Genomic DNA, 72,089 nt, shown 5'->3' on the forward strand with positions numbered 1-72,089 from the left:
GATCAGAAGCTCCAGAATCTATAATACATGGAGATGAGTTACTACACGAGAAAGCCTTAAAATAAAACTTGTTTGTGTCAATGATACACATGAGTTATTAGAAGGTAAATTGGAGGATAGCAATTTTAGGATTTGATGAATTTGCTCTATACTTGAGTCACCACGACTACCACCAAACATTTCTCTACCATTATCAATTGAGATTTGGACCATTTTAAATAAACAACTTGTCCTGAACAAAAGCTGACAACAGAACCACACCAGAAAATAATTAACCAAATCAAATTAGGCCACAAATTGATATTAGGAAGGGGATAACCATAACCAAGAGAGTTAAACCAAGGCAGAATAAGTTAAGCCGGATGAACCAACCCGAACTAAAGGGATGTGAATCCCGGAGCGGAAGTGGATCTTCGTTGATAATTTTTGGGAAAACAAAATCTAAGTGTTGAGATGAAAAATACAGGGGAAAAACTTGTTTTCCTTACCTTTGAAGAACTCTTCTTCAACGATTTCCCAACACTACCAGTGAGTCTTCCGTGCTATCCTCTTGGGTCTCAAGACTGTGCTTGTGGGAGCACTTCGTTTTGAATGTAAGGAAGAACTAAGAGAACCTTAGATTGAGAGAAAAACTTTTTGGGAGATTTGTGTTCATACTTTCTGCAGAACACTTCTCATACAAAAACCAAATGCAGGGGAGTTACTTATTAATTAATATTAATTAATTAATATATATTAAATAATTATTAATCAAATTAATAATTAAATAATATTAATTAATAATTAATTAATTAAATGTAATATTAAATAATTAACAATTAATTATTTAACCTTTAATTAAATATCTAATATTTAATTAAACCATATTCTCTCTTGTATAACCTATAGATTTAATGTATATCTTATGTGCATTAATTTATAACCTATAATTTTCATATAAATCATATTCATATTAATTTTATTTAAATCTCATTCAAATAATTTCTCTCATAATATATAGTGTTAATTTAGAATTAACTATATATTATAATGTATCAATATACATATAATCCCTTAAGTCATTTGAACAGTTCAAATTATTCCAAAACTTTGATCCTCGTTTTACCCGTTATGAGCTAGCAAGGGGACCTAATGGACCTACAGATCAGAAGCTCCAACGATACAAAATTAATCGGTCAAACTCATTTACCGAGTTAATTAACATTCGTTAACTACGGGTCACTCCACTAAAGACCCGCAGTTGTACTCTTCTCACTGTAGAATGTTTTCGTGTCCACGGATATACGACCATAAATGACGAGTCAATCCTTCACGAGTGCTCGTAACTCAAGTTGGGTCAAATTACCGTTTTACCCCTGAGTTACATCTTACTCCTTAAATACCACTGCTCCTCTAATGAACAATCCGGTTATGGTCCGACCAATAACCGGAAGTCCCTCTCGGGCCAATGAGAGGCTGGGGCCCCTTGTTCAAGTCTCGGAGTCAGCATTTAAGGGAACACTCATCTACTCATCTAAAGTTGGAGAGGAGTGAATTCCATCTTGTGAAGTTATGTTCCCAGCTCCCCACTCAGTCTTGTCCCCAAAATGATAGGAATGTTGAGTCGACAACTTGGGCTACTCTCATCCATACAGATCAAAGGACGAGCCCTCACGAGCAGGAGACCATAACTCACTCAGGATTGAGAATGAGTTGCCTGGTCATCCTAAGAAACAACAATCTATTAGTTAACAGTGTTACATCTAAAGATTGCCTGGTCATGCTAGGGTTGTTTTTAGAATTAGGGCTTTATTTCCTAAAGTTCTGATACCATGTAAATTTGAGAGAGTAAAAAATACTGTTATATTCAAACATGTAACTTAGGTCTTCTTATATAAGAGAATGACCTACTACAAACAAGGAAAGTAATAAATACCATAAAGACTAAATATCAACAATAAAGACTAAATATTAACAACTAATATTGACAACTAATATTGACAACTAATATTTACACAAATATTGATAAATCCAACAAATACGTTATAGAGGGGCAATGATAATTAATACGCAAACCTAAGAAATTTTGAGCTTTCTCTTCTTTGGATAGAAGAGATAAGATCCCTTCTGCTCACAAGAGAAAGAGATAGGGTCGGAGAGGGTCGCCATGTCGAAGACCTCTTTAAGGCTTTAAAATACCACCTCACATTTAAGAGAACAGAGAAGCTAACTGATTCAACACAAGCCATAATCAAAGAGATCCATCATTCATAGAAACCTATCTTGGTCATAATTTTTCTTAGATATGCCCATTCGATGCGATCATAGGCCTTGCTCATGCACAGCTTCAACACCACCATCCCTTTTTTCCTTGGTCTTTTGTTGTTTAGATTGTGAATGCATTCAAATCCTATCCTGGCATTATCAGAGATAAGTCTTTTCGAGACAAAAATTGATTGCGATAGAGAAATCATAGAGTCAATAACGTGTTTTAATATGTTAGCCAGCACTTTGGAGATAATTTTAGAAATCACATTGCAGCGGTTTATCGGGTGGAAGTCATTCATACTCGCAGCAGCGTTCTTTTTAGGAATTAAGGTAATAAGAGTCTTGTTTAGCCCCTCCAATGTCTTCCTGATCATTTAGAAAATTAAAGACAAATTTCTATTATTTCTTTGCCCACAATCCCCCAGTACTTTTGATAAAAAAAATAGCTTGCGTAAAGTCTGGGCCAAGGGCCCTTTGAATCTATCTGTCCTTTAATTATATTGTTTCTCCTCCTCTTACTTGTCTGATATGAAACCATATTGTGTTGTGTTCTCCTCATTTCAGCCCATCCTCTCTAGGCCTTTGTCGTAGGTATATTTCATCTTTTTCCAATAGATTTTCCAACTATTTTTCTAATGACAATGTGTTGAGGTGCGAATTAGGACCTTTCTCATTCATTATGATCTGAATGTCCTTTTCCTTTTAACTATGGCCCCTCGGACGGAGCATTGGAGTCTTGCAATGTTCCAACCTCTCAATTCTCTAAGGCACTTTGAAGTCTTCTTGTGAAAATTCGAGGCAGCCTTACCCTGATTTTGGGCCTAAATTCTTTGTACCAACTCCTCACACCTTGGATGATTCGTCTAGTCTTCCTTAAAGCGAATGGGTCTCGGTCTTCTATTCTGTCTAAGAGACTGATTCCACCAATCCCATTAAGCTAAAATAGGTCTATGATCAAAAGCTATGAAATCCACTTGAAGTACCTCAAATGAGGAACTTAGAAGATCCATCTTAATATTCATCATAAACCGATCTAGTCGTTCTAAAATGACCTTCTCCATGAAGGCGTCTTTGTCATGTGAAGATATCTCCTCTAAAGCCTTCATCTACACAATCATAGTTATCAATCATATCTTTAAAATCATTCATTGTGGAAGTCCTTTTAACAGCCCCATTCTTTTTCCGAATCTGAAATGATCTCATTAAAGTCTCTTCCTAATAGACAAGGGAGATTTGACGTGCTATGGAGTCTCCTAATCAATGTTCATGTTTCAACTCATCTTCCATTACAGTATTGTTGTAGATCCCAGTAAATCTCCATCTACAATCATTCTCTGTGATGCAAGCATCAATATGTCCCAAAGAGTTAGACATAATTGTAACATCTGTCTCCTTCCAAGGTAACATCAATCCACCGCTGTTTCCCACACTTGAGACACTTAAGCAATAGTCATAGTGGATGGAATTCTCTTTAACTTTTGCTTCTAACTTGTTCTTACACTTGGTTTCCATGAGGAAGACCAATTGGATTGTGGTTGCCCACTACGTGGCGTAGAACTCTTAATGTTCGAGGGTTCCCAACCCCCGAACATTCCAACTTAAAATTTTCATTGCGTTCGGGACATCGAGCAGCCTCCTCCAATTGATCAATGTTTGGTTGGGATACTGTCTTACACACTATTTTGCTAATTGATTCATCAATATCATCTTGTTTTTCGTGCTTGGTACCTATCGAGGGAGTTAAAAAGATGGGGATGATGATACCCTCTTCAGTACCATTAGTATCACCTCTTTTTGCCATTTTCTAGGTTTTTGAAGAAAGAACAACTTTTTTAGCCTCCTGTATACCTCCCAAATTTGACTCCTTCGGGGTTTGATTAGTAACTTTGTTGTCCTCTATTTGCTGTTTAGAAAAGATCGGCTCATTTTGGCTGTTAGGAATATCAATTATCTGGCTCAATTAAAATTCTTTCCATCTTGGTTGGAGACATTTTTGCCACCTACAGTTATACTAAAATTATTTTCACTCATTTTAGTCTTAATAAGGGGATAGTCGGCTGAATTTTTAGATAAATCACAAAATTACGCCACCTTCTCTTTCCCATCTCTCTTAAAACTACCATTAATGTTTACCTTAATAGAATCGGATGTCACCCCCAACGGATCTTTTTTACCATAATAACCCCTTTTTTCTTATCTGGATTTTCCGATGATTAGCTTCTCAGCATGGTGGTTTTCGTTGTCCGATACCTAGTATTCCTCAGCTGGTGTTCGTGGGGTTCTTCCGATGAGGCATCATCCGAATCCCATCTCCGAGAGGACCTACTGCCATGACCTCTCCCTACTCGTGAATCCCTTCCATCTCAATTGCCTCTATCGTGTTGTCGAGATTGTAATGGACCCCATAGCCACGGACCATATTGTGGATCTTCTTCCTCGGGCTAGAGTCTGAATCACAATCCTTCATCATGTGGCCCAGTTTTCCACACGCATAGCAGAAGTCAAGGAGTTTCTCGTACGTAACTGAAATCCATTTCTCATCAATCATCGCCCCAAGTTTAATAAGAACACCTCTCTAGAATGACTTACTCACACCTATCTGAATACAAATCTCAGTGTTTGTCCTTTAATAAGAACACCTCTCTGCAACGACTTACTTGCACCTATTTGAATACGAAATCTCAACGTTTGTCCCTTACATCTTCCGTCTTCATTCTAATTCAACTTTTTCAAACGTGCCCACTAGATTCCCTAGCACCATAGCTACCTTCCTAGAAAAGCAAGCAAACATCAGTTCATGAAAGTGAATCGAAAATAACACATAGATCCGCAAAGTTGCTATAAGCTCATGGTTCCTCAAATAATTGCTTTGTCGAAGAACCAAGGTCCCTTTAATAATACCTTCCTTTAATAACATTGATACTTGAAAGTCTAGAGTAATATAGCTTTGGGAAATTGGACGGAATAGGCGTTCTTCCATGCCTTTTATGTTTTGTAATCACCATTTTCAAAACCAAGCGTTTGCTGACATCACCCAATTGCCAATTTACTTTCATTGCCCTCACTCATTTCTTAGATTTCTCTCTTATTCCATCTCTCCACAATATTTTTCCCTCCCTCTCTTTCCAGTATTTTTTTTCTTCTCTGATTTTCCATTAATTTTTTTTCTTCAATAATTTTCCATTAACCCGTTCTTTCTCTCTTCCGCCATGGGTTTTTCCTCTCATTCTCTCTAAAATTTTATTGGATTTCTTGTAGCAGAAAATGCTTACCACAAGTGTACGAGTCAAGTTTTAATAAAGTGGTAAGTCAATACCGATATCATCATCTTGATTGGGTTTCTAGATCACTCAAGTACCACAGATACAATCGCTCAATTTTATTTAAAGAATCAAAATCAAATGGGAAAGAAGGTAAACATGCAATAATAAAGTTAAAAACAATTGGGAGAAAGGTCCTAGGGAATTGATTTCACCTATTGAATCTATGAACCAACTAATTAATTACTCAAGATTGAATGTATTATATATTCTGTAGGCCGAGAACTCTCAAATCTCAACTACCTCTACCGAGCGCAAGCTAATTCTCCTTACCAGTTATGAAACCAATATCCCTATCTAGTTTCTGAAGGGATGTGAATCCCGGAGCGGAAACAGATTTTCGTTGCTGATTTTCGGGATACAAAATCAAATTTTACAGAAGAAAAATACAGGGGAAATTCTACCTTTGAAGAACGTTTCTTCAACGAGTTTCCCTCGAACACCACCACTATGTCTTCCTCGCTATCCTTTTGGGTCTCGGGATCGTGCTGGTGGGAGCCACTTGTTTGGAATGTCAGGGAAAGTTAAGGGAGAGCTTTATCGAGAGAAAACTGGGAGAGTTCTAGCTATGTTCTGTATTCTTGCATTTTTGCAGAACTGCCAAGAAAACAAAACAGTGACATGGGGTAACTCCCCACGTCACACTAACCTCCCACTCCTCTGCAATTTTGCAGGGGAGTTTAATATTATTAATATTAATAATATATATATAAATAATTAATATATATGTATATAATAATTAAAATATAAAATTAATTTATTAATTAATCATATTAATTAATGAATAATTATTAATTATTAATCCAATTAATAATTAATATGTATATATATATATATATATATATATATATATATATAAATCAAAGAAATAATTAACACTTAATTATTTATCATAAAATTAGAATCATATTCTATAACATTTCTCTCGTATAACCCATAGTTCTAATGTACATCTTATGCACATTATTTTTAACCTAGTTTTAACATGAATCTTATTCATATTAATTTTATTTGAATCTCATTCAAGTAATTTCTCTCATAATATATAGTTTTAATTTCTAATTAACTATATATGTATATTGGTACATTATAATATATATTAATTAATTTGAATATACATATAATCCCTTAAGTAATTTGAACATTTCAAATTCTTCCAAAACCTTGATCCTCGTTGTATCCGTTATGAGCTAGCAAGGGGACCTAATGGACCTACAAATCCGAAGCTCCAACGATGTAAGATTAATCGGTCAAACTCATTGACCGAGTTAATCTAGATTCGTTAACTACGGGTCATTCCACTAAAGACCCGCAGTTGCACTCTTCTCACTGCAGAATGTTTTTGTGTCCATGGATATATGACCATTAATGACGAGTCAATCCTTCACGAGTGTTCGTAACTCAAGTTGGGTCAAATTACCGTTTTACCCCTGAGTTACTTCTTACTCCTTAAACATCACTGCTCCTGTAATGAACAACCCGGTTATGGTCCGACCAATAACCGGAAGTCCCTCTCGGCCAATGAGAGGATGGGGCCCCTTGTTCAAGTCCCGGAGTCAGCATTTAAGGGAACACTCATCTACTCCCCTAAAGTCGGGGAGGAGTGAATTTCATCTTGTGAAGTTATGTTCTCAGCTCCCCACTCGGTCTCGTCCCCAAAATGGTAGGAATGTTGAATCGGGGACTCGGGCCACTCTCACCCATACAGATCAAAGAACGAGCCCTCATGGGCAGGAGTCCATAACTCACTCAGGATTGAGAATGAGTTGTCTGGTCATCCTAAGAAATGGCAATCTATTAGTTAACGGTGTTACATCTAAAGATTGCCTATTTCACGGTCTGGTCTTGTACAAACTCATTGTATAGGATACCCCACTCGCATGTCTCCACACGAACGACCTGGATCGAGTCGTCTGTAACCTTTACAGAGCGGGCCGTATCCATAGTGTTGCCAGGATAAGGTACCCAGCCTTATTCATATACTATAGACCCTTTAAGTTATTCATGGGACATTATCCATTCATATATCAGGGGTATATCAAATATATACCCCGTATATTAACTATATACCCAGTATATATATTGTCCCGATTACATCAAAAATAACCTTGGTTGTTTAGTTTATTGGATTTTGGACAATGCAAAGCTATGATTCAACAACAAATTTATTGAATAAAACTTTATTAAAAAAACATTTGTTTTTACAAAATACAAACTACGAGTTTAGGGCAACACACCCAACAGTTTCTATAACAAGTAAAGGCTTTATTGAACAAGTCTTTTAATGACCTCTAAAAGACTCCTAAATCTCCCGATCTTAGAACCCCTTTAGTTATGCATCCCAGTTCTAACTCTCAACCACCTCTCCCGAGCGTAAGATTTCAAGTCTAATATCAATCAATCTATGGTCAGTAGATTAAATGCATTAAGCATAGAGAAACATAAATAAAACATTCATAATCATTCAATCAAAAAAGAATTAAACAATCAATCCATAAAGTTCAATGGCTACATCAATCCTTAAGGTAAGAGATTTAACTACTCATATTCAATGAAACAATAAAATCTCAATGAGAGTTCCATAACAAAACTAGAAAACTCAAGGGAAAGGAGAAGAAACTATGTTCGGCATGTCAATCGTCCGTCCCCGAAGCGACCTCCATGATCCCGAGCCTTAAAATCACTTTTCTAAACTCTCCAATGGTCTCATTGCCATCCAAATTGGCCAAAAAGGCAAACTGCAAAAAAACCTCTCCCAAACTCCTCCATCTCGACGGCTGCAAAATCCTATTTTTATAAAAAGTTGTCACGGCAGCACCATGGTGCTACACACAGGGCCATGGCACTATTCACAAAACGCGAAATTTAGACTTCGGAGCGCTATGGCGATCTAGGCCAGCGCCGTGGCGCTATCTTCTCGGGTTTTTGGCTTCAAATATTGTTTGTTATTCCATCTTGGTCACTTTGATTCCGATTTTTCTCTCATTTTGATCAAAATAAGTCTCGTTTCCTCCTGATACTTTATTCCTGCAAAATATATCTTATATGCTTAAATTTGTCATGAATAAACGAAAACTAACAAATAATTTCAATATAAATCTCATGAAATGTAGTGTAGACACCGTTATTGGTCCGGCTAATTTTTTTTATTTATTATTATTATTTTTAAATATCTTCATTAAAAAAGATTACTTTATTATTTTTTATAAGCTAAAGTTTTAATTTAAATTTTTTTAAAAAAAGTTTTCTTTTAAAAATTTTGATTTTATTAATAAAATTACAAATTAAAAAATAAAGATTTTATTTTTGTTATTAACAGTTTTTTTTCCCTCCCTTTGATTTTTTCTTGGTCAAGGTTCTACAGGTGTCATGCTTTACGTTTTCCCTTCTTTTTTTTCTCTCTGGTTTTACTTAACTCACGCATGTTACTGTTATTTTGTTTGTGTATTTAAGGGACACATAGAGACACACAGAAAGACAGAGTGCAGAGAGTTAGAAACCCATCACCTCATCACCATATCTTCTTCTCTCCATCTCTCTTATACCACCATCACCACTTTTCTCTTGCATACCCACGACCTCCGACGACGCAAGGGAACGACGCGAACGACAGCAGCAACAACCTTCTTCTTCACAGTTTCTTCCAAGCCTGCTGGCACTCCGACGATCTCCTCCCCGGTAGTGCATTTTAAGTAAGCATCAAATACGTTGGGAAGGGAAAGGCTTTGGAAATCATGCCTTTAATTTGAAACAGATTCTTTTGTTTCTATCAAATAATTTTTTTTTTGTTTTTTTAAGAAAAAATATTTTTTTTAAGAAAATGTTTCTTTTTAAGAAGAAGTTTTTTTTTACTTTTTTTTAAAGAAAATGTTTTTAGTAACAAAAAAAATCTTCTAAATTAATTTAAATAAGTTTTTGAAAATAAAATAAGGATTTTGATATTTTAAAATTTGTTTTAAAAAAAAAGTTTTCTTTTTCTAATAAAGAAGAGTTTTTTAAATGAAATAAATATAAACTTAATTTTTTTAATAAAATATTTTACTTTAAAATTTTGGTTAAAATACGTTGAAAAAAATAGGAGTTTTATAAAATAAATCTTGTTTAAAAAAATTTGGATTCTTTTAAATTTGGATTCAAAGTTTAAATTTGGATTCTTTTTATTTAAAATGTAGTTTTTATTTAAAATGATTTTTTTTACAAGGTTTATATTTTTTGTGTTACCTTTGTTTTATTTTTTAATTAAAAAAGAATTTTCTGCTGCAAGATTTTAAAGGAGGAGATAAAAACGGAGTATTTTAGAATAAAATCTCATTTAAAATTCTTTTAATGGTTTGGTGGTTATGGTTTTGAAAAAATCTTAACAAAAAATCAGTTTTTTAGCAAATAATTTGTGTTAAAGTAAATTTGACTTTGTTTTTAAATAAATTTTTTTTCTTTTAAATAATTTTATTAATTTCGAAATAAATAAAAAATATATTTTTTTTGTTTTAATTTAACAAAATTCGTAGTTTTTTTTCTAGTTTAAAAAAATAAATTAAAACTTATGTTTGTGTAAAACAATATGATGTTTACATCTTAAGATGTTGGCACAGTGGTAAGATGTTTGTTTTTTAATGTACATGATCCAAGTTCAAGTCTTTGCATGCCTCATTTTTACTAAATAATTATTTTAAATAAAATATTTCATTTAGAGTTTTTTTTCTTTTTTTTTTTTAAACAAAATTCAAAAATACAAAATATGTATTTTGAAAAGGAACATAACTTATATCTTAAAGTGGTGGCACATTGGTGTGATGTTTTAGTGTCAACACTCATGTCTTAATGTTTCATAAAATTAAAATTATTTTTATTTATTATTATTATTATTATTTTTGCTAAATAATTATTTCAAAAACTCCAATGACGGGAATTGAAACCTTCCAATATTCTCGAGGTGTCAAAATTTTTCTAATGGCTTTCGTGCCACTCATATCTATTAATTCATATCTTATAATAAAATGTGAATTAATATAATATGAGACATTTAAAATAAAAAAAAAGTATATTTTTTGGACCAAATAACATAATAGGATAATTTTTGACAAAATGTGGTACCGTTTTCGAACGAGTGTTGTAGGGTGCTAACACCTTCCCTACGCTCAGTCGACTCCCGAACCAACAATCTGTTTTCGCAGACTTTGTCTTTATTTTTAGGTGACCAATCACACCTCGTAGATGATTGGTGGCGACTCCAAATCCTTATCTCGAAAGAGACCCTTTAGGGGATGACGTCGGCCGCTCCGCGTCGCGATGACGTTGCGACAGCTTGGCGACTCCACAGGGGACCTTTGAGAGTCAAGCCATTTAGTTTGTCATTTATTACCCTATTGTAATATGTTTTTGGGTCCATTTTTTTGTTTGTTTTTTTTCTTCATTTAATTGTATTATTATTTTATTTTGCATCACCATGCATCTCACACACATTCACAAGCCTCCTACCCGGGCTTTACCTTTTAGGATTAGATCGGAGACTGAGTAGTGTGACCTTCGTGGAATTTCGGTTCCCGTGCAGGCGCATGAAATTCTCCACTCAAGTTGACCATACTGCCAAAGCATATGGAAGATTTGTGGGCCATTATCCTATAGGATGCATTAGTACATAACTTCACACCATACTCATATTGCATTTTATGTGGGTTGTTCCGTCGTTCATGGCATATTGTTTTTAATAAAAAATTAGGGTTGATTTGGAGTTTTAACCATTAGGTTTTAAATGAACCACTTAAAAAAAAGAATAAAAAAAGATTTATCTTATTTCTTCATAATTATTTGTTTAAGTTTTGGATAGAAGTGTTGTCTTTCAAAGGGGTTATAAATGTCCCTGTTGTAGGCACATAAACACTTTCAAACTTATTTACTCACTTAGGAGTTCGGCTTTATAACCCTAGAGTTTAATTTTATGTATATATTTATGTTTCTCTCTCTTAGGGTGAATTAGAGTCTACCATTACGTTTGCATGCATTTTGAATGTATTAATGATTGCATGAAGTATTTACCATATTCTTGGGGTAGTTTGTAGCATATTTAGATAATTTTTTTTCTCCTCCAAAGAAAATAAAATTAAAAAAAAAACTTATCCTACTCATGCATCATTCTGCATGTCCATATCATAAATTAAAAAAAATATATATCTATCTTTTGTATGCATCATTTTACATGTCTATATCATAAATTAAAATTTATCGTTCTAATGCATCATTCATATGTCTAAATATATATATTAAAAAAAAGGAAGCAATATTTTCGCAGGCATTGTTTCGCATAATTCCCCTAGTTAGTGATCCAACATTTGCATCTCATCGTCTCATGCATATCAATTTCTATCTTAAAAAATCAAAATCTGTGCATTCTCCATTACATCATAATTAACACGAACTCTTAGAAAAATTGCTCAAGAACCACATATTTACTATTCTTTATATACAAGGTACATAAAGCAACATAACATGGAAGAACTGAATGCTGAGCTAAAGAAAATTAGAGACGAAATCCACGACCGGGTCATGGAAGAATTGAATATTGAGCTAAAGAAAATAAGAGACAAGATTCAAGAACAAGTCATGGAGGTGCAGAATGTAGAGCTAAAGAAGATGAGACAAGACATTGATAATATTCAGGAGCAAGTCATGGAAATTTTAAATGTCTTAAAGAATATTGTTACAGTTGGGGATACTTCTCAACCTAACAATTTAGTCGAACCTCATAATAATTCACCACCTAGGTTGGACCCACCTCTTTGTCAACCAACAGAGAGCTTCCCCCAGCATAATTCATCACATAAAGCTCAGCTTTCCAAGAAAGGCCAACAAGCTCCTACAATCTGTCAGGTTGAATTCACATTCCAAGATGGACAAACATCAAAGGTCAATTACTCAAATAATTCAACAGGTAAAGAAAAAGAAAATGTTACCAATGGAAATGTTGAAGAGACTGCAGGGAAAGAATATGCTCAGAGATGGGGAGAAGCAATGGAACAACCGCCAGTGCCTTTAATTAATAAAGAACCACACCTTGAAACGAATAGAAGCTCTTTTAAAAGGAAAAATAAAGTTCAGGCAGTAGTTTCGAAGCGCAAATGGAAGTACCAATAAGGACTCGTGGCATACAATCCTTCTACGGTACCCATAAACTCATTGACTCTGCAGAATGATCCACAAACATTACCTGACAATCATAGTAGTCGGAGACAACTAAAGCGAGAGAGTTTTTATTCGATCCCAATATCCTATACCGAGTTGTTATCCCAATTATTTCAAGGTAATCTATTAGCTCCCGTACCCGTAGAACCATTACAACCACCTTATCCAAAGTGGTACGATCCGCATGTTCGTTGTGATTACCATGCAGGAGCTGTAGGTCATTCAACTGAGAACTGTACTTCACTGAAGCATAAAGTGCAAGTGCTAATGAGGGCGGGATGGCTAAAGTTTTCAAAGGAAGATGGTCAACACATGAAGCACTAGAATCATAAGTGTACAAGTTTATTAAAATCAATATTGACCTATTGTTTTGCATTATCAATAAAGTTTATTTCTTCTTTGAAGTCAACTTTGAGATTGCTTCCTAGTGTTAAAACGGCAATGAAGCTTTAGTCACCCATGATTTAGCTAAGTACTTGTAAAAAAGAATGTGAGTGTGTGGAAATTGAGCTATTTTTCTTTTTTTAAAAAAAAATTCAAAGTCATACATTCACTCATGCATCACTTATATCATATCATTAGTGGAAAAAAATAGTTTTTTTTTAAAATGCTCTCAATAAAAAATTACATGATTTGAGATTTTCAATGATAATTTTTTATATGGTCTACTCTTATAATTCTTGTTAATGGAGACCTTAGCAAGAATCATAAACCAATCATAGTAAGTCACTTGGAGGAAACAAAACAAAAATAAACAAAAAAAAAAGTGAAAAAAGGAAATAAAAAAATAAAAAAAATGAAAAATCAAAGTTTTCAACGAGATATAATTTTTTTTTTCCAAAACTCAACAATTTTACCAAGCTTTGTTCTCGGGCTAAATCTTAACCCAAAGCAGCTTTATGTTAGCCTCTGTATTTCTTCTCATGTGCAAACCAGTAAACCATCATACTGGGGCAATGATGCCTTTTTCAGGTGAGAATCCAAAATTACTCACTCTCTATAAAACTTTGAGTCTGGCCTGCTTTAAGCCTAATCTACCTTGAGCCTAACATGGTAAATATGGTCAACATTGAGAGTTGATCATTTACTGCAAAAATCCTTTGCTCAGCCCGTCACATATCATTTTTGTGATGAATATCCATATTTGCCTATTTACCATAAAGGCCTTTTACCAAGCCTGCCACACCTAATTGCGTGGCAAATGTCCAAATTTATCCACCTAGTGTTGCCCTGAGAACTTTGAAAGTAATAAAATAACATTGAGCTCTTATGATTGACTGCTTTATGAATTGGTACTTGTAGTTGCTCAAAAATTTCCCTACTAAGACTTCCTTCTTTCACTTTCTATTTCATCGTGTTCTCCTGGTCTCTTATCTTCTTTTAAGTAAAAGTGATTCCAAGACTGAGGATAATAGTTTTGAGAATTGGGAAGTTAGCAACCTGACAAATAGTCTCAAGATCTCAGTTTGATAAGTTTCGTTTGAGAACAGTTTTTACTGGAGCAGTAGTAAAGACATAATTTGGAACAGCAATTAGAGTTGCAAAAGGCGACTATGCATGATCAACTTTTTATATGTGATTGCATCTTTTTTTTTTATAAAAGGGTTGTGTCAGGCCAAAAAAAAGAACTTCGTCTAGGGCCATGACAGTGCTTTAGTTCAATGATTGGAGCAATCTTCTTTGCAAATCTTCAGACTGGGGCAAAGTCGAGCAATGCTATGTCGAGGCAAATTTGTAACTACATTATACAAAGCTTTGAGGCAAAGGTCATCTTCGGACTGATATTGTTACATTTCTCCTCGCGCAAAATCTTCTTCACTTTGAGAAAAAAAGAGGTCATTTGCATTCAAAAGTGGACTACATCAACTGCACTTCAAAGCTAAGGTTAAAAGAGAGCCTTACATTTAAAAAGTGGGTTACAGCAACATAACCATAAAGTGAAGCTAAAGGCGAGAAAGAATATTTTTATCAAAGATCTTGAGCTAAACTCAAAAAGGGGCAAGATACACGAGATGAACTCTTGGGGAGTTACGCAACCCATTCTCAAGGTCACTTATCCAAAGAATTGGACTCTTCTATTCACTTGGTCATAATCTCTTATAAAAGCTTAAAAAAAAATCAATCTTTTATTGTTCAAGAGATTTGACAAAATATCTTTGAACTCTTTGTTTCATTTTCTTTAAAAAGGAAGCTCGCTGACTTCTCTCATCGTTAAGCTTGATGGAAAATCATGGTTTCCATCCTCGTTTGTTCATAAAGCCAAATCCATCCAACAATCTTGTCAATTGCAAGGCCGAGGTTATGAAGCAGTTTAATCAAGCAAGATGTACAATGCTATGAATTATTCTAAACTGGCACATGAGTTACCTCTACAAAAGAAGCCCACCAAGCCTGATATAGTTTGAGAAATTGCCTTGATTGAGTGAAGGCATTCAAAAAAAAAAAAAAGATCAGTTGATTTGTTTCTTCCAATGTTGACATTACCTTTTCTCATTTGTTTCTTTGCTAAATTATTGCTAATAAGAAGGATGAGAGTATACAAAAAAGTAATATCTTTGCAAAATATGGAAAAATTTCTTGTTCTCTCAACCATATTTTCACAAATCATGCATTCACATCACTTGCATATATATTCTTCAAAAAAATAAATCGTTTTCACATCATGGTTAAGTTGTGAAAATTTAAATATGATGCATTGTGCATTCATAGCCACATTCTATTATTTGAGCAAAAATAAAATGAGCATCATGCATACATGTTGCAACCATTTAGCTTTTAGAATGCATATACATTATTGCATCATGTATTGAAGCTCAAATTCATTGGTTAAACTAAATAAAAAACAGATCATATACTATCACACATTGTTAAGTGATAAGAATAAATGGAAGTAATAAATGGAGCATCATTTGTCATTCATGATATTGGGGCAATACACATTTGTAGATGCACCAATCCATCATAAAATAGTTGCGTCAGAGGTCGCGCAGCGGCTTCCCGTAGAGCCTCCTACAAATCTCTTTAGATTTTTCTCGACCTTTAGAGTTAGAGCTAGTTGATAGGCCACACTCAATTGTTAGCAACAAGGTACCCGATTTTCATTAACTATTTCTGGCATGGAGCTCTTTCGTTTACAAGAGGACGCAATTAAATGACTGATCGACGTCTCACCTGCACAGGTATCTACGCAGTGTAGTGTCGGTTGCCAAGATAAATAGAATTGGTCTAACCTCTCGCTCGGATGTCAGACTCCCGCTACGATGCCATTGGAAGTTCTCATTAGCATAAACACGTGGTTTTTGTTAGTCTTATTGTCATGTGTCAAAGTGCATATCACATGCACTTAGCTTTTAGGAGGATATTCCAAGTCCAACACTTAGATAATAAACCTCTAGTAAATCAAATAATTGCAGTTTTTTTTTTAGAAATTGCATTTTAATCTGTTAGAGCTAGTTTTCTATCTCACACGTGTCATTAAATTTGTGAAGCCAAGTTTTATCACCTAGGTATTTCGACTATCTTTCGAGCCGGTGCCGTTATGATCGATCCGACCAAGATTTCCTTTGGTCCCGTTCCCATTCTTTGTTTGAACTGACCTTGTTTGAATTGACCTAGATGTGTCTCGCTTAGCCTCATATTCTGACAAACTCCACGATAGGATGTCGTGATTCAAGCTTACCTTAAATGGCCGTTGAGGCCTTATCAGGAATCCTCTCAGAGACCCTACCTATATATAGAAACCATTTGCCTCTGTCAAAGGTACGCAAACACTGTATTTTCTCTCTAATACAACTCGGATTCTTCCTGACTTGGCGTCAGAGTGTTTTCTCTTACCAGTATCCTGCTCATAAAAATTCAGCTTATCCTCAAGGTCATAATTTCGTCCAAGCCGAGCTTGTAAGCTTGGTAATTTTTGTGATCAAACATTTATCTTTGGTTAAATCGAACTCAATCCAAGTCGAGGTCGAAGCCTGTTGTTAAAGCCAGGTCCGTCGCCTTTTATCATTTGGTTAAATCGAATCCGATCCAAGTCGAGGTCGAAGACTGTTGTTAAAGCCAGGTCGATTGCATTATCATTTGGTTGAATCGAACCTGATCCAAGTCGAGGTCGAAGCCTATTGTTAAAGCCAGGTCCTTTGCATTTTATCATTCGGTTAAATCGAACCCGATCCAAGTCGAGGTCGAAGCCTGTTGTTAAAGCCAGGTCCGTTGCATTTTATCATTCGGTTAAATCGAACCCGATCCAAGTCGAGGTCGAAGCCTGTTGTTAAAGCCAGGTCCGTTACATTATATCTTTCGGTTAAATCGAACCCGATCCAAGTCGAGGTCGAAGCCTGTTGTTAAAGCCAGGTCCGTCGCATTTTATCATTTGGTTAAATCGAACCCGATCCAAGTCGAGGTCGAAGCCTGTTGTTATAGCCAGGTTCATTGCATTATCTTTCGGTTAAATCGAACCTGATCCAAGTCGAGGTCGAAGCCTATTGTTAAAGCTAGGTCCGTTACATTTTATCTTTCGGTTAAATCGAACCCGATCCAAGTCGAGGTAGAAGCCTGTTGTTAAAGCCAGGTCCGTTGCATTTTATCTTTCGGTTAAATCGAACTCGATCCAAGTCGAGGTCGAAGCTTGTTGTTAAAGCCAAGTCCGTTGCATTTTATCATTTGATTAAATCAAACCCGATCCAAGATCGAGGTTAAAGCCTATATCAAGTACGTGGTTCTTTGCATGTCGGGATCCCACCTAGTGTCAAGCTGAATCCATCTATATCATACATTATCTGAACAAAAATTTCGCCTTCCCAATACTTTGTCTTTTGCCTTTGTCTACCCTTTTAGCTCTGCAAGGATACACAAAGGGGGGCAAGCTGTAGACATCGTTATTGGTCCGGCTAATTTTTTTTATTTATTATTATTATTTTTAAATATCTTCATTAAAAAAGATTACTTTATTATTTTTTATAAGCTAAAATTTTAATTTAAATTTTTTTAAAAAAAGTTTTCTTTTAAAAATTTTGATTTTATTAATAAAATTACAAATTAAAAAATAAAGATTTTATTTTTGTTATTAACAGCTTTTTTTCCCTCCCTTTGATTTTTTCTTGGTCAAGGTTCTACAGGTGTCATGCTTTACGTTTTCCCTTCCTTTTTTTTCTCTCTGGTTTTACTTAACTCACGCATGTTACTGTTATTTTATTTGTGTATTTAAGGGACACATAGAGACACACAGAAAGACAGAGTGCAGAGAGTTAGAAACTCATCACCTCATCACCATATCTTCTTCTCTCCATCTCTCTTATCCCACCATCACCACTTTTCTCTTGCATACCCACGACCTCCGACGACGCAAGGGAACGACGCGAACGACAGCAGCAACAACCTTCTTCTTCACAGCTTCTTCCAAGCCCGCTGGCACTCCGACGATCTCCTCCCCGGTAGTGCATTTTAAGTAAGGATCAAATACGTTGGGAAGGGAAAGGCTTTGGAAATCATGCTTTTAATTTGAAACAGATTCTTTTGTTTCTATCAAATGATTTTTTTTTTGTTTTTTTTAAGAAAAAATGTTTTTTTAAGAAAATGTTTTTTTTAAGAAAAAGTTTTTTTTTTACTTTTTTTTAAAGAAAATGTTTTTAGTAACAAAAAAAATCTTCTAAATTAATTTAAATAAGTGTTTGAAAATAAAATAAGGATTTTGATATTTTAAAATTTGTTTTAAAATAAAAGGTTTTTTTTTTCTGATAAAGAAGAGTTTTTAAATGAAATAAATATAAACTTAATTTTTTTTAATAAAATATTTTACTTTAAAATTTTGGTTAAAATACGTTGAAAAAAATAGGAGTTTTATAAAATAAATCTTGTTTAAAAAAATTTGGATTCTTTTAAATTTGGATTCAAAGTTTAAATTTGATAAAATGTAGTTTTTATTTAAAATGATTTTTTTTTACAAGGTTTATATTTTTTGTGTTACCTTTGTTTTATTTTTTAATTAAAAAAGAATCTTCTACTGCAGGATTTTTTAGGAGGAGATAAAAATAGAGTATTTTAGAATAAAATCTCATTTAAAATTCTTTTAATGGTTTGGTGGTTATGGTTTTGAAAAAATCTTAACAAAAAATCAGTTTTTTAGCAAATAAATTTTGTTAGAGTAAATTTGACTTTGTTTTTAAATAAAATTTTTTTCTTTTAAATAATTTTGTTAATTTCGAAATAAAGAAAAAAGATATTTTTTTCTGTTTTAATTTAACAAAATTCGTAGTTTTTTTTTAGTTTAAGAAAATAAAGTAAAACTTAAGTTTGTGTAAAACAATATGTTGTTTACATCTTAAGATGTTGGCAGAGTGGTAAGATGGATGTTTTTAAATGTACATGACTCAAGTTCAAGTCTTTGCATGCCTCATTTTTACTAAATAATTATTTTAAATAAAAGATTTCATTTAGAGTTTTTTTCCTTTTTTTTAAAACAAAATTCAAAAATACAAAATATGTATTTTGAAAAGGAACATAACTTATATCTTAAAGTGTTGGCACATTGATGTGATGTTTTAGTGTTAACACTAGGTCGCAAGTTCAAGTCTTAATGTTTCATAAAATTAAAATTATTTTTATTTATTTATTATTATTATTATTATTATTTTGCTAAATAATTATTTCAAAAACTCCAATGACGGGAATTGAAACCTTCCAATATTCTCGAAGTGTCAAAATTTGAGCGAGAGAGAGGCAGAAGTTTGAGCGAGTGAGAAAAAGTTGAGATAAAATGTTATCTAAATAATAATAATAATATTTAGTTAATTTAAATGAAATGATAATCAGATTTAAATCAATCAAAACTAAATAAATAAATTTCGAAACTGTTTGGTCAAATTCAAATTTAAAATGAATTTACAAATAATTATATATTAGAGATTCTTTTAATTAAAAATTTGAAAATTGAAATTGAAAGAAACAGAATCTCAATCTGTCCTCAATCTCCTTCATTTTAGTCATTTGGTATTCAAATTTAAAATTTAATTTAAATTTGTTTCGTTAAATTTCTCTTCAATCTCCTTAAATTTAATTTAATCTATCGTAGTTTTAATTAATAATTGAATTTCAAATTTAAAATTTAATTCACTTTGTATCTTTTCCGGATCATTACGTGAGAGAAAAAAAACAATAATTGTTTCGAAGCGATGGAAGATCAGGGGTGTTTTTTTCATAAAATCCAAGTAAAAAAAAAGAAGGAGAAGATGAAAGATTTGAAAGAGGTGTTTTCTTTTCGTAAAACTCAAGCGAAAAAAGAGAATAAGGCGGAAGATTATCTATAACCCAAATAAAAAAGATTAGAGGTGTTTTGTAACACCCAAGCGGAAAAAAAAGGGATGGTGTAAAGAAAAAATGGGAGGAGAAAAAGGAGAGATGAGAAAGAAGACGGAAAAAAAGAGAGATGAGAGAAAGAACAGGAGAGAATACATTGTATAAGTGGAGGGGTAGTGAAAGTAAATTGATAATTGGGTGATGAGCGCTCAGAAAACGTGGGTTTTAAAAATGGTGATTAAAAAACAAAACAGACATGCGAGAACGCCTATTCCGTCCGATTTCCATATAACCTTTCCTCACTAATTCAATTTTAAGATGTACTTTTTAGTCACAAAATAATTAAGTCCGTAAAATTTAAATGAAATTAATTTTTCCTTAAAAAAAGTGTTATTTGACTTATTTAAGTTTTAATAAGTTTAAAATTAAGTTTTTAAATTTAATGGAAAAAATAACATGTTTGGTTCTATTATATATTGATATTTCAGGCGTGTGTGACATATATCTGTTCTCTCTACCTCCCTTGGTTTTTATGTTGTTATTTTTTGTGATTGTTTTCTAGTGATGTTTCAAATTAAATTCAACCGTATCTCTTGGTTTGAGATATATGACTATTACTGTTGAGCTACTCGCCTTGGTGTATTGTTGTCAATTGAATATCCTAACATTGTGTGAGTTACTTTTCTCTACACTTGAGAGTTTTTCCGTGTGGTTAGGTCCGTGGTGACATGGTGTTTATGATTTATTTTTTCATGAGTGATATTCGGTGTAATAACCATAGAGGCTCCAAAATTCAGTTAAATTTTAAAGTATGAGGTATGGTGTCACCTAAGAAATGAACCTCCCACACTGTTTGGTGCCACGATTGAGTGGGTTACGCGACTAAATTTCCCCCATCTTGAAGAGTGAGGAGTTCTTGAGTGGGTTGAGAAAATTGACAGACGCCAAAATCCATCAATTTTTCAGAAAAATTAGGAAGTGGAAGGGGAAAAAGAACGCGAACAAGAATGATGCTTAGAGACTGCTTTGACAGACAATATACAGTATCAAGAATACCCAATTCCACTTATTCCCTTTTCCAAAATCCCTTTCATTTGGCAAACAATAAAAGATAACTTGCTAAATTTGTGGAAGCATAGTGCAAAAATTGAGAGCATGAAGAACAGAGTTGAGATCCCAAAAATTGGCTCAGCAGGAGGGGAGATGGGCAGATGGTGAAGAGTTCACCTTTTTCTTTCTTTTTTTTTCTTAAAGCCTGGCCTTACAAAATAAATCTCAGGTGGAATCACACCTTTCTGTTAAAACTTAATACTTTAATTAAAATTAAAGACGTGCATTTTGGTCCCAATATTAGTTCTAATTTACTTTTAAAGATTAAAAAATTTTCTTTTTTTCTTAAAAAAAATTTATTTTACTTATCTAAGTTTTAATAAGTTCGAAATTAAGGTCTTAAATTTAATGAAAAAATAACACATTATGTTATATTGTCTATTGTAGTTCTAAAGTTTAAAAAGTTTTGTTTTTCTCTTAAAAAAAAGTTTTATTTTACATAAGTTCGACATTAAGTTCTTAAATTGAGTGAAAAAATAACACATTAGGTTATATTGTCTCTTGATATCCCAGCCGTGTGACATACCAGTATTCTCTCTACCTCTTTTATGGTACGGTCTGGCCTATTTGTTTTTAGAATTTTTTTGTGTGATACTATAAGTTATGACAAATTTAAACAAATGGATGAGTTCGAGCTGATAGGTCAGGTTGATAGAAGGTCCCTCTAACAAATTTAGGTAAAATTTTTTTTTTCTAATTTAGTCTTCAAAGTTTAAAAAGTATTATCTTTTTCCGTGTTTTGATAAGTTTCAAACTATAATTTTAAATTTAACAAAAAAAAAAAAGAAAGAAAGAAAGAAAAGACACTTTTGTTTGATTGTCTAATTGATATTTCAACCTTGTGTGTGGCCTACAAGTTTTCCTTCCAAGGGGAGTGAATTTTGGTCTAATCGGATTCATGGTGTTTACGGTTTTTGTGAGTCATTCCTAGTATAACCCGAGAGATTACGATAAATATGAAAAAAATTTGAGGTGTTGACTAATAAATTTTGTTAGCTTGTTTTACTAATAAGTCATAGTTCAAATTTTGTTTTTAACTTAGCAAGTTTAAAATGTTTTATTTTTTCTTAAAAAGTTTTACTTTTTTTCCTTAAAAGATTTTTATTTTAGTCATTCAAATTTAGTTCTCAAATTTAACGGAAAAAAAACGGACACATTTTGCTTTTTGTCTATTGATATCGTAGTTTAATGATTTACTTTTTTTTTCTCCAAAGATTTTTCTGATGTGGTCAGGTTCATAGTGTTTACAGTTTGGTGTGAAGCTAGAAGTTAAGATAACGATAAACATATAGAAGAATTGGTTGATTTATAACTTATCTCAATTAGTTAAATCGTTGTTTTGTTTTGTTTTTTATTTTTTTTTAATAAAGGTTAGATCTTGTGTCAATCAAGGCGATGGTCTTTCCAAAATAAAAGTAATTAGTAAAGTACCAATGAGAGAGAAAAATGTTAAAGATGTACGTTTCTATAGTTTCCAAATAAAGTTCTTCAATTTTACGAAAAAATGACAAATTTTTTTTGTATTGTATTAATATTTCATTTGTGTGTGACATAAAGTTTTCTCTCTACTTATAAAGTTTTCTAGTCTAGTCTAGCCTATGATATTTACACTTTTTGTGAGTATTTTCTAGTGTCATGACGTTAGTTACGAAAATGTAAATAAATGGAGGACTTAGATTCATGGATGACTTATTAGCTCGGGTTCATACAGAGTTCTAACAAAAAGATCCAAATTTGTTTCTAATTTTAAAAAAAAATATATTTTGCCTTTTATTTTTTTGTTTTTAATTTTAGTTTCAAGTTTTGATAAGTTTCAAATTAAATTCTTAAATTTAACCAAAAAATACCCATCAACTTGTGTGACTACCAATTTCTTTCTACCTAAGAGGGTTTTTGCGTGTCTCATTGAATTCATAGTGTTTACGGCTTTTTGTAAGTAATTTTTGGTGTACGGAGGTTACTACTAAATTGAGTTGACTAATACATGCTCTATTAACTTAGTGTTTTTTTTGTGGGCTAAATCCTTGCCTCTTAGATTAGCTAGTTGTGCTAAGAACACAATGTTCAATTTTGTTATTAGTAAGTTTAAAAAGTTTTTATTTTATTTATTCAAATTAAATTTTTAAATCTAATGAAAAATGATTGATTTGTCTATTTAAATATCTTAGTGTGATCTATTTTACCCTCTCAGAGAAATTCCTGGTTTGTGTATCTACAAACTACGACAAAGATAAGCAAATGGAGAAACTAATTAATATATGACCTATTTGCTTAGTTGATTAGAGCATCCGGCTGATAACGTAAAGTAGTAGGTTTTAGAACTGCATAGGTCAATAATATTAGAGTTATCCTAACAAAAGAATGTATGCTAAAGGCTACAAATACATAAGTGAACCAATTAATTTATATATGGCTTATTAGCTCAGTTGGTTAAAGCGTGCCCGTTCTCTTTGGTGGTACTTACCCATATTCTCTCTATCTCTCTTAGTTTATGGACTGGTAAGGCCTATGGTGTTTCAGTTTTTTGTGAGTATTTTTTGGTGTGATGTATAAGTTACGACAAATGTAAATAAATGGAAGAAAATTTTAAAATTTTTGTTAATTTTCAGTGTAACCTTAGAGACTACGACAGGCATAAGAAACAGAGGAATTTATTGATATATGGCCTATTAGCTTAGTTGATTATAAGTTGCTAATAATGTGAAAATCTGTCAAACAAACTAAAAGTAATAAAAAAATCGCAATTGATTAATTTATATATAGCCCATTAGCTCAGTTGGTTAGAGCGTTGTGCTATTTAGTTAGTTGATTAGAGCATCTGACTGATAACGCAAAGGTAGCAGGTTTTAGAACTGCATAGGCCAATAATATTAGGGTTATCCTAATAAATGAGTGTATGCTAAAGGCTACAAAACTGATACATAAATGAACCAATTAATTTATATAAGGCTTATTAGCTCAGTTGGTTAAAGCGTGCTCGTTGTCTTTGGTTGTACCTACAATATTCTCTCTATCTCTCTTAGTTTATGATTGGTCAGGCCTATGGTGTTTCAGTTTTTTGTGAGTATTTTTTGGTGTGATGTATAAGGTACGACAAACGTAAATAAATGGAAGAAAATTTTAAATTTTTTTGTTAATTTTTGGTGTAACCTTAGAGACTACGATAGACATAAGAAACGGAGGAATTTATTGATATATGGTCTATTAGCTTAGTTGCGTTGCTAATAATGTGAAAATCTGTCAAACAAACTAAAAGTAATAAGAAAATCGCGATTGATTAATTTATATATGGCCTATTAGCTCAGTTGAGCGTCGTGCTAATAACGCAAAGGTCGCAGGATGCTTCTTATATAAAGTTTTCTAGTCTGGCCTGGCCTATGATATTTACATTTTTTGTGAGTATTTTTTGGTGTGATGACATTAGTTACGAAAATGTAAATAAATGGAGGACTTGATTCATGGATGATTTATTAGCTCGGGTTCATACAGAGTTGTGCTAACAAAAAGATCCAAATTTGTTTCTAATTTAGTCTTTAAAGTTTTAAAAAATATATATTTTGCCTTTTAATTTTTTTTTAATTTTAGTTTCCAAGTTTTGATAAGTTTCAAATTAAATTCTTAAATTTAACCAAAAAATGACACATTTTGTTTGATTGTCTATTAAAATTTCAACCTTGTGTGACTACCAATTTCTTTCTACCTATGAGGGTTTTTGCGTGTCTCATTGAATTCATAGTGTTTACGGTTTTTGTAAGTAATTTCTGGTGTGATGCCAGAGGTTACTACTAAATTGAGTTGACTAATACATGGTCTATTAGCTTAGTGTTTTTTGGTGGGCTAATCCTTGCCTCTGTCTATTAGTTTAGCTAGTTGTGCTAAGAACACAAGGTTCAAATTTTGTTATTAGTAAGTTCAAAAAGTTTTTATTTTATTTATTCGAATTAAATTTTTAAATCTAATGAAAAGTGATTGATTTGTCTATTTAAATATCTTAGTGTGATCTATTTTACTCTCTCATAGAATTCTTGGTTTGTGTATCTACGACAAAGATAAGCAAATGGACAAACTAATTAATAATGACCTATTTGCTTAGTTGATTAGAGCATCCGGCTGATAACGCAAAGGTAGCAGGTTTTAGAACTATATAGGCCAATAATATTAGGGTTATCCTAAAAATTGAATGTATGCCAAAGGCTACAAAACCGATACATAAATGAACCAATTAATTAATCTATATATAGCTTATTAGCTCAGTTGGTTAGAGCGTGCTCGTTGTCTTTGGTTGTACCTACCATATTCTCTCTGTCTTAGTTTATGGACTGGTCGAGCCTATGGTGTTTCAGTTTTTTATGAGTATTTTTTGGTGTGATGTATAAGTTACGACAAACGTAAATAAATGGAAGAAAATTTTAAAATTTTTATTAATTTTCAGTGTAACCTTAGAGATTACGACAGACATAAGAAACGGAGGAATTTATTGTATGGCCTATTAGCTTAATTGATTATAGCATTGTTAATAATGTGAAAATCTGTCAAACAAACTAAAAGTAATAAGAAAGTCGCAATTAATTAATTTATATATGGCTTATTAGCTCAGTTGGTTAGAGCGTCGTGGAAAAAGGTTAAGATGTACTTTTTAAAAAAATGACATTTTTTTCTATTGTCTATTGATATTTCATTTGTGTGTGATATACTAGTTTTCTCGCTTCTTATATAAAGTTTTCTAGTCTGGCCTAGTCTATGATATTTACATTTTTTCTGAGTATTTTTTAGTGTAATGACGTTAGTTACGAAAATGTAAATAAATAGAGGATTTGATTGATGGATGACTTCTTAGCTCGGGAGTTGTGCTAACAAACTACTATCCAAATTTGTTTCTAATTTAATGTTTATAGTTTTAAAAAAATATATATTTTGCCTTTTAATTTTTTGTTTTTAATAGTTTCAATTTTTGATAAGTTTCAAATTAAATTCTTAAATTTAACGAAAAAATGATATGATTTGTTTGATTGTCTATTAGCTGTGTGACCACCAATTTTCTTTCTACTAAGAGGATTTTTGCGCGTCTCATTGAATTCATGGTGTTTACGATTTTTGTAAGTGATTTCTGGTGTGATGCCGGTGTTTACTACTAAATTAAAGTGGACTAATACATGGTCTATTAGTTTACTTAGTTGTGTTAATAACACAATGTTCAAAAAAAAATTTTAATTAGTAAGTTCAAAAAGTTTTTATTTTATTTATTAGAATTAAATTCTTAAATTTAACAAAAAATGATTTATTTGTCTAGTGCGATCTACTTTTTCTCTCCACGTAAGAGAGATTGGAAGGTTTTTTGCAGCGTGTATTTATTGTTTTTCTATGACAAATTTCTGGTTTTTGTCTACAGGGAGAAACTAATTAATATATGACGTATTTGCTTATGATTAGAGCATCCGGCTGATAAAGGCAAAAGTTGTAGAACTGCATAGGCCAATAATATTAGGGTTATCCTAACAAATGAATGTCAAAACTTGTTTTTAATTTTAGCTTTATGCTAAAGAATACAAAAACAGTTACATAAATGGAGTAATTATTCATATATGGCCTATTAACTCAGTCGGTTAGTTGGTTAGAGAGTCTTACTAATAACTCAGAGTTCAAAATTTGTTTTTAATTTACTAGGTTTAAAAAGTTCTTTTTTTCTTGAACAGTTATCTTTTTCCTTAACAAGTTTTTATTTTAATTATTCAACTTTAGTTCTTAAATTTAACCAAGTAGATAATTGTCTATTAATATCCTAGCTTAGGTGATTTATTTTTCTCTCCACCACCACTTTGAGAGTTTTCCACCGTGGTCAGATTCATATTTTTACAGTTTTTTGGTGAATACGGTGTGATGCTAGAAGCTAAGACAAAGATAAGTATGTAGAGGAATTGGTTGAACTATGACTTATTAGCTAAGATGGTTAGATCATTATTATTATTTCTTAATAAGGCATTATTGGCTTTCCAAAACTAAAGTATTCAGTTGAGTACCAAGGAGAGAGAAAAAGGTTAAGATGTACATTTTAATCCCAAATTTATTTTTAAAGTTCAACTAGTTTTAATTTCTTCTTCAAAAAAAAAATTTATTTTAGTTGTGTTTTTATAATTTTCAATTAAGTTCCTAAATTTTACAAAAAAAAAAATGAATACATTTTTTTTCTATTGTCTACCAATATTTTATTTGTTTGTGACGTATCAGTTTTCTCTCTACTTGTAAATTTTCTATTGTCAGATATTTTATTTGTTTGTGACATATCAGTTTTCTCTCTATTTGTAAAGTTTTCTAATCTAGTCGGTCATGGATGAATCTAGGTAGGCCTAAGGCACAGCTGCCCCTAGACTTAGAGGAAATCCTATATATAAATTAATTTGCATCTTTTAAGTATTTACAAGAAATTTTGAATAGTTGGCTTTGTGCCCCAGCATAATTTTTCGATCTAGCTTTTTGCCCGCTAATGTGTTTTTTTACATATATTTTTTACCTCAAGCCATGGGGCTATTTAAATTTTTCTCTACATGGATTTTCTATACCTAAATCGAACAATTATTTTTTAAATTTGTTAATCTCCAACTATTTTTAAATGTTGTTTCTCATTTAAAAACCAAATTGGAAAAAAGATATCTGTTGTCCATCCACGACATTTCAAGTATATTGCTTATATATTTTTCGCTCGCTTTTTGTGGTCGGATCTCACTCTCGCTCTCGATGGTTAGATCTCTCTCTCACTCTTGCTCTCGTGATCAGATCTCGCTCTCGCTCTAGCTCTCAATGTCGGTTTTGGGGAAAATTTAGAGGAGTGTGGTTTTGGTGCAGGTGGTCTATTGCGCAGTGTGGGTTTCAGATCTGAATCGAAGTAGAAGAAAAGGAGACTTAGGTGTTTCTTCCCCTGTCGGATTTCTCACTGTTCAACCGACCCCACATTACCTCCATCAAATCCCCTCCCTCCGACGGCTCAGATAATATTATCCAGAAAAATAAAAGTAAATTCTCACGCTTATGGGTATGAAAATCAAAGATGAATAAGAAAAAAATTGTCAAAAGAAAGTGAAGCCATGACCGCTAAAATTGGGATTTTCTGATTTGTCGAGGATGAAGATGAAGGTAATTTTATGGGTGATGGTGCCATTTTGGTTCTTTAGATAACAAAAAAAAATTGAGAGAATGAGAGGAAAAAGAATTTTTTTTTTTTTTTTTTTTGGTTTTATGTTCTGCCATGGTTGAAAAAAAAAGAAAAAAGAAAGGGAAGAAGAAAGAAGAAAGAATTGATGGAAAGAGAAACAATGGTAGGAAGAAGGGAGAGAACAGGTGAAAAAAAGCAAGAAGGATCATGTGTAATTTCGCACAAAAATGACGTAAGTAAACGCGTAGAAAATTTATATTGATTTAGAAATGATGAGTAGAAAACAATACTGTGTCTTTAAAATACCTATTCACTCCAAAAATCTTAATATTTTGGTAATATATAGCATAATATGACAATGAAGATGGATAAGAATGTACTCATTTAAGTTGGTAACTAAGTTGGTCCAAATGAGAGTGCATTGATAAATTGTGCGTGTGTACAAACTATAGGATGCAGAAATAATCTATGACCTTTTGTGGTTGGGCCCAAAGTTTTAACGTGATATTGGGCTTCAACTTGTATGCCGTGCTACGAAAGAACTAAAGATTGGTGTAAGAGTTCATGTGAGAACATTAGATTTGGATGATCCAAAAGTTCAAAAAATAGACTAATAGCATGAATAGTAGGAACTAAGTTTCCAAAGCAAAAGCAAAACAAATATTTGATTCTAGTGGCTCTCACGGACACCATGATAAGGTGAGGTTGGCTTTCTTTTTGGCCGTTGTACGGTTCGAGATGAGGTAACGACCATGACGTTGACAAATAAAATGTCAGAATTCACACGATTGCAAACCTATACTATAAAAGTTAAGGGACCTACAAATAAAGACACGAGACTACTAAATGCAGTTCTATTCATGTTAATTTCAAGTCAATTTGGAGGAAGGTGGATATCCAATATTCTCTGTATTTTGGATGGTCACATTAGAAACATGAAGACGTTGAAAAATCTGAACGGTCAACCACTGTATCGTGCATTGTGCATAATCATAGACAGTTTACTTCTCGAATCAAGTATCAATTTAAAAAAAAAAAAAGTAATAATAAATAAATAAATAAAATATAATAGCAAGTGGTACCTTTTTTCTTGTAATATATCTAACTTTGTATATAAAAAATAAAACAAAAAAAAAGATTTTCACATAACCAAAGCATTTAGAAACAAAGAGGATTTATATGTATTTATCCATATATGCCTAATATATATCTCTAAAATAATCAAGTGCTTTGTCTAAATTAACTGATGTATCATTCTTATTTTTTCTTCCTTCTCAACTTCCTCTTATATTAAAGATAGAAAATCTTAACACCAAAATTTAGAGTTTTTACAGGTTGGGTCGAATTTAGCATTACATCCAATTTTCTACAATTGTAAATTCTGCTATGGTACAGAGATAATAATAGATCACTCTCTTGCTCTACAAAGCTCTCGAGGTACCACAACAATGGTACGTAGCTTCTAAGTACCACAATAATTAATGACTACTTAGACTTTTACAAAGAATACGCTTGCAAAACTCATGGACAACGGGTTGTTGACAAATTTATGCAGTCTTCTAATCCTCTCGTTCTCACCACTCAACTTCAAGCACTTCTGGTGTGTTTTTAAAACTTGGCAAAAAATGAAGATTATATAGCTTTATCATCGTAGCACTGTGAATGTTATCCCCAACGTCGAGACCCCGCGAACTTGTAGCGTCATAAGCAAGGCTTTTTGTCATTTCTTTCTTCATCGGGTGTAGCAGTAGTGTTGAGATGCTACATACTACGAACACGTAGTATCTCTTGATTCTGCCTTGCGCCAGCCTTGTGACGCTTTGGTCAGTATCTTGATGCAATCCTCTCGAACACCAACTATGAACCCCTGTTTTGGCTCCACGATCCTAACATGTCAGTTACTTGGGTTTGGCCCCAAGATCCATTATTTCCTTGAACTTTTGTCAATCCTCCTGTTTGGACATATTCGACCCTTGGAGCTACTTGATATGATGCATCTTTTATAGGATAAGGTTTTCAAAGTCTACTTTTAACACTCTTTCGGTGGCACCTTTCTATGCTTAATTAGGAATGGTAGTATTACTATTTTCAGCTCGATTATTGTTGGGCAGTCTTTCCATCCTATTTTTTGTCAAGCCGTCAATGTGGTAAACCAACCAAATTCAATTTCACTTTGTGTTCTTTGCCTCTCACTTTGCAGCCAAATTGAGCCCATTCTAGCCAATTGCTATTTTTTCTCTTTTGGATTTACCATTAGAATTTTGTATAAAATAACTTTTAACTTAATTCATTCTCTTGAACATAATTCTATCCAACACTTTGAGAGGGCTTGCTTCTTTTTGCACTTCACACCCTTGTGAAAATTTGTTGAAAATGAGAATGTAGACTCATATATGATATATAAGTAAATCATCACAACATCTCTATTAGTACGAGAATTATTTTAGGTGAAATAAAAAATAAATTACTTTGGTTCAACCCCGTGATGGTCACCTACCTTAAGAATTAATAATTCCTATGTGTTTCCCGACACCAAATGTTGTAGGGTCAGGCAGTTGTCCCGTGTCCATCTGCGCACGTAAGATGGGCCGGACACTCACAGATATCAAAAAAAATAAAGAAAAAAATCAATGTAGATTTAAGAGGCAGTTGCAAATATGACAAAAACATTTAGTAAAATTAGGAAAATAACAATCACATTTAGTTTTTCTTAATATAACACTTAACGGAGGTCCAGTTTTAAAATGACAACTTTACCCAAATGATATATATCTGTAATATATTTGTAATATATGTGACTATTGATATATGTATGTGATATACTACTGATATGAGTGTGTCTGATATACTCGTAATATGTATGTGATATACATTACTACTAATACGAGTGTCTGATATATTATTGATATGAGTAGCTGATATATTACTGATATAAGTGAAAATTTGTGCTATATTTGAAAATTTAAAAAATAGATGATATATTTTGAAATACATGAAAAATTTTGCTACCCGCTGCAATTTCCCTAAATTTAAATGCAAGTTCAAAATAAAAAATAAATAATATATGGTAGAAATATGGAGAACCGTTATTCTACCAAAGTTGTCTCGCTTAGTTTGTAGTCATTGTAACTAACTTTTAAAGTAGAATATTTGGTTTATTTTTGTGGCTCAACTTTTTCTTTTTTTCCCTTCGTGGCACTTTGGTTGCCATCTCACCCACTATGTAGCCCTTAAGCCAGCCTTGAGTTGCTTACAACGACTTCACATTAAACCAGCACTAACTTTGCCCATACACCCTAAGTTGTTCCTCGTACTACTTGATGCATGAAAGATTTCCCAACACTTGTTCCAATTGTCCTCATCATGACTTGTGCAAATTGGCACCTACTTCTTTCTCTACCTAAAACATGATCTTTTGAACCATAGTTTAAAAATGATCGATCAATGTTACTTTTTAATGTTTAAATTTTGTTTTGCTATTTGTATTTTTACCTATGTTAGGAGGCAAGGTTGCGTGCAACGTCGGATAAGCTAAGTGGTCAGGATCTACCCCTAAGTCGACAAATCATACCCAATGTGAGTTCTGATGTCACAAGGTACTTGGGAAACAGTTCTACAGTTGATAATATGGGTAACTGCTCAATTATCCTTCTGTAAATACACTTCTTTCCACTCCACTCCATCAAGTATACAATTATATCTGAAACTAATCTGTCTAGCTCAAACTCAAAACTAACTTAAGTGTCATAATGTTCTACCTATTTTTGCAGGTCTTCCTTCTCCAACCCATTCCGTAGCAGCTCGCTAGAGTGGAGTTCGCGTCAGTCTTCGACACTTAACAGAAATCAGCATCAACAAAACATACATTTTTATAAGTCTCAATTTTCATTGAACTTCATATTTGACCCGAACAATCAAATGATTGTTTTTACCACATATAGTAGAGTTGATCCATGGTAGATCAATTAGTTGATTGAAAAACTATAGTTGATAGGAAAAAGTCTGACGTATGCTTATACGCTACCTAGGATCAAATCAAGAGCACTCTCCAAAGCCACTTTATTTGAGCACTATCTTTTATGGGTAGGCCCATGAAGTGAAAGGAAAGAATCTCAATAGCTTCACGCCCATGTTGAATGCAAATCTTGCATCATTCTTTATCTCTTTAGAAAAGATCTCCCTTGTTAAGTGCACTCAAATGAACTTGAATATGGGACCCTCTACTCCAATGCAAGATGGATAAATTAACTCTAAAAATGACCAAACGGAAGGAGGGAGCAAAATCTATTTCTACACGTCACTGAGGATCAAGTTTAAAAGTAAACCCTCGAGGCTTACTTTGGCTGAGTTCATTTTCTTCTAAGGTAAGTCTTCCGAACCCAAATTAAGTACACCCAACAAATGAGAGGAGAAAGAACCCAGGGAGGGATTGAGTTTGTTGATGCAAAATTTTGTAGATGTCGGACCATTGGTCGGTAATGATTGAGGTCGGCTATTCATCCATAGGTCGGCTATGGATGAGCTTAGTAGCTCGACGGTAGATGAGCTTAGTAGCTCGACTATAGGCGAGTTTAGGAGCTCAATCAGTAATAGATGAGCGAAATAGCTCGGTCATAGGTGAGCTTAAGAGCTCAGTCATAGGTGAGCTTAGGAGCTCGGCATAGATGAGTTAAGTAGCTCGACCATATCTCACAATGTGGTAAGTTATATTTTTGCCTCCAAGAGAGTTGATGGACTAGATATATCGGGTGATTAACATGCATGATCAGTAAACTCTTTGAACTAAGTTCTGAGGTTGAGGTTCTTTATGGAAGGACAATAGTTCTTTGGAATAATGACTTGAGATAAGATGAATATCATCAAAACATGTTATATATATATTTTCTTATATAAATGAGAGTCGAAGGTTTTGCTTGTCCATACACAGATCAAGACGTGTCATATTTGAGCCAAATTAGCTTGGCTTAGCCATGGTTGAGTACCTTTCATTGATAGTGTGAGCTTGCTAATTTATGTAGATTATTATTATTTGAGTTTTATAAATTAGTTTTTAAATTTTGATTTTAATACTATTTTTGTCTCTATTCTCAATTTTGGTTTTGGTTTGTTTTGATCCATCCATCTATTTCAAAACATCTATTTTAGTCTCTTTGTTTTCAACTCCATTTTAGCACTTTATTTTGTAAACGTCTGTTTTGGTTCTTATATACTTTTTAAAAGTAACCATTTGGTTCCTTCATTTTCTTCTTTATTTCAATTTTTACGGTCACAATTTTAACACGACATTACAAAATAAATTTTTTGAAATGTAGTCATATTTTTGTAAGCTTGCATTGTGTTAAAAAAATAGACCAAAATAATCACTTTTGAAGATATAGGTTTGGAAATTATAACAAAAGTTGAAAGAATAGGGACCAATTTACAAATGAACCTCCTCAAAATTTTGAGACTGTAAAAACAAGCATAGTTGAATAGTAATTGACATATATCTCTAATAAGGTTGTTAGTTGGATCATCCACTCAATATGTTGTACTACAAAAAAAAATATAAAGACAAAGACGAATCAAATCCAGAAGTATTTCAACCTTACAAAATTTTGAAGGAAAAATAGATAAAAATTGGATCATAGGGAGTAAGAAATTTAGAAAAAATTCCTCTTTTACGAACACTGTAGCTTCATGATCCAAAATTCTGTCTCACGCACCCCTTTCCTCTTTTGCGTCTCCTTCAAAAATCACAGTTCTTGTCACGCTTTTTTCTTTTAATTTTTCTAATTTGATTTTCTCTTCGAACAACAGAGCAATCGAAACTGACACGCCAAAAAAAAGAGTGCCACTGTGTCTGTATTTGTTTGAGAGAGACGAACCCTGATATTATCCCTTCGTACACAGAGAAACCCAACAAAATTAACAAACAGACAAAAACCCACTACCCCACGTTTGCCCCCTCACTAATCCGCTGGTTAGCTTCGTTAATTTTCATTTCATGTTCTTGTAAATTTTGATTTCGTGCTGTGTATTCTGAAATGTTTGTGGAAACTGTTCGTGATTAGGAGTTAAAATTAGAAATGGAAAAAGAGTTATAATTATAAATAGCCCTCCGCAATCTTTTAATCTGGCTGGGGCTGGGACTGGGACTGTTTGTTAAATCTGAATACATATCTTCTTTGTTTGGGTTTGGGTTCGGGCAGTGGAATCGAATGCCATTTCTCCATCTGGGTTTCTGAGGATGTTGGCGGTTGAAGCTGCCCGTGGTGACCGAGACCCTGCAACTGCAAATCCCAGTTCCCTGCAATTTCGCGATGCTCGTTCAGCAGCTGGTAGCAGCGACATGTCGGCACTTGATGATTCCGACGACCAGTCGTGGCACTCGGTGTTCGACTCCACGGCCTGGGGATCCCACGGCGAGGCCGAGATTGAGGCCGAGATGGGCCATTTCGTCTCGGACAGCTCGTCGGAGGTGGATTTGGAGAGCGGGGATTTGGATTTGGAGCTGAAGCTGCATTTGGCCAAAATTGAAAGAGATTGCAGAATTTGCCACTTGGGTTTGGACAGCGGCGGCGGCGGCGGTGGCGGTGGAGGAACAGATTCCGACACTCCAATTCAGCTCGGTTGCTGCTGTCGAGGTGATCTGGGTACTGCCCACAAGCAATGTGCTGAGACTTGGTTCAAAATCAAGGGAAATACGTAAGTTCTTATTCTAATATACTCCCATTTTTTTCATCACATTTCTGAAACCCACTTAATTTTGTCATTAGCTTGCCTCTTGAAAACAGTTTAAGCTCCTGAAAGATTTTTTTCCTTTGGGTTGAGCATTGCTAGCTAGGGAAACAAAGTTAAAAACTCCTCTGGTTCTTGCTTTAAGCAACAATTTACTTGACTCTTCTGCCATGAATTCCCATCAAACACTTCATTTCTATGCTGTATTCTGTATATTCATTATGGCTACAAACTCTGAGTGCAGACAGCAACTGGTTTTCTTTGCTGTACTTGAAGTAGTCTACCTGATTCTGGTGGTTTCTGTCTGTTCTAACTTCCAAGTTGTTCAAATTTGCGTTGGGCTGTATCATGTGGATTAGAAATGAATGAAATATATGTCCTATCTGAAGGTTGAATGTCTCCTTTTTTTTTTTTCCTTTGCACTGTAGAAATATGAAGTTGTAACACTTAAAGTTCCTACAAATTTCCATGTGTCTAAGTTGGACTTACAACCTTGTACATAGCTAATCTGTTTCATCTCCTTTGGGACAACATAGATCAGATACATGTGTTTTCCTTTTTCACACAGTTAGAAATAGGGCAGACAACTTGTTGTTAGAAACCTTAAATCAACTAGATTTTGTCTTTATATTGTTATTCAATTTATGTCTTTTGACTCTTTTCATATTGCAATGTTACTGGAACAGTGTAAAAATTAAAGTGTATCTACAATCTATATGTATTTGGTCATTTGTTTGAACAACTGACTATTCTCAAGCATAGAATTATCTTCTGGTTAACTCGACAGAGCTAGAGATTATTCTTACAAGCAAAAAAAAGGGTTCTAAAGAGAAAATAATCCACCTTTCAATAAGCGAGGACTTTTCTTGTTCTATGCTCAGAATCACATACCTCCAAGACAGTCCACTCCTCTACTGAGTACTATGCACATTAGAGTTCCACTGAGCAGACGCACCCCTACCTCCCTCGCTGTCAAAACTCTCCTCTCCATTGAGACCAGTCACCTCCAACCCACCTGCTGTGGTGGGGCGGCTGATATTTCGACCTTCTTTTTCGTATATAATGAAAAGTTGTTTCTGGTTCAAAAAAAAGATAGGAACGGGATGAGCCAATGCTAATTGAGTATATGTGATAAGATAGGCCACAGAAGTTAGATTCTTTTGCTGGTTTAGTGTATATGATCAAGTCCGTATGCTAGATGATCTTGTTGTTATGACTGTTTAATTTGACAAGCTATATGGTTTTTTTTCTTCTGGCAGAATTTGCGAGATATGTGGGGCAACTGCACAAAATGTTGCAAGTCAACAAATAAGTGAACCAAACAATGCCGTTGTGGCTGCAGCTGCAGCTGCAGTAGCGTCCTCAGCTCCATCAGCGCCCCTAACTCTCGTCGAGACTCGAACAATCTTTCACGGGCGTCGTATTATGAACTTTCTGCTTGCTTGTATGCTCCTTGCATTTACAATGTCCTGGCTTTTTCACTTCAAGTTAATGTCATAGACTTGTTGGAAGATCACCTACTGGAGGGAAAAAAAAGTTAATGCAGAATGAAAATTTGAGGCATTCCAAGTTGTGGGGAAAATTTGGGTTTTGTACATATGTTTACACTTTAGTTTATTTAGTTAATTTTGGTAAGGTCTTGATTAGGCATTTCTTAATTTTGTGTGCTGAAGCTGAATGAGCTTAGTAAATATAAGTACCTCTCTTGTTGCTCAATATACATTTTTCTGGCAAGAGCAACTCAACAGAAAAAAGATAAGCGACTTGAGGGGATTTTCTAATTTAATCTAAAGCATAGGTTTAAATATATTATATAATTAGCCCGTTTTTGGCTTTGATTCATGTACTTTCAAAAGGATTTAATTTGGTTCATGTAATTTAAGTATGTTCATTTTGGTATACTAGCAATAATCACTGTACATTGTACATGGAATTAAATGTTTGTTTTTAAAATATATTAAAAATGATGTTTAAAAAACTAAAATATGAATTTACGAAAACTTAAAAAGCAAAATAAGAAACATATATTCTCATCCATAGATATATCTCTACCATTTGATTGTGATGTTTCATATCGTAATCTGGATCACACCATATGCGGATGATAACACTCTTCTTTATGTAGCCACAATGGATTAACTCCTCTCAATGAATATATTTACCTGAATAATTTTCTCTTGCCAATAAATTTTTGAAAATTTAAATGGCAAAATAGGAAAACAAAAACCCTTATAATATGAAAACTAATACAATAATCTATTAGGTAAATAATTAATTTAACAAATCAAGTAATAAATATGCATGGTTAAGTACTCGAGTTAGTTAATAAAGACATAAACATGAAAATAAACATGAAATAAGGAATTTAAAAGTAATTAAGACATATACAACAACAATCAAGAGTCTATACTATATTATAGAGAATACGAACAGTAATAAACTAAAATAAATCATTAATATATTAATATAAAAATGTAATTTTATATTCTACCTCATCATCAAATCAAATAAACTTATAGATTCTTGGATCTTTAGTGTTTCTCTCACAAATAACGAAAATTTTTAATTTTCATTGCAAGAGAAAAACCTTCATAAACATCTTGAGAGAGAGAAAATATACAGTTTTATGTATGGTGTTTTCTTTCATGTTATATAGATATTTGTAATCACACCTATTTGAGAATGGATATATCATTTCATCAATCACACCTCTTGGATTAACTTATCTATCTAAAAAAAATACATCGGTCTATTATATTATATATAAACAATTATCAATCTCAATCGCACCCATAGGTATTTATTATAATTAATGTATCACTTTTATCATTTGTCTCTTCACATCACTTCTTTCAAGAGATACCTCCCCCCATAAGTTTCAAGGGTAAAATAGGTATTTATTAAAAAGTGTAGGGCAAAAATGGAAGGCAAAGATTCTCCTCCATAACCCCATTTATATATAGTATAGATATAGATATAGATGTATTTTTAACTTTGATTTCTTTTAGGTCCCGTTTACTTATCTGTAATCAATGAATCAACTTTGATTCCTTTTGATGGTCTTTATCAACTTGTAGGAATGTAATCAAATCCACCTCAAACTTTGTAATCTCATCACACAAAAAAGTGTAATCCCATCACACTCCTACAACTCCATCAATCTCATTCTCATTCCTTAGACCCCACTATATATTATAATTAATGTATCACTTTTATTCTTTCTCTCTCATCTATGGATTAGATCTATAAATTTTTAATTAGTTTTTTTTATATACTTTTATGATTTGTTCTCGGTTTATACTCTAATTTTTTTATTTGATATGATCTTATTATATAATATGATAATTAATATTAATTAATATCAATAAATTTTTTAAATAGATATTATTACTTTTAAATATTACAATAATAAAACATAACAATATGTTATATTAAAGTTGGGTTGTTCTAATAAAAAATATTTTATTTGATATAATTTTATTTTAATTATTCATTATGTATTAATATTAGTTAAATTGTTATAATAAAAAATATTTATTATCAATGATATAGTAATAAATTAAATTAAAATTTATTATTATTGTAATTTAAAAAAGATTAGCACAATAATATATGTGTATTTAGTTAAAAAGAAAAAAGAAGTATATTAGTAATTGTTATATATCTGATTCCGATTCCGATTCCAGACAGTTTTAATAACACAACATCAAAGGAATTCTGATTACGATTCTATAAAATTTCTAATAAACAACATAATGGAATAACATTACGATTCTCATTGATTTCATTACGATTGATTTTCATTTCGATTGCAGATAAGTAACCGTGGTCTTAGTCTTTTTGTTTTGGAAACGTCTGTTTTGATTTCTATATTTTAAAAAAGTGGTCATTTTGATCTTTATTTATAAAATTTTAACAAAAATTTTATGTACGATAAAAAAAATAATGCAAACTTGTAGCTACATTTCAAATTTAGTAAGTGGAGTGTTATAATTAAATTTTGATTGAAATAAATTAGATAAAAATGAAAATTAATAGATTAAAATGGTCACTTTTAAAATATACATAAACTAAACTTTAATTTGAAAATCTAAAACAAACCTAGGTTAAAAGTACATGGATCAATATTTTGACCAAAATGAATCAAGTCATATATTTAAACCTAAAATATATATCAAGAATAATTATTAATCACATCTTATTTTATTTATTTTGACAACGATTTTCCACATTTAAATTTTTATTATTTTTTTAAGTTTTACTGCACAGGAATGTGATTTATAAAATAAATATATAAATATTATTTGTAATTGCAACATTCAAGTTCATGATTGCAATGTAAATGGGAAATAAACGTGGAGGAAAACAGAGCGCTTTCAGTTGCACTCTACACGGTGACTATCTTTTTGGGTGTGTAAATCCTGCCACCTCAGACTTCTATTTTCATCATCATATATTTATCGTAGAGGTTCATTTTCCCCACTCAGGAAACGGAAAGGGAGGACGGTCCTGAATTTGAACCCGATTCCAAGCGAGTAAAATTGGATGACGCAAACTAAGCATAACTCAACTAGTTAAAGTATCTCTTTTCTACTAAAATAATAAATTCGAATCTCCACCCTACATATTACATATCAAAAAAATGAAAAAATAATAATAATATTAATTGCAATGTTGTTTACGTAAACAACATAATGAAACTGAAAGTTGTAAGTAAAAATTAATAGCTAAGGACCTGTTTGATAACCATTTCGTTTTTTGTTTTTGGTTTTTAGTTTTTCAAAAACATGCTTGTTTGATAAATAATTCAATTTTAAGAATCATTTTGAAATTCTATGTAAATTTCAAAAACAAAAAAAAATAATTTTCAAAGACAGGTATTTGTTTCAAAATCTCATTTTTCTTCTAATATTTAACTTTTATTTTTCTTTCTCATATTTATCTCTAAAAAAATTATTTTTCACTCTAATTTTTTTATTTCTAAATTTTTCTCTACAAACTTTATTTTTTTCTGTCTAAAATTTCATATTTTAAATATTTATTGTTATTTGTCCCCTCCAAATTTTTATTTTTTTTTATTTTTTTTTCTAATGGACTAGTTTCATTTCTCTCTCCAAAAATTTAATATTTTTCCTAACTTTTTCCTCTCTAAAATTTCATATTTTATAACTTTTCTTTCTCTTCGTAATCTATTTTTCCTCTAAAAATTATATTTTATTTTCTCGTTTAATTTTCTTAACTTTTATTTATCTTTTTATTTATTTATTTTCTATGAAAATTATATTTTGAATATTGTTTTTATCTCTAAATTTGTTTCCACTATAATTTTTCTCTTTCTTTATATCTTTATTTTTTTTCCAAAATTTTTCTCTTTTTGTCTTTAACTTTTCTTTCACTATTTTTTTCTAAATATTTTTATTTATTTCTCTAAAATTGACAAAAATTTCCACATGGTCGGGTCCCAAAAATAGAAAATGCATGTCCCGACCACGATCATCATCGCATCCACACCATTGACATCTCTAATCTACATAAAAGTTCCTCTCTCTAATATGTATATTCAATTTTCTAACTTTTTAAAAATAAAAAACTAAAAATGGTTACCAAACATGTTTTAGTTTTTTGTTTTTTAAAAATAAAAAACAAAAAATGGTTATCAAACATATATAGTTTTTGTTTTTTAAAAACGGAAAACCAAAAACTAAAAACTAAATACTAAAAACAAGAAAAACCAAAAACCAGAATGGTTATCAAATAGACCCTAAAAATATGATTTTCTTTTCCCTAAATTTCCCACAGGTTCAAACAAATAACAGTCATCCGTTTATTTTCTAAGATCTTGAGTTACTTTATATCCTAATAATTAATTTGATTAAAATTATTCTTACTTCTACGAAAACTATCCTGAAATGATAGAAATTCACATCATTTCAAAGAATTTTAACTTGTCATATGAAGACCATATTAGTACACCTAACATTTTTCCTTTCCATTGATCATTCAGACAGAGAATCAGAATCCAGTTAAGATCATTCCAAATCTTTCTCGTTCCAAAAGAGATAAAGAACTCGAAACCATTTCCAATATTTCAAATCATAGAATATAGAATCAAGCGAATTCGTGACAGAAGGCCATCCAATTAAAATAAATCAATTGGAAACTTATTTGATATTAATGTCTCCAACAGGCTTGGTGAGTTTGAAATCAAGAACAGATTTGTCAAACGTGTTCCTCACGTGCTGGCACACCACCATCAAGTTCTGGCACGAATCTTTCAAAACCTCTCTTGCAGAATCACCTGCCACGTTCCATCAAGATTCAAAAGCCCACACCTCAGAATCAGCAGTAATTATAATTATAATGCTAATTCTAATTCTAATTCTAATGCGTAGTCACTTCAACAGATACATAGGCCCTGCCATTTCCATGTGCTTTGCTTTTTCCTAGTAATCAATATCTTTGCATTCATTTTGGACAACACTATCTAGACCTCTAACAACTTAGGTGAACTTGTTAGATTTTACTTCACAATTGAAACAAGTGATATTTTTGATAACGAGCCATAGCTTTTTTCTCCTATACTCAAGGACACTCACAACTGCCCCAAGGCCCGGACCCGGAAGACATCAAGAGTTTTTGGTATTAAGCTCACCAGAAAGTTCGAACTGAGACCTCTAAAAGCTAGTATGATCAAGAGATCCCAAATACTTGCCAACGACTACCCCTTGGGGGCAATTGAAACAAATGATATTTTGAAGGTTAAATAATAGTGCAACATGCCTTTAGGACAAACAACAGTTGATTTGGCACTTGACGGGAACAAGTGGATAATTGAATAAAATAAAGTGGTATATACAACATATATCTTTTTAAAGCAGCATATCAAAACTCTTTTATATATCGTACCACTTTACTCTATCCAATTGTGTACTTAACTTTCTTCTACTATTTTCCTATTATGTTATGCCAAATCAACTCATGCCTATTTAATCATCACAGTTCAAATTTTAGGGAGGTAACTAAATCTTTTATATACAGTTCGTTTCTCAAAAGAAGAAATAATAATAATCGAAAGATTTTCTTTGTAGGATCACACCCTGCATACGCCCATAGACTATCCATCTCATGAATGCATATATTCGATGAATATAAAGAGAAGAAACCAGGCAAGATAAACAAATCTAAGTATCAGAAAAATGTCCTAAATAATGGGAACTGGTCTGTACTTTAGAGAATCTGAATACCTCAGAAAAATTACCTGTTGTTTGGACTCTGATATTAACACGATTATCTGAAGGATGAGGGATGCTGTATCCACAGAATGTCACTCTTGGACTGCAAGACGATATTGCAAGTAATTTAAAAGTATATCAGATATAATATTAGAATATAATAACAATCAACTAGCTCTTTTAGGGAAAAGAAAGGACAACATAACCGTCGATTCCTCTTGCTTGAAAAGGAAAAAATGTATGTGATAACATTAGAAATAACTCTTATGAATGGACAGCGAGAGAAACCAATATTAACACATACAATGGGTGAACGAAGTACATAAATTTATGCCGGATGAGTTATCCAAGAATGAAAAATCTATATCATAATTAATTATTAATGTCATGAAACTAATAGAAGCCAGTGACTTTTGGAATAATTAATTTCTAAACGGCAAATTCTTTGACACGTCTTGTAAACAGTTAAAATTATTCATTAAAAAACAACTGAATAAGAGCTCCTACTCTTGATTCAAGGTGTATCTGAGAGCATTTGCAAGTGTATGATCTTCATCAGCCATAGAAAATGTCGATTTGCTCTCATCTGAGAACGATCCATGTTCCATTGCTAGAAAAAAAAATGGAAAACCAAACACAATCAGCATCTCTATTAAACAAAGGGGTAAATAAATTGACACAATATTAGAAAAAACTAAACCAGAAGTCTACAAAACAAACCAAAATTTTGACCACATAAGAAAAAATAAGCCAACACTCTACAAAACCAACAGAGCAAAAAACTCGAAAGCTCTTCTCCACCAACTCCTAAGAAATGAAATATCACTCTCTGAGACTTAACACAGCTGCAGGCACATAAATTGGAACCGATGACATGACTTTGGTTTTCAGAAACATGAAACTGAACTAACGTCCAAATAATTCCTGATATTCGCCCGACTTAATTCAACTTGTCCACACTAATTCCAGAACTCACAGTCCAAATCCTACAACATGAAGTCATGAACCCATGACCAAGCCAAAATCATTCAACTCACAATATTCCAACATGTTACATAAGCACATAATACAGACAGCCTAATAATCTCAAAGCAGCAACATGCTTCAATAATCATAGTGAGCATACAATGCACTTGCAACTCAGTGACAACATAAAAGCATAACTTTGAACATAGTACCAACCTATAACAGAACACATAGTCAACTCATGCTTCATTCCAAAATCAACTATTCAGAACTTGAAGTCACATATACATAATATAAACTAAAATACAAGCAAGCACCCACCACAAGGACTACTTACTAAGGGTCTTATAGGGGAGAGATCGGCTCGTGAGTCTTACGCCTGGCCTCGGGGTTTCGCCGCCGCCTCTCGGATGGGTGCTACAGATCTTGTGCCGCCGGGGGAGGGGGAATACTCGTCGTCCCGGGTCGTTGCCGGAGGATTGCGCCGCCGCCCGTCACCTACCAAGATGCGCAGCCGGAGGAGAAGCTCGCGTCGGGGCGTCGCCGGCCGTCAGGGTTTTGAGAGGAGCCGCGGTTACCCAATCTACGACTCACGTTGCCGCCGTGGGGAGGAGAGCCGCCCGGGCTTGGTGGGTCGCCGGCCGTCGTGGATATATCGTCGGAGAGGGGAGAGGAAGATTCGGAGGTGGCTGCTACACACGAAGAGGAGGGAGAGAGATTCAGGTGGTGGCTAGGGTTTAGACGATGATGATGTAATGACCTCATGTATTAGAGGGTTTTACTTTTATTTTCTTAATTTCTGCTTTTTTTTCCCAATTTAAAAACTCAAATAAACCCCCTAAAAATTTTGGGATAATCTATGAGAGAAATTTGGGGCATTTTCATAAATAATGTAATTTTAAAAATAAATTGCAAATTTAAGGTAGATTATAAACTAAAATTATAAAAATTTTAAATAAATAATATAAATTCAAAATATGGTACATTTCAAAACTATTAATAAAACTAAAGTGGTTATGGTCAAATTCAAAACTCGTGGGCTCCGTTTGAATCCGATGTGGCGGGTGGAGGGCTAGTTGGACTCATAAATCATGTACGTTGCACGCGATTTGAGGAAACTCATATACAATATACACGATTTACCTGGTACATGAGTTCCTCAACGTTTATAATGTACACGATTTAGGTAAATCGTGTACATTGTACATGAGTTCATGTTTTCACCCAAAAATATATATATATTTTCCTTCTAAATTTTTTATACTAGGTGGGATTTGTCTTTATTTATTTTTATTTTTTATTTATTTTATTTTTTTGCAAAAATTTTGAAAATTTTCTAAGTCTTTTGTTGTGGTTGGTTGAATTGTGAACTAAATTCATGCACCACAAGTTGATTAATAAAAGTTCAATACACTAAATTCATGTACCACATTATAATAAAAATTAACTTCAATGATAAACTAATTCAAATTTGTTAATAAAAGTTCAGTACACAAGTTGATTTAAAATGTGATAGTTGATTTACATAATATTGATAAAAACTCATGTACCACATGATGGTCGTCTTCTAGGACGAGCTCCACGACGAGATTGAGGCATAACAATATGTGATGATGGATGATGAATTATATAATTCATATCTTGTTGTGTTACCTCAATAGGTGATAGTTGTGGTAATGCATTCGGTGGATGAATTGAACTTGATGCGATGATTGAATGAACTACAAGTGTAGGAATCATAATAAAATCTAACTAAAAAAACAGTTGGTGGAGGCAACGACGACGATGGATGGTAGTGCGATTGTGGCTGAGTTGAGAGAGGAGAGGAAAAGAGAGAGAGGATTAGGGGTTTTGGTTTGAAAATGAGAGGTGGGGGAGGGATAGGGTGGAGACGAAGCTCGTGTACTTATACACGAGTTTGGTGAAATCGTGTGCATTGTACACGAGTTCAGTGAAATTGTGTGCATTATTACACACGATTTCTTACAACACACGTGGCTCCAACTCTGTGTCGTTGGAGCCACATTAGACACAACTCGTGTGCATTGCATACGAGTTTACTGAATTCATGTCCATTAGACTCGAGTTTACTATTAGCTACCCCACTTTTGAAATTAATTTGAAAACTACACTATTTTTGTTTTTTATTTTTTAAATTACATTATTTAAAAAAAAATGCTCGAGATATTTTTGTTTTGAAATCTAAAGATGTGATTAAAAAATATTTTTAATTAAATTAAATTGAACTTCTAAAATATTGAGTTTTATGAAGATTATCCAAAATTATGTCCAACTGCCTAAATAACCCTAGCCCCATGTGTGTAACACTTGTATAAATTGCGTATAAATAGTGGTAATTCATGGATAATAGCAGTGATAATTGGAGTGGATTTTGGTGGAAAATTTTGTTGAATTTTCAAGAGAAATTGGAGAGAAATTAAAGAGATTGTTTTTTCTTATTTTCTAAATTTATGTTTTCATTTTCAATTCCAATTTTATATTTTGTCCAATCTCATATTTTATCGTTGTTTATGATTTGTGATGCCTCATTTTGCTCGATAATTTTACAAGAAGTTTGATATTTAATTAAAAATATTTTTTCTAAAATTAAAAATTTTAATTATTCACGAGGCTGAGAAATAAGTGCCTTGTTGAAGCCCCACAAATCTCTAAACTTAAGGTTGCCTGTTTCCTACAAATTTTTCTAAATAGGACGGAAAATCTCTTTTAGATTCTTTGATAGGTGGAGGTAGAGGAAGTATTTTCCTTCCACCTAAACGGAGTGGGGGAATACGTTCCGTGTCTCTGTTCCCCATTATCTGCTCTGCCTCCCTTTAAATATAGTAGTAAGAAACACGTGCGATGCACGTGGAACTCAAAAGTTTTATTTTTAAGTACAAAAAAATTAATTAAAAAAGTGATAAATTATAACGTAACCTAATTTTATAAAATTGAAGATGTTAGTTTCAGCATTTTATTATTATTATATTAACATTTTAGGTATTCGTATTATATTATATTAATTTTAATTAATACAAAATATTGATTTAAACATATTTTCTATTCATTTATTTATGGTACCTTTTACAATTCCTAATTATTTATTTATGTGAATATTTTAGATAATTCTTTTTTTTATCATATGAATATTTTTTTATTGGAATTTAAATCAACACATGCGATGTTGCATGAATGCTGAACTACGTATTATATTTTATCATGATTTTTTATAAAAATATTTTATCGGGATTAATTACAATTCTTCATTTATCGTCAAAAAATATCACAATATATTATTTACTTACGATTTTTTTTTGTAATTATAATTTAAAAATAAAGGATAATTAATTATTCAACAAAATTGAAACTGAATTTAAACATGTTAATGAAATTAATAATTGTTTTATATAATACAATACATTATTTATTGGACTTTATTTTTAAATTAGAAGTGGGAAAGTTACATAATAATTACCTACTATAGTTCTCACCTATTTTTACCTATACCGACCCAATATTATCATATGTAGCTCAACCATAAACTTCAGCTAATAACAGAGCCCGACTACAAGGATTTTGTATTTCTAAACATAAATGCACAAATTATAGAAACCTATTTTTCTCTCCTCTCCCTTCACGCGTGTATCGTCTTTCACTATATGTCGTCTTCTTCTATCTAGTGCCGCTACTGTCTCAACAGCTTTCTCCTTCTGGCTCGCCACTACCGTTCCCTCTCTAATTTAGAAACAACATTTTGCGACCTCGATTACAACTGTTATGCCATCTGTCTTCCCTGTAACGACTTCTACTATGCCCTTTGGTTACGTTTGGTGAGAATGAAAATCTCACTTTCTCGCAAGTTTTTTAGTGCTCTCCCCTTTGCATTTTGTATTTATCTCACCCACTATGTGTATATATATCTCTCAAAAAGATTAAGAAAATGAAAGAGTTTTTAGAAGTTAAATGGAATAAAGATAATGGAGCATTAATGATATTCTAATTATAGTCTTGATTCATAGTATATGGCAAAATTGAAATAGGAAGATGAAACACTAAAAGATATTATGGCATAAATGAAGGGAGAGGAGAATTTAGAGGGGTGGGATCTTAAGGGAGAGAAGAGAGAAATTGAGAGAGAGAAAATTTGTATTTAAATTACGCAATTACGATTAAAAGAACAGTGAAAAGAGTTAAAATGAGAGGGTAAAAATGGAACACAAAGTTTCTTCTAATAGTGACTTTTATATATACTAGTAAAATACACGTGTGTTGCACGTATAATTGTGTGGTTTTAATTTATAGTAAATAAACGCACGTATAATCGTGTAGTTTTAATTTATAGTAAATATTGCACATATATATATGTCTGTATTGTTTATTTTGAGAGTACCGATTTGGAAAATGGTACAAATAACTCATGTGTGTATTAAGAAAAGTAAAAATAAATAATACCAAAAGAATAAAAACGTAAGATTTGCATATATCAAAAAAGAATTTCTTTATAAACAATATTCTTCGTACAATTCGAAGGTAAATTATTATCATGACCTATCGGTTTGATCCAGACTATTGTTGTCTTCATGGAAATTCCTCTTGATAGTGCAACATAAAGTTGTCCATGAGAAAACACATGTTGAGGAAGATATATTCCAACATGTGGAATTGTTTGTCCTTGTGCTTTGTTAATTGTCATTGCAAAGCATAGACAGATGGGGAACTGTTTTCTCTTGAACTTAAATGGATATCCCGCATCATTTGGTGGGCTTAATGGTATTCGTGGAAGAAAAGTTTGTTTCCCTGCATGAGCTCCCATTGCTATTTCAGCATGTATAATATTTTTGCCAAATGATCGACACACCAATCTTGTCCCATTGCATAATCCATGGGAGGGATCCAAATTTCTCAACAACATAATGGGACAATTTACCTTTAACATAAGTTTATGTGGTGGTATTCCATTTGGTAGTAGGGAATTCAAGAATTCTTCCTGATAGTAAGCATTGGTGTCATCAATTGCCTGATGAAAGTTGTACTTTCTCCTGGAAAAAGTTTTATGAGTTCTTCATTTAAATTATCTACATGGTCATTTGTTGTTGCCAAAATAGCTCTATGTGTCATGTAATTTGCTGATCCAGCATGAAGTTCTAGATTCGGATATACTTTCCTTATGAATTCCCCTTTCGAATCATTTCCCGAATTTGTAACTACAATTTCTTCAGGCAAGTTAATTATATCATCTTTAATGGTAGGTTCTTTTCCATCCCCAACTCGCAAAATAAAATCTGCAATTGTTGTATCATCATATGCTCTCATATTTTTCTTGAGTTGAATTTTGTGCATTTTATCCCAGAGATATGATTTTCTCAAACTAACTGCAACTGTTTGTTGTCTTGTTCCTTTAGGAAGCACCGGGAGCACTTGACGGAAGTCTCCTCCGAAGACTATTACTTTTCCTCCAAACGGGTGAGGAGAATCCATTATATCTCTTAGTGTTCTATCAACTAATTCAATTGTATATTTTTTTGCCATTGGAGCTTCATCCCAAATTATTAGTTTCGCCCTTCGAATTAATTCAGCTCTTGCACTCTGTTTTGATCTATTGCACATTGTTGTTTCATTTGCTTCCAAAGGAATGTTGAACCGCGAATGTGTCGTTCTTCCTCCTGGCAATATTGACGCTGCGACTTCAGATGTTGCAGTTGCCAAAGCTATCATTCCCTTTGACCTTACTGTAGCTAAAAGTGCTCGATACAAAAAAGTTTTTCCAGTTCCTCCAGGACCGTCTATAAAGAAGGATGCACACGTATTTGTATCAATTGTTTCAAGGATTAGATTATAAGCAATTCTCTGCTCATTGTTCAACCTTAATGACACTTGGATATCCTCTTCGTCTATTGTAATAGATTCTTCATCTATGATTTCGTTGTTGGAAATGTTTCCATTATCATGAATTTCCTCATCCATCTGAGGTAGGTCAAATTGTCCAACATGTTTTCCCATTGACTCCAAAAAGGAATTCAAGTCTTTAAGGACTAATTGAATTTGTTTGGCCGGCGTATAATTGTCGTTTGCCTTAAAATCTTCAGCCATATGTTTCCAATAAAGATCCCATAATGTTCGAACTTCTGTTGGCTCACAATAAACTAATAAAGTAGCAAAAAGCCTTCGAAGTGCATATGGCATTTGAATAATTACAGCTTCATCTAAGCAGGCTTTCAAACTTTGATCAGATTCAAGCAAACCTCTTTTTTGTGCTGACTCTTTGAATGTAAGACATTGTTTTCCTTCAACTGTTAGCAAATGTTGAAAAGACATAGGTCCTACAACATGATTTAGTAAAAGTCTGAGGTAATACCTTTCTCCTTCAATTGGATTTGCTCCATTAATTCTAGATATAACATATCCTTTTTTTCGAGACATCCATTCTTTTGCACTTTTATCCCATACATAGTACTCTGGAAAATCTTTGTAAAGCAATTTTCTAGCATCTTCATCTGTTCCACACATTTGAAAATATTGTGTCAACATTGTTTTCGAAGCATATTCAAATCCAATGAGCCGTTGTAAATTCTGGTTCTCCCAATATGAAACCAATTGTTGATTTGGAAGATGTAGTTGTAGATTTATAACTGAAGGATACATTTCATTCATCCTAAAGTCAAAAATTCTCCACAACGCTTCTGGTGCTGAAACCCATCTTGCATCTTGGAAGTCTTGTATCTCATTGACAAATTTGTCATCATCATCCTTTGTTATTGCAACTGCTGCTCTGTCATGACCTTTATATATATATATTTGTAGAGATATTTGACCGCCTTAATTGCTGAACAAATTTCAACATTAAGATGACAATTATATCTTCCAAGAAGATACGGATTATAAGGAGCAACCCAAGCATTATCTAAGATTGCATTCCTAATATTTATCTGTAAATGAAAAAAATTAAGTATAACTTTATAAGATTGTTTTAAAAATTGAATAGATGTCATTAAAAAAAATTAATACATTTTGTTAAAAACTTACTTGTGTTCCGTCATTTCTTCTTCGATATAATGGATATGTATCTTTTCCTTGCATAGTTTTTGAACTATAAGGTCTGGGATAGTGGAACCTGCATTTCCCATTAACCATACATGGACTACTTTTTTTCAATTCTCCGCACGGTCCATGAAGCATGTGTCTGACTACGTACTCATGCAGAAGAGGTTTTTCATCCTTGTTTGGAATTTCAGCCGAGACGTAGTTATCATACTGATCTGCATTTGTTATTTTGTAGCCACTTTGAAAAATAATTAAAATATGAGCATGTGGCAATCCTCTCTTTTGGAATTCAATGACATAAACATAAGCTGCAACATTTCCAAAAATTTGTTTTTTGAAAAGCTGATCTTTAAGATCCTGGAGTTTTGCTCTGAAAACTCGAGAAGTGAGATCTGGTCTATCTTGTGGATGTTGTCCCGGTAGAAGTTCTTGACGAATTTCTTTCCAATCTGAGTTGCATGTCATTGTAATAAAGAGATCAGGTTTTCCAAATCTTTGAACTAAGGTCATGGCATCTAAGTATCTGCGTCGCATATCTCTTGGACCACCAACAAAAGAACTCGGTAATACTATCCTCTTTCCTATCTTGTCACCTCTTGTTTCTCCCACATTAACAACATCTACCAACCCTTGGTACAACTCAGATCTTATATGAGATTGTTGTGTTATAAAGAAATCCAGTCTTGTTGTTTCAAGTTTGATGTACATATCAACTGCATAGTGTTGGAACAATCTTCCAGCCAAAAGAAGAATTGGTGGGTCGTGTCTTATCTGAAACTTGAAACAATAATACTCTCTACAAGAAATTCTTTTCTGTCGTTTCTTCGATATACCTATCAATAAGTTATGTTATAAAATTAAAATATGTAAAGACTTTTGTTTCTTGAAAAAGAAAAATATGAAAATTTAGTATGTTACCAAAAATATAGAAATCTAGTAATATACCTCGACATTCTCTTTGAATGATTTCTTCTGGTGTTCCAAGAGTTGGGTATCTTGATTATCAATCATCGCATTTGATCGGAGATTTTCATTTTTGCGAGTGCATCTATCTATTTCTTGGTGCCATCCAGGTTCTCCTCTTGGAAATAACAATGGATATTGTAATGAGTCATAACAACTAAAATAATGTTTTATTCTGTGTCTATTTCCAGAATGTTCATGGACTACAATGTCTCTCTCGAAGGGTACATTGTCTGTGTTTCCTTCAATCCATATTGCAGCAACTTGATCTGCTGAGGGTGTGTTATAGACTCGTTGATCAATCTTCACATTACTTGCAATATGTATTTGGATGTCTTCGAATGACCCAATATCCTTCAAGGATCTAAAGATTTGAGTATACGGGTTATTCTGTAAGACAACCATTAACTTTTCTGTAATTGATTCATCGAGAACTCCATTTTGTAGTACCTTGATTCTATTTTGAACTTCGTTTTCAGTATCATAAAAATACAATTGGAAGTATCTCGGACGATCCTCTGGTAGAAGTGATGGAAGATCATGATATATCTGTCCTTGAGCTCTAAAGGTATAAACCCCCTTTCTTGACGACGCCAAGTTTTTGTCCAAATTAACCCCAAAAGAAGTAAAAGAGAAAATACTATTGTATGCTCTTATATTTTTTCTAAACTTGATTCCTTCTTTATGTTGAGATGTAAAAAAATGAAGCAATTCACCAGGATATTTGCTCTGAGAAAGTTTAATTTCTCCATTATAGCAACAAAATGTTGGTGTCTCATATTCCAATCATTTTCCGTTGCAAAATGCACATAGAGGCATCGACTTGAGTTCATGAATGACAATATCTTCATCATTTGAAATGTCATCTGTTATAAAATATGTATAATTGTTTTTCAATTTTAATAGGCTGTATTTAAAATAATCAAATAATGAGTAAATAGATTATAAAAGCATACCGCTCGAAATTTTATGTAGTTCTTGTCGGACGAATATATTGGAAACCTCATTTTGAACTTGTTTTCTCTCTCGTGCTAGCTTCTTTGCATGAGAAGATTTTTGAATTTTAATTCTTCGTTCTTCGATCGATAATTCTGCATACTTTTTTCTCTTCCTCCCATTTTCAGTCATTTTTTTCTTTTCCTATAAATACAAATGGTTAGGATAAGCTACTAAATAGATGAGAAATTATTTCACCTATTGATTATTATGACCTTAGTCTAATAAGATCACCGTAGAGCTTATTATATGCAAATACTTAAATCATTTGGATTAAACAATACTATTTAATTTTTTTTATTTTTTTGTCCAATATTATTTTTTTCAATTAAATGAAATGAAAGTATGTAAATATTATATATTTATAATATTGTAAATATAAACTTCTTTAACTTATCTTGTAATTGAAAATATGAATTGTTTTAATTGAAATAATAATATCATTGTATAATCATGAAAATCACATGTATGAGTACTTAGTAGTATACAAATATAGTCGTCTTTTCTTAAAAAAAAAACCATGAAAGCTATATAAATATATGATATATATTCTTCATCCACACATACATAAAATAATTGAACAATTAATTATTTTTTAATTTTTAAAATATTGTAATACACTAATATAAAAATAAAGCAATTTTGAAAATTGTCATATGTCGTAATATATGTGTGAGCTTGAAAAATGACATGCAATTTTTTCCATGATCATATAAAACTACAAAAGAAAATAAATTAGGAAATAAATATTGGGAAGAAATTGTAATCGTTTCATAATATAATTAATAATTAGAAAGGAAATTGTAAAATTTTAATTATCTACCTTTTGCCGTAGAAGTGTCCCCTTGCATGGTGTTCATCAAACCTTTTAGTTGGCATCAAAGTTGTACTACAATAATAAACAATCCAAGTCAAATATCACACTATATTCATTTGGTTCCATTTGTAATTTAGTAACTTGAAAATCCAAAAAGGAAATGGTCATGAATTTTGTTATGCTAAAAATAGTAAATATTACTTTTGTTAAAAAGATAACTTTTTTTAATCTGTATATATATATATATATACAGCTAATCTACATAAAAATATTAAACAATTGAATTGTTACCCCGAGTTAGAACACAATGTCAGAAATTACATTGCAAATGGAGAAAACTTAACCCTCAAAAGTTCTCATTGCCGTCTGGAATATCCAGAACCGCCACATTTTTTGTAGAATATCAATCCTGCAAAGAAATTATAACTCAAATTAGATAAAATTACTTAATTATTCCAAAAAAAAAATTTGAATACTCAAGAGAATTAATATTGTAAAAGTTGAAAGTTTAATAATGTGTTCAATTTACCTACACCCTCAAGAACTTCAACTTGTTGCTGGAAAGTAGTTACAAATGTGAGGTTCAAATGAAATCGATATCCACGTTAACCTTAATAAAATGTTATGGCGTAAATATGAGAACCCAACATAAAAATAATATAAAAAAACAGATGTAATATAATCGAGATGGTTAATAAAAAAACAATATAAATTCCAAATAATTATTGTTGTTTGGTAATTTAGCAACTTTGAAAATTTATACTAAATTCCAAATAATTTTTATTCCAAATATTTTTTTTACTAAATGTGTTTTTTTCTTTTTACTAAATGTTGTTGACATATCTAAAAAAATCATATTTCAAACCTAAAATTTATGTTTCCACATACAAAAAATCAAAATCCAAACTACTAAAAAATATTGTGTCCCCGTCACAAGAATTTCGAAATATATATTCTTTTTTAAAAAGTGAAATCCACATTTTACGCATTATATTAATTAAGCTTAACTGAAAGAATATTTATTATTTTAGTTTATGTATTTTAAATTAAAATAGGTAATTTTTTTGTCGAAAATTTGAGATAATTAAGAAATACCAATTTTGCAAACCCTAATTACCACATTCTCAATCGTTTAAACATTTTTTTAAAATCTATACTTTATTTTTTTTAATATATAAGAAGTCAAATCTAAAAAAATATTAATAATAATATAAATTCTAAATAATTATTGTTGTGTTGCCATATAAAAGGGATCACCATAAATTGTAACTATTTTTAAATATTTACCGTAAAGCGAATTAATTTATTGCTTTAAATAGTTACCTTAGGGATGACTAATTGAGTATTTTTCAAAAATCAAATATTGAAACCTATCATTAATATTGTTACCATTTCTAAAAAGGTCAAATTTTCAAAACATTAATGACTGACATTATTAAAAATGAAGTTTTTTTTTTTCTTTTTTACGAAAATATGGTATAATTAAAAAAGACTAATTTTGTAAACTCTAATCGCGACATTCTTAGTGGTTTAAAAAAAAATTTGGAATATATTTTCCATATCTAAGAAGTCAAATCTCAAAATAATAATAATAATAATAATAATAATAATAATAATAATAATAATAATAATAACAAATTTCAATTAAATTTAAATCAGTGATTCACATTCATAAAATATGCGATAAATAAGGAATAATATTTTTGTTCATTTCCATATCACACCCATTTCAGATTTTTTTAAAGTACTTAAAAAAACTTTGTGTCCCCATCCCAAACTCTCATCTTACGCATCAAAGTTAAAAAAAAAAAGGTTTTAACATAACATAAAAAATATTTATTATTTTAAGTTTATTTATTTTAAATTAAATTACGTCTATAAAAGGGATTACAATAAATTGTAATCATTTTTAAATATTTACCTTTAAGAGAACTAATTTATTAGTTTAAATAGTTACCTTAGGATGACCAATTTATTATATTTTAAAAGATGAATTTTTAAACCTATAATTAATATTGTTACCATATCTAATAGGTCATATTGTCAAAACATTAATGACTAACCATATTAAAATACGGAGTAATTTTTTTAAAACGAAAATATGGGATAACATTATTAAAATTTGAGATAATATATTTTTTAAAATCTATACTTAATTTTTTTCCATCTCTAAGAATCAAATCTCAAATGACAATAATAGTAATAAATTTAAATTAAAATAAAACTAATAACTCACACTATTAAAATTTGCGATAATTAAGGAAAACATGTTTTTGTTAATTTCCATAATACATGCATTTCACTTGTAAACTCTAACCTACAACATTCCAATTTTTTTTATGAGGTTGCACCATATGAATATAAAGAACCACAATGATTTAGAGTTGCAGTTATTCACCATTAGAGAGTCTGTGATATTCGTAGATCATCATTTTTAAAGTTGTGGTATTGTTTCGATACCAGATCTGAGGCTAAAATGAGGTAAAGTTTATTTACATGTCTTTTTTTTTTATCAATCTTTCCATTTTATATCTATTTATGTTTTGGTATTTGCTATCATAATATTTCTCATTGCGTAAATCTACAATGACTTTTTAAAATTTCAAACATTTTCTTTTGGGTAAAATAACAAAACAAAAAAAAACCAAAAGTTAAATATAATATGGATTTACCTTTAATCAGCTTGATCTCGAACTTGTGTCAGATTTGAAACCGGTACTAAAGGAGATGTTGAGGAATAATATGTATTTCCAGAGGTAATGCTTGTCGAAAGAAGCTTTGGTGCTGTTATGCAATGGAAACCGAAAGTCGAGGTACAGGTGAAGATCGGAAGGAAGTCACTGGGCTGCGATGGGCTCGGTCCCGACCCGGGGCTCGGTCCCGACCCGTGGCTCGGTCTCGACCCGGGGCTCGGTCTCGACCCGTGGCTCGGCCCCGACCCGTGGCTCGGCCCCGACCCGTGGCTCGGCCCCGACCCGGGGCTCGGTCCCGACCCGTGGCACGGCCCACGGCCCTCCAGCGGCCCTTCATCTTCGATCCACGGTTTCGCCCAGGCCCGCCAACGAAATTAGGGTTAGCTACCTATGGAATGTTCTGGAACAACCTGGCGACTATAAGTAGCGATCCAGCCTTAGAGGTAAGGGCATCTAAAACTAGCTACATTTTACATTATCCTCCTGCTAACTTAAGCATCGGAGCCCGTGTGACTAGTGTCGCACCGGTTTAGCTCATCTGGTTTTGCAGGTACTAGTCCCGGATCAACAAGTTTGGTAGGTGCGAGGAGGAGAACCGGAGGACCGAAATCCACGCATCAACAATTGGCGCCGTCTGTGGGAATGACTTAAAGCATCCAGTTGAGCAACATGACACCAGAGAGGAGTCCACGACGCTCTCATGATGACTGTTCTGCCAAGAGAAGGCTGAACTTGGGCGACCCCCAGGTTGGAGGACCCGAGGATGAAACCAGCCAGCCAAACCAAGAGCGTCAGGAGAGGTTGCCCGAGGTGCATACATTAACGACCCCTGAGCCATTCCAATAGCAGTTCGCGGTCTTGGAAGACAAGGTAGAGGGCATGCTTCAACGCATGACCCAAGTCCTTCGACCATTCGAGCGACAGGAGTCCGACGAAGTGCCCCTTGTCAGAGACCCGAAAAAGGGGAAGGGCCCAGCGGAAAGCGATACCGAGGAGTCAACAAACAGTGTAGGGAGCAAGTTGCGGATAGGTGGAAATACCAGGCGACGAACCCGAATTTTCGACCCTCGAAAGACGAAAAAGCAACATAAATCCCCGGCACCAAATGGGGGCAAGAGCGACCATGATGACAGAAACTCTGAACCGATAAGTCTCGACAAAGGCAAACCGGCAGATCGGCCAGAGTCCTCGGAGAAGCGACATAGCCACAAGAAGAAGGGATTCGACCTCGAAGAACTACTGGATCAAGCCGACTCATCGTTCACGGAGGAAATCATGAGAGAAAAGGTCCCTCCAAAATTCAAGCTACCCACGGTGAAGCAATTCGACGGGACGACCGACCCAGTGGACCATCTAGATGCTTATCGGGAATGGATAGATATCTACGGAGTGTCGGAAGCGGTCAGGTGCCGGGTATTCTCGACTACTTTAAACGGGTCGGCCAGAATATGGTTTCGACAATTAAAACGAGGGTCGATCTCGAGTTTCAAGAGCTTGGCCAGAGCATTCGTGACCCAGTTTGTAGGGGGGCGGTGTCGGAGCCGACCCGTGGCTTATCTCTTAACCATTAAGCGGAGGACGACAGAGAGTCTACACGACTATGTAGCCCGGTTCAACGAGGAGAAGCTGCAGGTAGAAGGCCTTACAAACGCTGTATCTCTGCTGACCTTCATGTCCGGCGTTAGGGATGAACATTTGTCATTCTCGTTCGGAAAGAAAACACCGAATAGCTTCTCGGAGGCGCTGAGCCGAGCTCAGAGGTACATGAGCGCTGGTGAGTTCTTTTACTCAAAAAGGGAACCTGACGGAAAGCGAACCGACCCAAAGAGGGAGAGGTCGGGAGATAAACCGCAGGGGTCGAGATGGGAGAAGAGGGATCGGAGTAACCAGAAAGATCCACCCCGAAAATTTGAAAAGTATACCCCGACCACCGTTCCAATCGAGCAACTTCTGATTGAGATCAAAGACCAAAGGTTGCTTAAATGGCCGGAGAGGATGAAGGCCCGTCAGCTAAGCGCAGTAAAGGCAGGTATTGTCTTTTCCACAGGGATCACGGCCATGCAACTCAGGATTGTTTTGATCTCAAGGAAGAGGTGGAAGGACTAATCCGAAGGGGCTACCTCAAGGAGTATGTAGAGGAACCTAAAGCGACCCAGATCGGCGAAAGCGACAAGTCTCCCGCAAGAGAGATTCGAACTATAATGGGGGGCCCCATAGAAAGAGAATCTGGGAGAAAAAGGAAAGCAGATGTGCGTGAAGCTAGGACGAGTCGCGAGCAAAATGAGGTCTACCACGCGTATACTACAAACCGGCCGGTGACAATTGAATTTTCGGAAGACGAAGCAACTCACCTCCTTCACCCTCATAACGATGCACTTGTTATCACGTTGAAGATAGCAAATGTTAAAGTACATCGAGTCTTGGTGGATGGGGGCAGCTCGACGGATATCCTCTCTTGGACAGCCTATAAAGCTATGGATTTAGGAGAAAAGGTGCTCAAGAGTAGTTCGGCACCACTGGTAGGATTTGGGGGAGAACGGGTCATCCCCGAAGGGAGGATAGAGTTTCCAGTAACATTCGGAAGTGGGCCGAAGAGTGTCACCAAGATGGTGGACTTTCTGGTCGTTAACTACACATCCTCCTACAACGCAATACTGGGAAGACCGACGATGCATATGCTCAGAGCAATACCATCCACATATCACCAATCCATGAAGTTCCCAACACCGGGTGGGGTAGGAGAAATTAAAGGAGAACAACGAGTGTCACGGGAATGCTACTATACTTCAATGAGGGACAACGACAGAACTTTTACTAAGGGGGGCTGTTGACCTTTTATTTCTTCCTTCAAATATGGTTGTTTTCTACTTTTAACAAGATTTCTAATTATAATTCCTTGTGTTCAATAAAGTACCAATTTATTTGATTCTCTGTCAACTGTATCTCTTAAATCCAAAACGAGATACCAAGAGACTTTTTGATAAAATACTTTGTCTCGTCTACAAGCGTACTCTCAAAGGATATCGACAATACAATTGAGAGTAGGGGGCAACAGGTACCGACTACGGCTACTCAACGACGTAAGCTTGGTAAATCCAATCCTACACGGTGACGGTAAAACCAGCTATACAGAGCAGGCCGAGCAAGGCTCGGGGCCGACCACTGCTCGGGTCCGACCACTATTGGCATCGACCAAGTGCGAACAGGCACAGATCTACATTAGTCGGAGGTTTTACGAGATAGCCTATGTTTGTTAATAGGTCTTATTTTTGACTAAACACGGCTCGTGGACCGACCACTGCTCGGGTCCGACCATCACTCGACGCCGATCATGTGCGACGAAGCATGAATCTACTTTAATCGACATGTTTGGAAAGAACAATTAAACAATCTCAACACGACCAAACCAGAAGCGGGTCAATTGGCCTAGCACGGTTAAAACATGAGATGGAGTAAAAATACAAAAAGCAACAGCGGGTGTAAAACCATTGGCTATGACCAACGAGTTAGAAATCTACGAAAAGAAAGCAACAAAACTCCATCAGGGTTAGAGCCGTAAGCCAGTAAGTGACTGGTAAGAGGGTTAATTGACGATTCCAAAGAAAAGAATACAAGCAACATAGTGACAAAGCACATAAAAGTCAACCTTAAGAACTACTCGCTCAAGCTACCCTATTACTCGTCGTCGTCGTCATCCATGTCGTCAGGAGCGTCACGCTCGGCCCTAAAACGCTCCGGGAGGAAGGAAAAGTCAATGTCAGGGTGTTGAGTAGAAACCTGACGGAGAGACCAGGAAACACCGCACTCCATGGCAGAGTTTTGCAAGTCAACATACTCCTGAGCTTTCTTGAATTCCCTGGCCAAGAACTCAGAATTAGAGAGTCGAGCGTTGGCCTCGTCAAGTCTCCTCTGTAGGTTAGCTAGCTCGTCTCGAGATTTTCTCTTCTCTGCTTCCAACTCACGTTGGGTACCCTCCAGAAGGCTGGTGGCCTGGTTGAAGGAAGAAATGGCATGTTCCAGCTCCTCCCGAGGGGCATAGTGGCAGCGGAGGTGGTTAATTTCGTCAGCAATTCGACCCGAGAATACCACTAGACGATTGAAAGTCTGCCAAGGATAAGATTTAACGTTAGGGGAGAATGCTATGGCAAATACTGGAGGTTACCAAGCACTCACCTGGTGGAGATCGCTAAGGCATGTGCTGATGCTGTGCTGAAGATTTGACAGACCAAAGTCTGACCCACTTGATGAGTCGTCGAGGCCTTGCCAGAGACTAAATGCTCTTTCCAGGTAAGCTGTCCCGTCAGCATCAGAATTATATGGGCCAGAGAAAGGGAAAATTGGGACTTGAGAGGAGATTCCTGGGTGACCTCGAGGGGAAGACGGGGTAGCTGTCCCATGAAGTCGAGTAGAGCGCCTCGGGGCTGTCGGAGGCATGGAAGATCGAGCGTGTTGTGAAGGGAGTCCCTCCTCGGTCAAATCAGTTACCTCGATATCCGAAGCCCAACTAGAACTGGCCCCCAAACCCCGGGTATTCCGGCGACGCTCTCTTTCATACAAGGAAGCACTCCGTCTCGACATGTCTACAAACAAAGATAAAGGTAAAAAACGACGTTCATGCAAAGTGAAGAGGGGATTTCGACAAGGACCTGGAGGGTTACGCGGAAGGGTCAAGCCAAAATCCACTAGGTTTTGCTCCGTAACCAAATCTGGGCCCCAACGCTCGATATCCGGTAGCTGGATAATGGTGTGATAGAAAGTGGTTGTCTCGGCGGTGAGCTCACAGTTGCGGGAAACTGCCAACAAAAAGGAATATCAGAATTGACGTTTGCGAAAGTCCCGGCGGAGTTCGGAAGCTACTTACCCAACTCCCTACACTCGGTCGGGACAGGAAAATACAACCCTCTCTCATCATGGGCCAGCCAGTCATCGCCAACAAAGAACCATTCATTTTTCCAATGCTTCACTGAGGAGGGACCCATCACCAGAATTTGGTTCCGGGAACTAACATAAAAATGAAAGTTATCCTCGGGGCTGTGTTTGAGATAATAAAGCGACATAAAATCCGCGGCGGTTAGAAGCTGCTCGCCCCCGAGGTGTGACCACAAAATAAAGCAGCTAATCAAAGTAGACCACCCGTTCGGGACGATTTGGGAAGGAGCTATTTGATTAAAAGCTAAAAATTTTTGAAGGAAAGAGGCAATGGTAGGCGAACTCCAAATTGGAACATCGCAGCATAAAATACTACTTCACCGGGATAAGAACCGTCAATACTCTCTCCCGGGTTTGGAAGACGAAGGCTAACCGAATCTGGGATACGGTATTTCGAACGCAAGCGGCGCAGGTCCTTCGCCGTAAGACTGGAGTTATCCATCCAAAATGGACGATAAGACTGAGACTCTGACGAAGGATGCGATGATGACCCATCATCCGAGGAAGTCCACTCGAAATCAAGGCCGGCCATATAAAAAGAAAATACGACAAAGAACAGGGCAGAGAAATGAATACCTTGTTGGGAGGTTGGCAAGAATTGATGAGGATGGAGGGGTTTAAATAGCCCTCAACTCATAGCACAGTTCTCGGTCCAGAGGTCTTTACCCAGCGGGCCAAAGGGTGCTCGGCACAAGGCCCAACACTCTTGTGACTACTCGGCTCGGTACCCAACACCCTTGTGACTACTTGGCACGGTACCCAACACACTTGTGACATCTCGGCTCGGCGCCCAACACCTCGAGATTTCAAAGCATGGGTCTACTGTAGATGTGACAGTTGCATGACAGGCTGCATCGGGTCTTGCAAGGAAAAGGAAAATTGACATACACTTTCACTTTCTCGTGTCCGGTGATGATAAGATCATTCACTGCGACAAGGGTGCCATGAGCCCCGCAATGATTCGACAATTCATTCGACTCGGGCCCATATGACAAGATAGATCACTACAAAAGCTGTACTCCCAATTAGATCGAAAGCATCACATTGAGAGCAGGGGGCAACTGTTATGCAATGGAAACCGAAAGTCGAGGTACAGGTGAAGATCGGAAGGAAGTCACTGGGCTGCGATGGGCTTGGTCCCGACCCGGGGCTCGGTCCCGTCCCGTGGCTCGGCCCCGACCCGGGGCTCGGTCCCGACCCGTGGCTCGGCCCCGACCCGGGGCTCGGTCCCGACCCGTGGCTCGGCCCCGACCCGGGGCTCGGTCCCGACCCGTGGCACGGCCCTCCAGCGGCCCTTCGTCTTCGATCCACGGTTTTGCCCAGGCCCGCCAACGAAATTAGGGTTAGCTACCTATGGAATGTTCTGGAACAACCTGGCGACTATAAGTAACGATCCAGCCTTAGAGGTAAGGGCATCTAAAACTAGCTACATTTCACATTATCCTCCGGCTAACTTAAGCATCGGAGCCCGTGTGACTAGTATCGCACCGGTTTAGCTCATCTGGTTTTGCAGGTACTAGTCCCGGATCAACAAGTTTGGTAGGTGCAAAGAAGAGAACCGAAGGACCGAAATCCACGCATCAACAGGTGCAAAGAAAGGATTGATGAAAGAACTGTTTGGGCAAAGAAAGGTAATATATAATAATTTTGTTAATATTATACTTACAATATAGATGTTTTAGATAGTTTTAAAAAAATATATAAATATGTAGACGTTTTAGATGAGGAATTATAAAAAGACAAAATATCAATTTATTATGGCAGTATTAATATTGTTTCATTGAAACCCATAATTTTGTAGTGTAACGAAGCTTTATTAATATTGCTTCATTGAAAGTCATAATTTTGTAGTGTAACGGTACATGAAGTTTTATGAGTAATTCATTAAATGAGCATGATTTTAAATTTCTGTTTTATTTTGTTTTAATCATAAATTTTGAATGTGCATATCTTTTCCTTTTTTTTTTTTGAAATAGAATGTACGAATCACGTGCATGATTTCATTATGTCATACTCATAATTTTGTATTGTAACGGTTTTATGAGCGTTATTCATTGAATGAGCATCATTATTTTTTTTATTTTATCAACCTCATATGTTGTATTAAAAAAAAATTATTCTATCTTGTTTTTATTATACATTTTGAATGCGCACGAAATAATATTTAATTTCTTTATAAGTTTTTGTATTTTTTGTATTTTATATTTGTTGGGATAAAAAACATCATTTAGTTTTATTTTTAATTTTTTTTCATTTTGCAAATATCCTCATTTTAATCTGTTACGAAAGTATCATTTGTTTTTTTTTTTTTTTTAGAAAAACTATCATTTGATTTTTACCGTTTAACTTAAACAATTTTTTTAATTTTATTTTAGGTCTATTTTTAAGAACCTTCAACTCTTCTAAGCTTTATTTCCAATAGCTTGAATATGCATTTGATTGTTTTTACAAAAGTATACAATAGTTGAAACTTTCAATTTAAAATTCCTTTAGTAATGAGATTATTTTTACATTTTTCAAAAATGAAGAAAAATCTATATATAAAGATACAAGCGCCAAATTCAAATCTATAAAGGATCCAATTCGAATAAGTTTCAAATTCAAACATCAAATTTGATCAAAAGTGTATCACGCGAGTTTCTCCTGAGAATATATATAATTTGCAAATCATTATTCATATCCAATTTTTTATTTATACTTCTAGGTGATATATATTATTTTATTTGAAAGAGGTTTCTGTTGACATTTTTTCTGTGGGAAATTGGTTTTTTCATTTTCAAGGATGGAATAAAAAGAAGAAAATGTATAATTGAAAAGTAAATAAAACGATTAAATTAGTTTTGGAAAGAAGATGAATAATATGAGAAAGTTGGACATGGAATGTTCCAAAGGTTATAAGTATTATTAGTTTCTAAATATATAATTTCTTTTATCATCTTTTAGTTTCACGTGAAATTTTGTGCTTACCTAAACATTTTAATATGAATTAATTTTATTTAAATTCAAGAGGTTTATTTCAAAATTAATTTAAAGTAAAATATTAAAATAATTAATTATTTTTTTAAAACAAAAATGATTAATGAGTTGATTTAAACCTATTCGCTAATAATCATGGTTTCAAATAATATTTTTTTAGTTATTTTTTCATATAATGTCTCATTTTATTTTTTAAGTGATTTTTTAACGTAATGTATCATTTTCAACTAAATTATTGTCATAAAAGGTAAAAGAAATTGAGAGGATAAAATAAAATGTATAACTGAAAAACAACATTATCATGATAATGAATCGACAACAGTGAACAATAATTTAAAAACAATTGTATCTCTTCTAAAAAGCTTATTTCTCTACTTTAATTTTCTTCTTAATATGTATAACATTTTCATGTTGTACATTGCAAGCTTCATCTTCAACTTTATTGATCTCATGGGCAATAAAATATCCTCTTTTTCGGTCTGCTTCATTTCTTTGATCTAATCTTACGAGGAATTTGTATTTTTTATCTTCAGCGAGTGTCAACTTTCGATAAATTTTAAATGCTCCTTCTTCATCTGCAAATCCAAGTAACAAATGAATATATTTATTTTCATATATAAACAATATCATAATATAATAAACAAATATATAATTGTAGTTAGAATGTATATTTACCTATATAATTTCTGTAGCATATTCAGAAACGTCACATCCTATTAACATTTCGGTTGCCTCAAAAGCAGTTATGTGTGCATCCATTTCTCCATCAGAAACTAAAAGTTTCAGCATATATTTTCTAATGAATGTTACATTTTTGTTGCAATTGCTACAATAAGCTGTCACATCACTATCATTTGGATACACTCTCTGGCAGCATATTTTGCATTTTTCATACCATGGATTTTCTTTATTAGATACATTGATAATACATGCTATGAGCGAACAGTATGTAACATTATCAATTCCTTCCATTAAATTTTGTATACTAACTACTTTAGCTTCTTGCATTCTTCTTGAAGGGTTGATGTTGGCCATCTTTGTATAATCAAGAAGCTTTTCTCTCCTGCATGGTATGTTGCATGTGATTGCTTAATTAAATATGATAAAAAAACATAATTTGATATAAATTATAAATTAACATACCTAGCATCTAGGTCCTTTGCATCCGAAAGGTTTGGATCAATGAGAATAATACTGGTCAAAGTTGTTGACAAACTAACTCCTCCTAAAAATATTAACACAAAAAATGTAACTTTATATTTTTCCTTTCATGATTCACATTTTTCTAAATTTAAAAATAGTGCATACCTTCGTAAATCTCAATTTTAACATTGGTTCCAATGATGGTAGGATTATTTTTAACATTTTCTTCCACTTCTAGACCTTCATTTTCTGCTAAATCACCCCATAATGTCAGCTTCATGGTCGCACGACTGTAAAATGAGCAATTATATAAATATATATTAGGAAAAAATAATGTAAATAATACAAAATGAAATAAAAACTAATTTAACAATATTTATATTACCTCTTATCTATGAGTAAAATATCTCTGTTTGACATGATTTTATTTGAATTTTTCATCTTGATTTCTACTTTAGATCTTGCGGAAAAAACCATTCCTGTAAAATCTATTCATGGAATAGAATTAAGATAAACAAATTATAAAGTTGAAGAAAAATAAGCAAATTTACCCACAAATTTTTATTTAAAAAAAAAAATTACGTACCTGTTAAATTTCCCACAAGTGATGGAATAGTTGAAAATTCAATAAAATTGAATTTCAACATATGTAAACCAATAAACTCTTAAATTTCTTCGACCTCTGATGATGGAGATAGACTTAGTTCTATCTCACTATTAACATTCGCGTATTTGTTATTCACTGGTTTTACATTTCCATTTTGAATGAAGTATGATTTATTTTTTTCCATACTCTTTCCTATTTTTTCGATGACATCATTAAACATGACCGCCTGTATCTTTGTTCCCTGCAATTATAGAATATGATTAGGAAATAACAAATGACTTTGAAATTTAAAATTAACATATGAAAGTGTCGTAAAATGACTTTGAAAAAAAAACCTCTTCATCGACAAAAATAAAGTTCAGAATGTTGAGATTCTTATCTTCACAAGATTGAATGTTTCCTTTACGAAGAACATTTACTTTTATTCTCCATGTTTTGTTGAATGGTTTCAACTCTTTGATAAAACAGTATGATGATGATGATACACACATTTTTGGAAATTCGTAGATTTCTGAATTTGAAATGACGTTGCTAAATTTTCTCTATTGTTCTTCTTTAAATATGGAAAGTTTACAAACTTCCATGGGAAGTTGAATCAACTATTACTAATTTTTCCATAGTCAATTTAATTTCCAAAATCTCTTGAATTTCTTCCAACGGTTTTAAATCTAAATTGTATTAACTTCTATTAAACCCTTCAATATGGAGCCATTCGTGGGAAAAATGGTGGAATATAAAGCAAGCCTTAATCTAAACATTTATTTCCATTTAATCTCACCTGAATTAATAACGAAATAATTATAGCTGCATTTAGATCAATCAAATCTTTTGATAAATAATTATAATTATAATGAATTGAATAATCTATATGTAAAAGGACCAATTTACCTCAAACTTCATATTCAAAAGTATTAAAAGTGAAGGACAAAAACGGTAAAAAAAATTTCTCTGAATCCTGTCTTTTATATATACTATAGACTATAGATATATAAAGGATGATTAGACCATATAAATGATGCTTTATCATCATAAACTAAGCAATTAATTAAAGAAATTATAATATATAATTATAATTTTTAATTTTTAAAAAATAAAAAAAATAAACGAGAAAAATTACCTGTGGGAAACCGAATCCTTGTGAATTCTCTAGAGGGAATCCCCTTCCCGATCTCTGCGAAATTTCACGGGATGGAGAATTAAATGGAGGGTGCGGATGGGAACAAGGACGAGGAATTCCTTGTCCCCACCTCACCTTGTGAACGTCCCTCATAATGAATCTTCTTATAAGTGTTAGACGATTCATTAAAACTAGTGATTTCTTCACTGCATAAATGAGTGTTAGTTTGTTTATATCATTTTTTTAGTTAAATTATGATTTTTTTTAATATTATAAATGCTTATAATTTAATAATAACATTTGTTGACGGAGAATTTTGAAGAGGTCCACATGTCCCTCGGACGAGCAACTCTACCAATGATCAAATGAGCATGCAACCAGAAAACTCGATGTGGTGCGAAGTCCCGTCTAATGCACTCTGATGCCTAAGTTAGAAATCAGAGTAGGGACTAAGAAAAGACATTTTATGGTTTAGTGACAGATTTTTCACTTACTTGGCAAAGATAAGAATACTTCCCTTATATAGGCTCGGGTGGCCGACCAGGAAGGACGATGGTTGGGATAGCAGGGGCGCCGAGCTATACAATGTCTGATGGGGACTGTATGCCCCTGACAATCAGTGGGTGGCGCCTCCATTTGTAGGCTTGAAACTTGTCACCCTACATCTGTCCGGTTGCAGTGCTCAGCATGCTTCCCGTACAACAAGAGTGGAGCCGCGCTCTCTTGCCATCCCAGTGTACGGTGTGTAACCAATCGCCTGTGATCTCGTGCCTTATAAATGGTGATGCGTGTCCAGCTCCCTTTTTACCCTCAACAACATTGAAATTTTATTTCAAATAAAAATGCATAAATTAATTTTAATTTTTAATAAAATATAAATTATATCATATTAATTAGGTGTTTACATCAGTTGGTCGGATCGGTTTTCAGGCCAAAATCCCCGCCGACCGACTGACTTTTCTCCTTTCTCGGACCGATGTTTCGTCGGTCGGTTAACTGATTTTTTTTACCTCTTCTAAAACAGAGTTCGCAAATCTGATGAAGAAGAAGAACGAAAAAAAATGTTACAGAAAGTGTTCGAAATGGAAGAAGGGACCAAAAACATCTTAGATCTAAAAGAAAATAAAAATTTTCATACCTAAAATCTTAGATCTGAGAGATAAAATTACATGCATGAAGAAATCAAAGATTGGGAGAGAAAGATCTTTGGCGTCGGCATCGACGACGACATTAAAAACAGAAGTTGATGAAAGGGGAGAGAAGATATGGGGAGAAAGATTATGGATGTTGATGAAGGGGAAGAGATGGGTTAGGGAGAAAGGGAGAAAATGAAAGAGGGCAGAAGGGTGTTGCGACGGTGACAAAATTGGGAAGGGTTTGTAAACCCTAAATTTTGATATGTATATATATAATAATTTTTTTAATAATTAAACTAACGACGGTCGGTCGGTTTGGACTATATTTATCATAAAAATCGACCCCGACCTACGTGGGGTAAAAACCGACCAACCCCAACTGACCTGGGGGTAAAAATTGATCCATCGACGTTGATTCGGTCAAATTTAGTCGGTCACGTCGATTTTTCGGTTACTTTTGTACACCCATAATATTAATTAATAATTAATTTATTGTAATTCATGGTTAAAAAAAAACAGAATAAAGTCACTAGTAGAAAGTCTGCCTTTAATGACAATTAAATTCTGTCATTAACATAATTCATGACAATTATATAATTCTCATCTATTAAGGCACATCATGAAAGAGAAGAAGATGATAAATTTGAAAAATTGTCATCAATGTATTTACAACTACAGTTATACTTTGTCATGCATAGATTTTCCATCACAATTAATAAATGTGACATAAATCATTTAATTACTATTTATAAGTGTCACTAAAATGAACAAATATTTTTGTTCTCCTGTCAATAAATACCGAAAGACGACAGTTTATAAATTGTCATGAACTAGTATTTAACGACAGTTAAAGATTGACATGAATTTTTTTAAAATGATTATCTATAATTTTCATAAAAACTTTTGTAGTGATAGTTTTAACAATCAATATTGCCAGTTTTAACTATCACGAAAAATTGTATAATGACAACTTAAAAATTTCATGCAACATTAAATAATGACATTCGATATATGTCACAGAAAGGTTTACAATGACAATTTAAAACTATCATCATATACTTAATAATGACAACATTTAATTGTAAAGAAACGGTTTTGAATGTTTTTTTTTTCGTCACGAAACCTGTTTTGTTGACATTTATAAATGTAACTTTTCACATAAACTTGTTTTGAAATGTTTTTAAAAATCGCTTTCCATAGTTGTACCTAGTACCTGTCAATTGTGACGTATTTTACATACAAAAACATATATATTCATTAGTACACCAACCCACTTGCAAATATAAAGTGTATACATATAGTAAATTATATATACATCAACGAAGTTTTTTCATGTCCATCAACCCCGTACATAAACAAATTATACCAAGTAACTGCTAACCCAACAAAAAATAGCCTAACAGTAATTTTTTAAATATTCAAGTAGCTACCCGCCATGGTTTTCCAGACTCTTATTGGAAGACCTAAGCGATGAAAAAAAAATCTCAAATATTTCACAATAGTATATGCGAAAGGTCAAACTACAGCAAATGTACCTAACATATTACTATTATATGTTGTTAGAGTTCATACCATCTAAACGTGAAAGGTCAAACTACAAAATGTAGCTAACATATTATAGAAACTCTCGGCCCTGCTTTCTTCAACCCTCGCTCCCACATGCTGAACAACATATTCAAAACCAACAATTAAGAAAACACGAATCTAACTTCGACAAATATACACAAAAGTGGAGAACCGATTTTGTTCAATCCATAAAGGATCTACATCCATTTTAGGTCATCCACTATGTAATCAGTTTAATATTAATCAGAGAACCAGCAAACTTTATTTTTGAAATCAACACACTTTCATAGCCTTTATGTAGTGGCTCAACAGAGAGCTAACAATCACAATAAGCACATAAGATCTTTTTCTTCCCTTCAAATTACTCATACAAAACTCTTCTTTCACAAAAACAAAGACGCAAAAAGACAATATCAAACGGTTTTTTAAATTCTCAAAATACTAAAGACTTTACCTAAATAAAACTAATTTAGGAACAACACAGATGTTGAACACTAACAAACAAAAACAATCTACTTATTTAAATCTTAATTGACTATCTTTGTTGTAAGATAGCCAGAAAATTATCCAACTAGACTTTCAACTATATGTATGACACAAACATAAACAATAAATCTTAATTGATTATCTTTACTGCAAGATAGTCGCACAATTATCCAACTAAACTTTAAACCACACAATTATCCAACTAGACATTATACTATATGCATGACACATATAAACACTAAGTCTTAATTGGCTACTTGCACGATCCTACATAAGCAAGTCAAGCATAAAATCAAGGCACAATATTCGCAAAAGAGACCACAGAAGCAGCCAGAACGGGAGAGAAAGACATCCAGAAACAAGATATAAACATACAAATCTAAACAACATAGCTTTAACAAACACAAACGGAAACGAAAATTGGCTATCTTTGCTGCAGGATAGTCAAAAAATTATCCAATTAGACTTTCAACTATATGCATGACACAAATATAAACAATAAGTCTTAATTGACTATCTTTGCTGCAGGATAGCCACGCAATTATCCAACTAAACTTTAAACCACACAATTATCCAACTAGACATTATACTATATGCATGACACATATAAACACTAAGTCTTAATTGGCTACTTACACAATCTTACATAAGCAAGTCAAGCCTAAAATCAAGGCGCAATATTCACAAAAGAGACCACAAAAACAGCCATATCGGGAGAGAAATACATCCAAAAACAAGATATGAACATACAAATCTAAACAACATAACTTTAACAAATACAAACGAAATGGAAACACTATCTAAACACATTTCTCACTGCAAGAACAAGCTTTCACAATTAGTAAAAGTAATGAAAGGAAAGAATCTGAAAGACAAAAAAGTTTGAACACACTCCACCAGTGCCAAAGTGCTAACTTGCAAAGAACGATAGAAAATAGAAACTAAAACTGAGGGAGGGATAGAAGAAATGAAAACTAAGTGCTTCCTCCCCTCACAATAATAAAATTAAGGGAATGATCACCCTCTGCCTTTGGCACTATATATATGTACATCTTTTTCTCTCATTCAATTCAATGCAATTTATTGCTTTAGCAATCATTTTGATCTCCTCAAATCTAGTACCAATGTATTTTATTTTCTTTCTCCACACCAAAATGAAATGAAACTATATATATACATTCTCCATTCCTTGAGAAGACATGAAAACATAATGCCTAACTAATTTTATTGGGTGGTGAATGACACAACGAATAATTGTACTATGACCAACATGCTTCTCAAGATCATACGATATGTTTCAGCTCAAGAATATAGTCAATAACATGAGGCGTTAACAGTGACCAATGAACTAATGAATTCTTACAATCAACTACGAGATGTTACCTTTTCTTTATCAGTTATGACTAGACTTTGTGGCCATAATATATATGAACCTATTTTTTGCGAGAGAATATCATATCTTGCATGCGAAGGAATTGGAAGTCGAGAGTCGTCATCAACCACCACGTCTATGGACACTTTCACGTTTCCATCATTCCTCCCAGATTTAAATATAATGCCCGCAACGACAACATTATCGATGGACCCAAGTGCAGATGACAATGAGTTTCCTCCTGTATCGAAAACAATATTTATAAGCAGTTAACGATGTTATATTTCTTATTTCCTTAAATTGAAAAGCTAGTGAACACTTACCTTGAACGCCAAAGTTTTTTCCTTGTCCAATATCTTCAAGTGAACACATAAAGTAACATCAGTTAAGTATTGGTAACTACGCTAATTACATTTTTTATAAGAAAACTTGGTAAACATAAACATTTACCTCATCTATATTCTCATTTTTTAAAACCTTTTCATCTCGCTCATGCTTCGATAAAGTACCACGCTTTTATTGAGGAGATTTTTTTGAAGTGTTTTTAGATGGTGTGGTAGGCTTTGGTTTAGGAGATTTTTTAGGAGTCTTCCTAGCCTGCATGCCATGTTTTGATTTTGGGGAACATTTTTCATGCTTCTTCAGTTTCGCTTGAAGTTCTTTCACAAGAGCTACCATTCGATCATATTCTTCGATGTCCACCTTTTTCTCTCCTATTGGGGGCGTTGAGTTTTTGGTTGAATGGAAGTACTGGCTTTTTGTTATGTTCGGACCTACTGCTCTAACAAGTCCGGGCTGATCCCTATTGCCTAGTGCGATGGATAACAAATCCCCATCTTTGTCCACATTCTCTTTTTCCAAGTCTTGCGTTATCATGAGATTATCCTACAATTGTAACAGCAAATATAAGTTAAAACAATTATTATTCGTGCTAAAACATTAATATAACACTTACTATGCGTTCTACGACTTTCTGAGTCGCTTCCTCCACTATATATGACTGTGTAATACTTCTTTCAGGACGATTTTTATTATG

The 72,089-nt window shown here is 33.5% G+C and overlaps 4 protein-coding genes across 4 annotated transcripts; 2 read left to right on the forward strand and 2 right to left on the reverse strand.

The window, feature by feature from the left end:
- Positions 1–34,152: 34,152 nt before the first annotated feature.
- Positions 34,153–36,729, forward strand: LOC111018933 (uncharacterized). The gene is made up of 2 exons (XM_022295200.2): positions 34,153–34,980; positions 36,273–36,729. The coding sequence occupies exons 1-2, from the start codon at positions 34,523–34,525 to the stop codon at positions 36,511–36,513; spliced, it is 699 nt and encodes a 232-aa protein (XP_022150892.1). The 5' UTR covers positions 34,153–34,522; the 3' UTR covers positions 36,514–36,729.
- A 4,344-nt stretch (positions 36,730–41,073) lies between these two features.
- RPC14 (RNApolymerase 14 kDa subunit) lies at positions 41,074–43,978 on the reverse strand. Its single transcript, XM_022295203.2, has 4 exons — positions 43,549–43,978; positions 42,753–42,855; positions 42,272–42,348; positions 41,074–41,311 (listed from the first exon to the last, which is right to left on the reverse strand). Exons 2-4 carry the CDS (start codon positions 42,851–42,853, stop codon positions 41,175–41,177), a joined length of 315 nt encoding a protein of 104 aa, XP_022150895.1. The 5' UTR covers positions 42,854–42,855; positions 43,549–43,978; the 3' UTR covers positions 41,074–41,174.
- Positions 43,979–48,185: 4,207 nt separating this feature from the next.
- On the reverse strand, positions 48,186–51,620 carry LOC148212147 (uncharacterized). Its single transcript, XM_088121727.1, has 4 exons — positions 51,198–51,620; positions 50,235–51,023; positions 50,085–50,137; positions 48,186–49,980 (listed from the first exon to the last, which is right to left on the reverse strand). Exons 1-4 carry the CDS (start codon positions 51,618–51,620, stop codon positions 48,186–48,188), a joined length of 3,060 nt encoding a protein of 1,019 aa, XP_087977853.1.
- A 4,770-nt stretch (positions 51,621–56,390) lies between these two features.
- LOC148212148 (uncharacterized) lies at positions 56,391–58,552 on the forward strand. The gene is made up of 3 exons (XM_088121728.1): positions 56,391–56,468; positions 56,571–57,694; positions 57,769–58,552. The coding sequence occupies exons 1-3, from the start codon at positions 56,391–56,393 to the stop codon at positions 58,550–58,552; spliced, it is 1,986 nt and encodes a 661-aa protein (XP_087977854.1).
- The last annotated feature ends 13,537 nt before the right edge of the window (positions 58,553–72,089 follow it).

This window comes from Momordica charantia, assembly GCF_013281855.1.
Source record: "Momordica charantia cultivar OHB3-1 chromosome 3 unlocalized genomic scaffold, Mcharantia_2.0 BLBB01000003.1, whole genome shotgun sequence".
Classification (NCBI taxonomy): domain Eukaryota; kingdom Viridiplantae; phylum Streptophyta; class Magnoliopsida; order Cucurbitales; family Cucurbitaceae; genus Momordica; species Momordica charantia.

What these genes read in the sequence shown, in the direction of transcription:
- LOC148212147 (XM_088121727.1), bottom strand. Translation starts at nt 51,620, where the DNA reads ATGGTTGTCTTACAGAATAACCCGTATACTCAAATCTTTAGATCCTTG. An exon ending in CATTCAAAGAGAATGTCGAG is followed by an intron (nt 51,024 to 51,197) that starts GTATATTACTAG and finishes TTCAAGTTTCAG; the next exon opens with ATAAGACACGACCCACCAAT. An exon ending in TGGGTTGCTCCTTATAATCC is followed by an intron (nt 49,981 to 50,084) that starts GTATCTTCTTGG and finishes AGGTCATGACAG; the next exon opens with AGCAGCAGTTGCAATAACAA.
- LOC148212148 (XM_088121728.1), top strand. Translation starts at nt 56,391, where the DNA reads ATGACACCAGAGAGGAGTCCACGACGCTCTCATGATGACTGTTCTGCC. An exon ending in TGAACTTGGGCGACCCCCAG is followed by an intron (nt 56,469 to 56,570) that starts GTTGGAGGACCC and finishes TTCCAATAGCAG; the next exon opens with TTCGCGGTCTTGGAAGACAA. An exon ending in ATTGAGATCAAAGACCAAAG is followed by an intron (nt 57,695 to 57,768) that starts GTTGCTTAAATG and finishes TCTTTTCCACAG; the next exon opens with GGATCACGGCCATGCAACTC.
- RPC14 (XM_022295203.2), bottom strand. Translation starts at nt 42,853, where the DNA reads ATGGAACATGGATCGTTCTCAGATGAGAGCAAATCGACATTTTCTATG. An exon ending in AGATACACCTTGAATCAAGA is followed by an intron (nt 42,349 to 42,752) that starts GTAGGAGCTCTT and finishes ATCGTCTTGCAG; the next exon opens with TCCAAGAGTGACATTCTGTG. An exon ending in TATCAGAGTCCAAACAACAG is followed by an intron (nt 41,312 to 42,271) that starts GTAATTTTTCTG and finishes GGAACGTGGCAG; the next exon opens with GTGATTCTGCAAGAGAGGTT.
- LOC111018933 (XM_022295200.2), top strand. Translation starts at nt 34,523, where the DNA reads ATGTTGGCGGTTGAAGCTGCCCGTGGTGACCGAGACCCTGCAACTGCA. An exon ending in TTCAAAATCAAGGGAAATAC is followed by an intron (nt 34,981 to 36,272) that starts GTAAGTTCTTAT and finishes TTCTTCTGGCAG; the next exon opens with AATTTGCGAGATATGTGGGG.